The sequence below is a fragment of the Buteo buteo genome, chromosome 3 (genome assembly GCF_964188355.1).
Source record: "Buteo buteo chromosome 3, bButBut1.hap1.1, whole genome shotgun sequence".
Taxonomy (NCBI): Eukaryota; Metazoa; Chordata; class Aves; order Accipitriformes; family Accipitridae; genus Buteo; species Buteo buteo.
Genome location: NC_134173.1, coordinates 10,437,366 through 10,509,454, shown reverse-complemented (window position 1 = coordinate 10,509,454; position 72,089 = coordinate 10,437,366). Strand labels below are relative to the sequence as shown.

The 72,089-nt window shown below is 42.2% G+C and overlaps 1 long non-coding RNA gene across 2 annotated transcripts; it reads right to left on the bottom strand.

Moving 5' to 3' along the window:
• Nucleotides 1–41,778: 41,778 nt before the first annotated feature.
• On the bottom strand, nucleotides 41,779–63,197 carry LOC142028882 (uncharacterized). Of its 2 annotated transcripts, none has more exons than XR_012649736.1 (2): nucleotides 63,075–63,197; nucleotides 41,779–42,891 (listed from the first exon to the last, which is right to left on the bottom strand). It is a non-coding gene; the product is annotated as an uncharacterized LOC142028882 (long non-coding RNA). The 2 variants fall into 2 exon arrangements; XR_012649737.1 differs by having other exon boundaries at nucleotides 63,041–63,157.
• Nucleotides 63,198–72,089: the final 8,892 nt, after the last annotated feature.

Below are 72,089 nucleotides of genomic sequence, written 5' to 3'. Positions count from 1 at the left end.
AAGGAAAAGTAATATTTGAGGGAGTAACAGAGATACCATTGCATTGTCCTCATTGTTAATCTTGATATTTATTTGATTAAACATATCCTTTGTTACAGTAGAAAAGAAGCAGTGGCAGAATTGGCTTTTGCCTCCACCAGATTGTTGCAGAACCCAGGAACTTTGCCAATCCAATTACAGTGGAGTTGGCTGTGGAGTATGTGAGGCCTCGATCCCAAATCTAGGTAAATTGAGGCATAACCATATTCTCAAGAAAGAGGACAAGGCAGTCTTTCCAAGCATATACTTACTATAGAATGTTCAATGGGAATTGCAATACGTTATCTTTGCTCAAAACTTTAATGCTATTACCGGTCTGGGTTAGGAGTCTAAACCATTTCCTCTCTCTACCTGATCTTGGCTGAATTCTACAGCAGATACAGAATAGAAAGGGATGTTAAGGAAGTATAAATATAGGGTCAGCTATGTTCATGTTAGAAGATGTAGCATTCAAACAGAAATGCCTAGAGGCATCTTTTTATAAATAGAGGAAGACATAGGGATGGAAATTCCGTGTGTCAGCATCTAAGAACAAGAAGTATATATTCACCCTTTTCCATAACATACCGCTAAGACATCACTGACAGGCAAGAGAAAGGGGCACAGGCAGCTGCAGGGCAAGGAGTTCTCCAACGTGACTAGAGTCAACATTCCCTAATGATTTAAATATTAAAGTGGCAAAACCGAAGTCAGACTCCCTCTCTCTGGCGTGAGGCAAGCAGTATCGCTGTGTTTCTGCTCATTTGCTTCCAGCTTTCTGAGCAAGCAGCCCACAACAATGATCTGATGCTCTCAGTGTCACTAAAATGGAATCCCAGATATTAATCCCTCATGTGCACAGGGTCACATGTCGTTTTTGGGACACCATGGGTAAGGTAAAGAAGGACAAGCCTGAACAGACTGTGCAGCTGAAATACAACCCTTTTTGATCATATCCATCACATGTTTTTTCCAGGGGGAAAGGCATGATCAGTAGGTATGCTAAGCTTTTTAACCTTGAATGACATCCTGTGATAAGCCCAGGCACACAGGAAAAGAAAGAGGCAATGGCTTCCACCCACCAGAAGTCTTATATTTCCACAGTGCTGAGGCTGTGATAATTATGATGCATCCAGCTGGTGCTATTATTCAACCATTCCTGCAGGAGAGGGTCGGTCTTAAGCAGCAGAAAAATTGCTGCAAACCTTCATGGCGGCAAAAAGTTAATTAACAAAAAGCAGTTAACTATTCATATGAATGGCAGGAGCAACTTCCACAGCCATGTGATTATATTTGCATTCAGTGCAGTGCTTAAGATGCCTCGCTCATGGGCTGGAAGCCCACTGTGCTAAGTGCTGCATGAAACGGCTGAATGGAAAAAGGAGAGAACAAACTCATAGTGGCAGTTGTCAGCCTGCTCTTGGAGGAACAGTTGTTGCAGTTGAGCCAGTGCCAGTATAAAACTTGCAGTGGGAAAAAGTGGGGAAAGAATCACAGCATCAAGAGAGCATCGGGAAAGCTATTAGTAGGGGGAAAGGACAAAAGGTTGAGCACCCATGCTGATGGACTGGAAGACGCATGAATGCCAGGTGAAGGGTTGTATCCCGGAGCAATGGATAATGCTGAAAGAGACTTGGTCCTGACAGCATGGAGACACAAGCACAAAGAAACCAACACCGATAGGATCAGCTTGTCATCAGAACACGAGCATCTGTATCTGAGGATGAGTGAGGGTGGAAAGAGGATGAGGAACTCTCCAAAATTTCCCAGGAGACACAGTCTGAGTAGAGTCATGGTTGAGAGCAATGTGGAAGCAGAGAGAGGGCTTGGATACAGGGTTATTCAAAAGAGCAGAAAGGGGAAGGAAGGGAAGAAAGAGAAAGGGAAGGGAGTGTCAGAGAAGGGGCATCTTTGTGAAAGGTGGCTTCAGTGACAGTGACAGCGGAAGAAATGCGTGTCTCTGTCAGGGCTGGGAGATGATGAAGAAAATAGTTTGGCTCTCTGCATTAGGTTTAGAAATGGTACGGTCATGCAACAGACTGCCAGGGAAAAGAGGGAAAAACCATGTAGAGAAGCATTCAGGTTGGGTGTGTTGCCATGAGCGGTTATAGCAAGAGAAGCTCCTAAGGGCAGCAAAGAGGAGCGTGAAGATGAACAGGGAGCCAGGTTGGATCAAGTGTGATCAGAGGTGCGAGAGATGAAGGCCAAGTTAGGGTCTGGGGTTTTGTTACCGAGTGAGGTGTGAGGTGGGAAGAACGGCAAATAGCAGTGTGAGTGGGTCAGAAACCAAAGGAAAGGGCTTAAGCAGAGCAGGTAGAGGAGCACTGTGAGTATGTGGGGAGAGGTCTTGGGGAGTAACAAAAAAACTAGAAAGCTGAGTGAGTTTCAGCTGGCGGGAAAGGGCAGCACTATGAAGGTTATTCTGGTACTTCCTTGCATAGCCAGAGGGTGGTATTTTCTTTGTGAGAAGAATGGAAATTGCGTAGAGGGAAAGGGGTAGTTGAGATTTCTTAGCAGGGGTATGTGGGAAATAAACCTGAGGTAATAAACTGTATTTTATAATTTTATCATTTTATCTTAAATGTATGTTTTGTTACATCCATCTTTGTGGCAAAATTGTACATAGGGCCCTCTTCTGCAGTCTCCTCTCCAGCACTGCACTTGCCAGCTTTTGGAGAGAAGGAGCCTGGCTTAGCCAGACCACTCCTCAGTGCTTTCTTGGGCTTTTGGGCTTTGGTAAGATAGCTGTCTGCAGTTATTTTTAGGTGATGTATAGGTCTGCGTTTCTTCAGCTGGAATTTCCTTGTTGTTTTCAACCATGGTTTTCAACCCTACCAGATTGTCAATCTCAGATCTTCCCCAAATGCCTGAAATTGTTCTTAAAACATGCTCTAAAGACTTTTCCTAGATCCCACTGTTCATCCAGCTTCTTCTCTTTCTGCCTGTAGACCAGCTGTGCTGGCTAGGATGTCATTATAGGAATCATCACACCAAATTTCTGTTAACACTTATAAAAATGCATGTTTTGTCAATGACTAAAAGTGTTCATTTTCCTTGCCTTTGTGTTCAGACAACTTCCTACATTCCTACTTTCCTTTTTCTTCTAAATCTTTTGCCTCAGACAGAGTTAATTTTCTGTCTTGCTTTTTATGTTAGAAATACACACCACGTCATTTGAATTAAACAAAAAAGTCCCCTATTCCTCTTCCCCTACACTGTTTGAATAGAGGCCTGTGTAAGAAGCCCTGCCAGCTTTGAAATGGGAAGGCTGGTAATTTTTTTGCTTACATGGAGATCATTTCAATCCAAACAGACTCTCATTACGAAAGATATAAAGGACATTCCATTGCTTCTTGAGTCCAAAACACTCCTAAACTGACACATTTACCACTTGGTCTCAGTTTGCACAGCACAAAGCACATAAGAGTGCTTTGTCTGCAGTGTTATAATGCTGTTCTTTCAGAAAGCTGATAATTCTCTAGCCTGAGCTTTGGCATGATCTCACTAACAAAGCTCAGCACATGGGCAATAGGGAACATATCTGAGGGATACCTTATGTCAGAGGCCTTAGTTTGTGATAGCACTAAATGACCCTTGTCCTCTCTATATGCCTTTAGCCAATGCGAGACAACGTGAGCTACAATCACAAGCATCCCTTACATGCCAAGACTTCAAGCCTAGATTACTATCATCAACAACTGCTTGAAGAGCCATTACAAGCTAATTGGGCTGCAAACACTACTTTCGGATCTGTAGGAGCTTATTTACGGCCCTGAGAAATTCGACCTCAGCTTTAAAGAAAGGCCAAACCCAAGGAGGGAATCTGCTCGAGACACCATTGGTCTAATCGCTGACTGGTCTCTTCATGTTATTAATTGTAGTCTCTAGGAAGAGGATGATTTGGACTGGGCAACAACTGTCAATCTTCCTGAAGAGAAGAAATTACAAGGATACTTGATAGTTTTCTACCTGCCAGTCATACATGGGAGAAGGTGATCCTGCAGCTATCTGCACAGGCTGCTCCAGCTCTTTGCAACCCTTATTAGCACATAGACTATGACATATGTGCTATAGTTGCCAGGTACTTTAGCTTTTGGACTGCATACCGCTTTTGAGTCTTACCAAGTGGGAATGTATTTGTGAATAGAATGAAAGGATTTGGCCAGAGAGCAGCTGACAGGCCATCTCCCCTTTGAGATGTGTAAAATGCCTACCTGTCGTGTAGTTGGGGCAACAAATATTCGTGGAGGATCTGCAACAACGCTCATTCCAAGTGGTGTGAAAATGTGGCTGCAAGATGTTTTAACTGACCTTACCTAAGAAGAAGTCTGAACCTAGCTTGAGAGAGGCTGTTTTACTCCTTCACTTCAAGCATTAATGTGTTCTGAGTTGTTTTAGCCAGTGTGACATGGATTTCAACCAGTTCCTAACCTACTGCATTAAGTGAGATGACAATCAGTCTTTCAAACTTAAAATGAAATATTTTTCATCTCAACCACTCCCTGTGATTCGAGAGTAGATGGTTATGGTTCAAAATGTGGATTGAAATGGAAAAGAGACCAAAGTTTAGCAGACAGGACACCCTGAAACATTGTGTCTCAGAGATCAAGTTAGGTTGGCAGAATGGAGGCCAGAAAACAAAACTGTGTTGAGAAGAGAAAAGAAAAGAAAACAACCCTGTGGTTCTCTGAAAGGGGCAGTCCCTCCTGATGAAGAGACTCTGGAGGCAGCTGTCTCCCCTGTATGCGCCACGAGTAGGATGCACTCCTACTTTCTGTCTGAACAACAGAGAGATAATGTGAAAAAGCCACCGTGACATTTGACATTTCTTTTAGTTTCCCTTTTTATAGCCAGACAGTGTGATTCACTGGGGTTCTTCTTGAAAGTGGAGAGGTGTGAAAAGAAAATTCAAGTATAGGGCTCAGATATTGAAAGGTGACATTCCTACCCTTATGACTGTCTCCAGGAGGGCTAGGAGTGGGTCTCATTCATAGCAATGAGTACCTCATTTTCTGCTCCATCATAGATACAAGACAATTCCCTTATGACTGCAGTTCTTCTGCCTCCTCGACCCTTATCGCACCGGAGTCTAATCTAGGCCAGACTAGGAAAAGATTGGTATCTTGTTTGTTATTCCAGTTCATTTGTTTTACAGTGCTCTGGAGCAGCTCAACACATGTCCTCTCTCTTCAAAGCTATATAAGTGGCAGATGCAACACCATGGAAGATGGTGAACAGAGTGGCAGGCTTTAATAAAAGAAGCTTACAAAGGCATTCTACCAACCAAGGCTTTGATGCACATGAAGTATTTAAATTAGCTATGGCCTAAAAGATCTACCTAAGACTGGGCTGGGAGTCACAGACCCCAAATACTCATGATAGGCATGTAGCTAGAGGGGATTTCAGAAATTAGACCAAGGACATTAAAACACCTAGTTGCGAGTGATTCCCATATGCATCATGCATATCCATCACATAATACCTCATTCAAGTCCTTTAAACACAAAACAGAATGGCATGTACTATTGACTGCCCGGTGTGCTGGGATGACCAGAACCTGGAATGGCATGACCTGTGCATGAACATTTCTGTGGTGAAGCTGCTTCTGCGTTTTGCTTGAGCATGTTGAGAGACCTGCCCAGTCAGTGCCATGCACAGCTACTCTATCTTAGTTCCCAGCCACATCCCTTGCAGGAGAGCTTGCTTATCTTCTGGGTGTGGGGGCATTGAAATTCCAGTGGGGCAGTATGCTAGCAAAGGCCCTGTTTGTATACATACATATGTGCAAAAACCTTTACACAAACACGTATGTACACAGACACATCTACAAACATACACACAGACATACATATGCATATGTACATACAATATACATAGTGAGACATATATATAGATAAAACTATGTCTTTGTAGCTTTGCCAGTGATTTTTCCCCTTGTAGACAAGCTGTGGATGTGTGCATGGAGCTCCTGAAAAATTTCGTTAGCAAGGAACAGAGCAGGTAGCTGACGAGCTCATGGAATTGTAGAATAATTTAGGTTGGATGTGACCATCAAAACTGGGCAGACCTCTGAGCAAGACGAGGTTGCTCAGGCCCTTGGCCATCTGGGTTTTCCAAATCTTGAAGGATGGAGATTCCACAACTTGGCTGGACTACCTGTTCCACCATGTTTCTCCAGCTCCAAGTCTTTTTTCTCTGTGTGTGTGTGTTTGTGTGTGTGCGTGCAGAGAATGGGGGTGGCAGGAGGAGGAGGGAGTGCATGCAGAGGTGTGTATGTGCTTGTTCACGAACAGAGCTGTGTTCACGAAAGAACAATCCCAAATTCTGTTTCCTCTTTGGCAGGTGAAAAGAGCCCACTGCCGCTGGTGACCAGGGCAATTGCTGGACAGCTTTTAAAATAATCTCCACATTAAGCAGAAATGCATGTTGTGATCAATGAGATATTTTTAGAGAGAATATGCTTTTAGTTTGGAATTAGTCTTGCAGTTATGCAAGGATTCACTGCTTTTAAATAACTGGAAAAATGAGTGTCTTGAATCTCTTTCACATTGAGATCTATTGTCAGTTTATTAAATTCAGATTTATTGCTGACTTTCCTAGCCAAAAAATAGCTGTTAGCACACTATAACAGAGCATAAATTTGAGTTCACTGAAGCAAAGACATTATTAAAGAAAAAAATTACTTAATGACCTGTCTGATCTAATAAATCCTGCCATTCGCATAAAACAAGATGACAAGAATTTATGTCCACTGGATGTGTAAAATGAAGGCAGTCATGGTGGTTAGGATTTGAAATGGCTTCTTTAGCCGTCTGGTCTTTACCATAGACTCTTCTAGGTAAAAAGAAGGTAAGGATAGAAACAGCTATGCAAGATGCTATTGAGATGATAGAGACATTTTCATATGTAGCATTAAAATCAAAGTACCCAGATGGTTTGAGACTTCTGAGGTTATCTGTGGGCCACCATGCTTCACGACTGGCAGAATCCTCTTGACAAAAGACCTGCTTTTAAACTGCAGGCTTACAGTGTGAAAGGAAAATAATCATAGTCCCCGTTCAGGAAATCCCATTTAACAGTCTGTCGTGAACTTGCTGACCACAAGCTCCAAGTGCTAGCAAATCTGTAAAGTGACTTTTCTTCTTATTTACCATGGATAATGTCTGACTGAAGATGCCTGTTTCTAGCCTGCCCACCACTTGCCTTGCAGCTGCTCCCACTAGCTACTACGGTGGCCCTCACTTGTGGAAATAGAAACCACCTTAATGACAGCCTCTTCAAAGCCTGACTGAAATTTGCCTTTTGCTCTGCCCTGACAACCTTCAGTGAGCTAGCAAAGAGCACAGGGTTTTCAGCTCCCTCATATCCTTGGCGAGTTGCCACTTGCATGAACACACAAGTTCACATGTGCTTTTCTGTAATGAAGTCAAAATAAGAGAATGCCTTTGCATCTGCCACATACTTTCGCATTTACTGAGCACCTACCGTTCATTGTCTGAAAGTCAAATAACTAACTTTGTAGTTTCACTGTTAGGCTTGATTATAGAAACATGTGATTCATATTCCTTAACATGTGTGTGTGTATATGCACATATATATATACACATTATATTGTATATAAGCAAAAAGTAATTCTGAAGACCAGTTTCTGTTTAGTTACAAAGCTTACATATGCCTAGAAAATTTCATACATCCGTGGGCCATGCCTAAACTTTATTTAGAGTTGGGCATGTTTTTGTTCAGGCTCAGCCATCAGTCTTGTAACGGACGCCGTAGAAAGCCGAATGCATCTCTTCTGTTCTCCTGGAACAGCATTGCCCCAGGGCCATCCTTGGAGGCATCAGTAGAGACTCCAGTTTCTTTGTTTGATTCAAAGTATATTAGCATAGGTTCATTGATTGAAATGTACTTTGGTTCCATTCGTTCCCACTCGTGTAGTGCTCCCTCATGGCAAGGTCTTGTAACTGTGACTCAAGCATCACAGGTTTTGCTGTCACATCTGGGCTGAATTCTCCCAGGAACATAAACACTCCAGGATGGGTTTCCTAGCACAACTTCAAAGTGGGCACTCCCATGACAGCATTTCAAAGCGCTTTCCTTATTTTTTCCAAAGTCTGAAGCTTCTGTGAGCAGCACAGTAACTCTTTCCTTTATCCCCTTAAAGGCAAAGATTGTGCAGCCCTCAATTGCTTCATCAAACTAGACCCATAGAGTTTTAGCACCCTTCTCATTTATTGCACTCTTTGCAGCCTTCAAGAAGACAAATTCGTGCGCATCAGCATAATCTCTCTTCAGGACTCGTGAGGGGTGGGGGGGGTGATGTGCCTGGGATAAGTGGTAATGGCAAATCAGAGTCGAGATCTGCTCAGAGGGAAAAAGAGAAAGAGAGGAAGGGGAACAGCTTTGTGAAGAGCAGATAATAGTGAGCTAATCAGGACTGGGAAGAAAGGGGAAGCAAGTGGATGACTTCAGTTCAGGGAAGCAGTGCAAAAACATCTCCGCTTTCTTCAAGAGTACAGGCTTTCTTGGTTGGATGATTCCTTGTAATAGCTTCGTTACTTCTAAGGCAGGCCATTCCCCGTTTACCCTCTTTGCTTCCCTCCCTACAATCCTGTAGGACATTTGGGAGCAGAGGAATTTTTCTACCCATGAGAAAAAAGCCCAGATGGCCTGGCAGTGTTGAACTCCCTTGCCTCAGGGGCTGCATTGCTATGTCTTTTCTGGTGATAATATGTCAAAATGCAAATATAGTTGGATTTCAGGCCCCCATGTGGAGCTTTTGCCTAGGAAATGTAGCTGATGTTCACATCATACTTTCTTGTATTTATTTTTGTTGGTAAGTTTGAACATATTTTCCGCAGCCTGTGGTTCTCTTCCTGCTGGTTGTACACATGTAGTGAGTAATTCATTCCTGAGAATATAATTTCACTTCCTTAGTCCTGATGTCTACAAATGCAGATGTGTTGCTCCATTATTTAAGTCCTTCTAAAGTTAGCATTAATAATAATAGGATTCACTACTGATGGCAGGTGCATTTGCATGTTTCAGCTTGAGGTTCTATCAGTGGCCATCTGTGTGCCTTGAAAGCATGCCCCACAGACAGAGATGTGATTTTAGGGTTATACTAGCTCTGTCTTTTGGCAATTCTGGGGAAAATTTGGGGAAAGAGACAAGTTAGTCCTCTGTGGCTTTCTCATTTAAGGTTAAGATAAGGCCAGCTATAAAATGGATGGAAAACTCGTTTAGGTCAGTGTTGTCTTTGTCTAGTTTGTTTCAGCATGTCTTCCCATGTTTAAATGAGATGGGGCATGCCTAAAGCTGAGTCCATGACACATATCAGGACAGGGTAAGCAAACCCATTTTAGTAACTAACAGCTATGAATTTTCAGTTGGTGGAAGTGAATATGAGCATCTCACTTTGAAAAAGTGTAGCCCACCATCTAGTACATTTAGATCTCTCCCGCCCTTTTCTGGAACATCTGTAAATCCTTCACAGCCCCTTGCCAGCGGACACGGGTTCCATCAAGCAGGGTACCAGCCAGAGATGGCTCCTAGGTTCACCACGCCAGCAGCAGATGGGGAATTTAGGAAAAGAAGAGATCTTCCCTGCAGGGAGTCTGTCAGGTGGCTCTAGAAAGGAAAAGAATGCTGCCCCTGAGGACCAGAAAGTCTGAGAGTATCTCCCCCCCTGGAAGCTTGTCTGGCTGGGCTTAGGGCCAAATTAGAGAAAGTGCATCTCGGGGCCCCCCGTCTGGCTTTGGTGATCTTGAAGAAAGTGCTCCCAGACAGCTCTGGCCCTCTCGACCCAGTCACTGGTTGGTGTTCTCCTGTTATAAAAAAAGAATGCCTTCACAAATCAGAAACAGACCCCCACAAAAAGCCACATTAAATTTCTTTGTTTATTCCCAAAGTTAACTGTGCATCAGGGTTTCTGGGTCAGACTTACATTTAGTAATGTATAGATGTATACCAAAAATATATTGGTAAAGCTTGATTTTTTGTGAATGTAAGGTTGCTGTCTCTGAGGGAGAAAGCATATGGGATATAAGGAACATACTGTGCATGAAACATGAGTAAATAAAGCTGTCACCAAGAGTTTTAAGACTTACCACTAGGCTGATCCATACTCATGGGGTGATCTTGAACTTTTAATGAAAGTGAATGCTCTAGTCCAGAATGATGTAGTCCTCTAGTTAACAAAAACCACAGGAAGTGAAAGGAGAAATGTAACGTGTTTCAACAAGAGCGCACACAAGCTTTGTGGGTAGCAGTCTGCTCTGGCCAAGAGAAAGTGGCTGGTGAATGCAGAATACATTGAACATATATAGAATTGTAAAAGTACTGGCAAAAGAAGCTGATACTGTCTCAGTTTCTCAGCTGCATGCCCTGCACTAATCCTCACTCTTTCTGTGCCTCTGAGTGAATTGAGGTGTTGTCTGAAGAAAAGTGCTAGGCAAAAGACTATCATGGGAAAGATGCATGACATATTCAAAGCATCATCAGGTTTTAGAAGCCTGTACCAATATTCCAGCCACTTGGGCTATCTGAAGACTCTTGCTTGCTTTAAAAAAGAACCTCTATTAAGACACCTGAGTTTTCAGATGGCCCATGCAAAATATTCAAGAGAGATTAAGGCTTTGCCTTTTGCATCTGGCTTATACACTATGCTTATGACGTACTTGAAGACACCCTGTACATCATATAATTCATTTGGTATGGCTCCATTTAGACTGTCTCACACCCAGAGACACGCAGCTGATCAGGTGCTGAATATGCATTATACCAAGAAGAATTGCAGACATGTCAAGCATCTAGACAGCCTCCAAAGAATAAGCAATGAAAATTGCATGCAAGGTCAGATGGGGGAGCAGTTGGATCATGGGCAGCAATTAGAACATCAAGAGAGGAAACAAAACATTCTTGTTGCAGGTCCCCACGTCTCCTGTGTAGTTGCAGTTGATCTGTGAAATTCAGGTCACTTGCCAGGTTTGTGTTGCTACATTAAACAGCATTACAGTAGAAACAACATTGTACTGCACAAGGCTTAAAATGAAGTAGTTGCAATACAAAATGAATGTGAGAGCCAAGAATGAAAAGGGACATGTAACCTTTTGAAATAAATATATGCTCTTCATTTCTAAATTAAAAGCAAAACCAACTGGGAGGAGAGTTTAAATTTCCCCCTTTCTGGGAGAAATTCTGACAGTTGGTTTGGTGGGGCCCAAACCTGGGCCAGAAATGATCACTATTAAGCTCAGAAGCATATGCCGAGCCAGAGTGTATCCAATGGCAATCAAGCAGTAGTAAAGGAATTTAAAAAAAAAAAAACCACCACCTTCCAAAAAGAAAAGAGGAGCCAGCTGTGTCCACTGAGCATGCCATTAAGGGAGAAAGGCTGTGAAACTGGGAGATTCAAATGATGGTGTACCGGTGTGTGCAGGGCTGGGTTTCCGAGGGGACCTGACGGCGGGATGCTGCCCTCGCAGCAGGGAGGGAGAACAGGAGTGAGCGCTCTGTCCGCTCGGCACAGTTGAGCGGGATCACAAATAATAGATTATAGACATCTGCCTGTTTGATGTGGGTGTGAAATTCTAAATTAGCTAACAAAATGGTGCTTTGTATTAATAACATGCATGCAATTTAGTCCATAATTTCCCTGAGAGAATGGCAAAGTTAAATAATTAAGCATGCCTCAAAACAGGATTATTATAGGGATTAAGAGGAAAAAATATAGCTGCTAAAATTAAAAAAGGAATGTAGAAACAATGCCTCCAAACCATGGCCGTTGTACATAGCATTTTACATGTTAGTTAAACTAGAAACAGCTGAAAATGAGTAATCTGGTTGCATCTATTAATCTTGCTCTTTAGTGAGAAGACTGATCTCTAAAACATTGCACAAAGATCAACTGATGCTGTTATTAATCACTTCTAGAGTATCTGTCTCTAGGATGTTTAGAGCATTTTCTTCTAAGGAGAAGGATGGGCTTTCACCTGTTTTTCTTAGAGACGCACCAGGTCAGAGTCATTTTTTTTGCATCGATTTGAATGGACCTGCTGATCACTTTTCGTATCCTCAGAATAACTGAGCATATTCACTGTGTGTTAATTTAACCCCTCTGATCTATGTCATTTACCTGACTATTCACTTCATGTTTTCCCAATGTATCTTTGTGTTCCATTATCACATATATCGTTTGTTTTTTAACTGACATTTTTTTTCACATTTCAGTGAATCTGAAAACAGCAGTTTTTTAAAATTTCCCGAATACATGGGCAGAAACCAAACAAGGTATATGTAAATCCAAGATGAATTAAAGATAGCTTTAATCACAATTACGGAACAGGTAGTTTTGAAAAGAATGATGCTCAGGTTATCCAGTCAATGTGCATACTTCCCTGTTCTGGCCACTTTGTCTTTAATTCTTAGCTCTGTTTACTTTACAGCGACAGATAAATATTCCCTGTTGTCTGGTACTTCCTACAGAGTGGATCATCCGCTCAGTACATGTAATTCACATCCAGTGTTGCAAAGAACAGCAGCAGAACAATTTTCATTTGTGGTACATTCCTCTAAAAGGAAAAAAAATTAAAGGGGAACAAAAGGGCAGACAGTAGATTTAGTGAAGACATGTACCAATTAACCTGTAGAAGTCTCTCTCTCTCTCACATTCAGAAATCACACCGGCGATGCTCACAGTTGCTTTAGCAGCTGCACGCACAAATTTATTGGCAGTGCCTGGAATGCCAGCCCTGCTGAATTCAGTGAAAGTTTTGCCATTGATTTCAATGGAGCCAAGATCCCATGCTATGTTTCCAAGGGCTTTTCTTTCATTCCTGATCTAAGTCCCTAGCCTTTACATTTGCAAAAACAGTTTTATCCAGGGAGCAAAGTGGCATTAATGTCAGCTCTAACTTTTAGACAACAAATGTTTCCAAAAGGAGAATGGCTTTGACTCAAAACAATGCTAATTCTGAACATATTCATTCAAATATAAATATTGGTAGTATTTGGCATGAAGACCAACACTTATTTTTCCAAACTGACCCACGTGGCCCAAAACCCAGGAAAAAGACAGGATTTGCTTGAGACGTTACTGTCTCATTAGTAGTGCCTGTGCCCAATTCTATTTTGAGCATGTTCACCGTCTACTGAGCCCTGCGCTGCATAGTGGGAGCTCCCACATGTGACAACTGCATGCTGTGTGCAAGGGCTCTAGCGGGGGCCAGTTTCACTCTTAGTCAATGTCTCAGACATCAAAAGAAAGCATAGTCTTTTACTTACCTTGTGACAAAGCTACTCTAACCCAGCATCACTGAATAGGACAGTACAGTCTCATATGTAGGTGCATATACCTACAGTATATACCTGGAAAAGTTTGCCCCTAAAGAGAGTATTTGGTTTCCAAATCAGAAAAGTGTAAGGGAAGAACTCAGTTGTGACCTTCTAAAACTGGACTTTAGTCTATGTTGGTGATCTTGGCTTCCCCTTTAATTAGTGCAGAGAAATAGGAGAGGATTCATCTCATCTGCAGCTAAATGTCTAACAGCTGAGAAGAATCAACCCCTGGAAGTACTTGTCTTTCACTATGGACTCCAGTAAATGAGTATTTGACTTCAAGACCTGAGTGGGCCAAATAATTTCTGTTGCCGCACACGTTTAAAGTACTTTAAGAACACATCCTCTTTAATTATTATCAGATAGGGAAACAAAGTTTTCCAAAAGATAGCATCTTTAGATAAAAAACTTTTCCCTTCAGTTGTGTACCATTGCAGGCCAACATCACAGGCCAAGAGGTGCCATCTCCTAGATCACCTAACTTGGTTACAATAATTAAGTCAATGTCATATATTATGACTAAATTTCTCCATCATAATACGATCGAGTTGAGTTAAAAGCCCTGAACGATTTTTTTTAACCATCCCAATTCCTAAAGACTTCGTCTTTGGTATCAGATACATTCACCTTTATTAATAAAATCTGTTGAAACAGCAGGAACAGGTCACTGCTTCACATGTAAAACAAATTAGCTCTATGGAGTTTTAACAACATGCAAGAATATATGAAAGTTACTTTTCCTTTCCAATAATCTGTTATGATATATTTAGGCATTTCTATTAGAATCTAATTTTTAAATTACTAAAATAATTATTCCTGATTTCCTACCAGTGGTATTTTCTGGTCAGTGTCCACACTTCTGCCTCCAGCCCACAGGACCATAGTGTGGTTTCTCCCTCAGACAAATTGTGTACAATTTCTGGAAAAATCAACCTTCTGATCAATCCTGTTTGCAATATGGACATACCTGAAGTTCCCAATATTCCACAGAAAAACTGAAATTGAGCAGTGACTGTCACAGGTAAGTTCAAAGGGGAGAACTACTACGTACCCCAGAAGAGAGACATGCAGAAAGTGATGTCCCTTGACACTGATCGGTTAAAAACAAATCCCCAAAAGCTCTAATGCAATTCAATCTCCTACTTCTGGATGGCTGGTAGCAACACCTTCTTAGTTATTCACACACTGAGTATGATGCCATAAAACAGATCAAAAAGTGTATTTGTAACAAGATCTTAAACCTGACCTGTCAAATCAAGCATTCATTTTATTTTTTGGCAGGAATCACCTGTTTCATTAGTGTATGAGCACATGTTCAGCCTTTCTGTGACCAAGTTCTTTGTTAAAGGTAGAGCCAGTAATAAGCCTGGTTACTGCTACAATCATTTCTTGCTGCACGGTTCCAACTGTTTGCCCCAGAGAGACATGGGGTTGGGACTCAGCATGCAGATTTGGACTTTAAAATTTAATGTAGCTTTACAGCTATTCAGCTGACCAAATGTAGCAGTTGCGGTTTAGGTGCTTTTGAAGAGCCCTTAAGTTTCCAGTGACTGCAGTGGTATCTTGGGCACCTGGCTCACATGTAGAAGCCTAAGTTTAGGTGTCTTAATACAGATCCAAAATTCTCATTGGATACTAGATTGGGATTTGAACAAAGAAAAATTGCCTGTATGCTATTTGCTTCTTCATTTCGAAGGCCAGTGCATGCAGTACCTCAAAGGACTAGTTCTCAGCAACCTCGAAGTAATTTTGAGCAATTGCTGTTGCTGACTTTACGTCTAGCTCCCGTCTTTCCATGAAGGTATGGACAGAAGATGGAAACTCTTTTGTCCTCCACAAATGCTTGTGATACAGAAGACTCAGCACCCAGGTTCCTCATGCCTGAAGGAACCTAGCCAATGTTTCAGCTCTATTTTAGTTATTTATTTATTTTCCAGATTCAAAGTTGACTCTGTAGTTGTGGGTGGACAGGATTTTCCCATGTGAGACTGGAATGGAGTTTTCCCTCTGTGGCTGGGCTGAGCCACACAGTAGATATGACCACGGTGTTCCCCTAAGACTCGCTATTTCAAGATCAAGGAGGACCTTTATGCTTGTTCTCCTGCACCAGCATGTGTCTTTGGACAGAGCCCGGAGTAGCCATTACCTGATAAAAGGAATTGGAGATGTAGGCAGGGTTCTTTTCCGAAAGACCCAGGCAGGAATTGCTATTGCTACTGCTACAGATGCTGCTCTTGGTTCCTCAACAAACTAAGCTTGTAAGCACACATTTTAGAGTACACGTGTGTTGATATTTGGTCTATGCTTTTTGCTGTCAATAGAGACCCTAAACCACCATTTATTTTTGTGGAAGCTTTGCTGTCAGATTAAGTCTTTCAAAGGGACCCTGCTTTTCAGTCTTGTGCAAGAATTAAATCCCAGCACTTTCTCTCCTTCCCAGTTCTGCTCTGCAAGTTGGATGTCGCAGTAACTCTGGGTAACTGCATTTGTGGAGCAGCACTCTTTCAAAGGCCTTACTTTTCTGGGTCATATTCTGTGTAACCTTCTTATCCCTCACAAGGTTTGGCAGAAATGCATGTTTTGAGTCCCAGCCTAGAATTCCAGGGACATCGATAGCCCAGAAGAGCAATTCCCAAAGTTACCATGCTAAAGCGACTGCTGTTGGCACTCAGAGTTTCTTGTGAGGTTGCTGGCTTTTTAATTAAAGTCACTGGTTGGTATGGAACAACTTTTGACCACTCTTCTGGAGTATGGCTCAATATCAGTGGGTTAGAGCAATACACCCTGTACAAGTACGGTAGTGGTTGAAGTGGGCTGAGAAAAAGAAAATAAATAAAAAAATAGCATAGTGTCACAGAAGAATTTCCAAACCCTGAAGCACCTTAGATGGTGGTGTGAAAATCAATAATGGAACTAGAAATGCTGGATTCTTGTTAAACTGAACCAGAAAATGTATTTCAAAACTTGCTGAAGGGAGCAGTCCAACAATAATGGGGAAACGTGGGCGGATGGAAAAGGCTTCCCATGTCTCTTTTGTATGTTTCTCTATCAAAATGACAAAGGACCAATTGTCTCCAAGGAACAGTAGTTGCAAGCTTGGAATGCATTAAAAACCCGTCAGTAATACTGGGATTGGTATATATGTAAAATGTGGTGTTTGTGCTTTAATTCCAGTCTGTTCCCTTATGCTCAAAGTAGCATTCAACTTCAAATACTTTGGTTTGCTTCATCACTGTGTCAGACATGGGATAAGTAACATGTTCTTACAGGCTGGGTTCTACAAAGTGAATATAACTCCTGCACTTGCAAGGGTCCTTATTCATCTAACTGTAGTCCCTAATAGATCTGAATGAATCAAGTTGTAAACTACAGTATCTAAGAAGATGAGAATTTCTGTTCATTTATGAAATTTGTACCACCATTTGAAATTACATGACAGCACACCATTTTGCAGCTTTTATTTACCTTTTCCAGATCCTAGTATAGCCGGTTCCTCTAAAAGGTGCATGATTCTACCTTGTGTGTTTTACAAAACATATCCTTACTTTACAAGGTAATTTTCATTGCAACACCTGCCTATGGCATGCAGTGAAAAATGCATAAGAAGTCATGGAATCCCAGGAACATCCTCTCCAAAGAATGATCAGTGAAAAATCTAGCACTTGACCAGAGTAAGTGGTTTTAACCGAATTGCAAGTACTGTGTGCCTGCCGTGGTGTTCCTCTGCCTCACGTGCTGGAAGGGACTGGCTGCGTTTGCTGGTCAGTACACTTCTCGGACCATGGGAGTCAGGTATGAGAGAGGCTGGATGGTGTGGGATGGGTGCTGGAGAGACAAGAGGAACTAAGAGCTGGCTGCTGGAGGCACTGGGAGTGCAAGCCAGCTGTTGGAGAGACCACAGGCTCTGAGGGTCAGGCACTGGAGAGACCATAGGTCTGGACCTTGCTACCAGAGAGACCTGTTTGCTTATGTGTGTGTGTGCCTGCACATGAGGTACCAGGGAGGCAGGAGGATCCAGAGGCCAGGAATTGGATAGCCTGAGTGTCCAAGGCCACTCGCTGGGGGACCTGTAGTGAGTGTATATGTGCGTGTATGGGTATCGGTCAGAGAGGAGGTGTGAGTACCAGCAGTTGGAGTGGGGCTGTGACTATCAGGTGCCTGTATGTGCAGGTGCCGGGAGCTGGGGAGACCAGCAGCTGGATAGACTGAGTATCTAAGGAGGGATCTATATGGTATATATCTGTATATATGCATATGTTTCCCACTAATGGACTTTCCTCTTGATCACCCAGAGAAGGAAACAAGATCAGGCTGCTCATTCTGTTTTTATTTGTGTGGGCGTTTCCTGTGTACATTGGTCTGTGTGGGCAGTGGTGTATATATATGCACACGGACACCGTTTCTCACAGCATTCTCCTAAAGAAACTGGCTGCTCATGTCTTGGATGGGTGTACTCTTTGCTGGGTAAAAAACCTGGCTGGATGGCAGGACCCAAAGAGTGGTGGTGAATGGAGTTAAATCTACTTGGTGGCCAGTCACAAGTGGTGTTCCCCAGGGCTCAGTTTTGGGGCCAATTCTGTTTAATATCTTTATCAGTGATCTGGTTGAGGGGATCGAGTGCACCCTCAGTAAGTTTGCAGGTGACACCAAGTTGGGTGGGAGTGTTGATCTCTTTAAGGGTAGAAGGCTCTACAGAGGGATCTGGACAGGCTGGGTCGATGGGCCGAGGCCAATTGTATGAGGTTCAACAAGGCCAAGTGTCAGGTCCTTGGGTCACTTGGGTCACAACAACCCCATGCAGCGCGACAGGCTTGGGGAAGAGGGGCTGGAAAGCTGCCCGGCAGAAAAGGACCTGGGGGTGCTGGTCGACAGCCGGCTGGATATGAGCCGGCAGTGTGTCCAGGTGGGCAAGAAGGCCAACGGCATCCTGGCTTGTAAAAGAAATAGTGTGGCCAGCAGGAGCAGGGAGGTGATCATCCCCCTGTACTCAGCACGGGTGAGGCCGCACCTCGAGTCCTGTGTTCAGTTTTGGGCCCCTCACTCCAAGAAAGACATTGAGGTGCTGGAGTGTGTCCAGAGAAGGGCAACGAAGCTGGTGAAGGGCCTGGAGCACAAGTCTTATGAGGAGCAGCTGAGGGAACTGGGGTGGTTTAGTCTGGAGAAAAGGAGGCTGAGGGGAGACCTTATCGCTCTCTACAACTACCTGGAAGGAGGTTGTAGCAAGGTGGGGGTCGGTCTCTTTTCCCAAGTAACAAGTGATAGGACAAGAGGAAAAGGCCTCAAGTTGTGGCAGGGGAGGTTTAGACTGGATATTAGGAAAAATTTCTTCACTGAAAGAGTTATCAAGCATTGGAACAGGCTGCCCAGGGAAGTGGTTGAGTCACCATCCCTGGAGGTATTTAGAAGATGTGTAGATGTGGTGGTTAGGGACATGGTTTAGTGGTGGACTTGGCAGTGTTAGGTTAAAGGTTGGACTTGATGATCTTAAAGGTCTTTTCCAACCTAAATGATTCTAGGATTGTGTGTATGTGTCTGTGTGTGCCTCTTGGGAATACATTCTCAGCCTCACTTCTGGCAGGACCTGGAGACATGGAGCTGCAGCAGTCTCACTTCTGTTGGGCTACTAGATGCTGGGCAACCCCGAACACAGAGTTTGTCCTGTTCATCTTAGTGAGTTTGCACAGTCTTTTTTTTTGTGCGTGGCATCTCTGCTTGCATAGTGTAGAAGTTTTGCAGAAAGGAGTCAAACATGGAGTTTCAGCACCGAATCATTTCCAGGAGAGAGAAATGTTTTTGGAGCCTCACAGCCTTGGGCTTTGATTAGCCTATCTTCTTACAGCAAAGAAAGTGGATCAGAAGCCCATGCTGAAGTGAAACAAAAGCTTAAATTATATGCTACCTGTCCTGGATTGAAAACACTGTGAAGTTAGGGTTAAAGACTCTCTGTGGGCAACCACAGAAAGCTCAGTGCCATGTTTAGGTGACCAACAGGATCTACTCTGCAGTGAAGACACTTTGGAAATTTTTTTTTGTTGTAAGAGCTCCTCAAAATCCATAAAGCTCTGTCATTTCAAGTATATTGATCCAGTGCTGACATGTGTTGTTTATAGAAATTGGAGCAGGCACTGATGCTAGCGAAGACAGATCCATATTAGTGCCTCACTCTTGTCCTGTGTGTAACATATCAGCTGGCATGTGTTATGGTCATGTTGTAAAAACTCACCCTCTTTCTTAGGTCTGGCACTCCTTTGCTGAACAAGACATTAATATCTTCCCAGGGACCCTATTCCTTGGGATTATACAAGGCTTCAGTGGGCGCAAAAAAATGCGAGTGTTGTTACCTTCGGTCTTCTTTTTCACAGCTCTTTTCTCATGACACTTTGAAGTTTTCTCAGAGCTGTTTCACTAGTGCCAGTCAAAAGAAAGACATGGAGATCGTCATAGCTGATTAGACTCTTACCTAGGTAGTCCAGCAAACTTGAACCAGGGCTTGATTTTGAATGCTGTGGCAAAGCATACAGTATCTCCGGTATGGATGACTCTGTCAACCAGAAAACATCTTTTTTCTTGAAAGTCACTAATGACTGGCTTACACTGTGAGGTATAACAGGTGGCTATACCAGATTTGGATAGATGTAGATGCATTACATCTATTTAATGTTTAATCTAAGTTTGGTTAACACATGCACTAATTTATGAATGGAAATCAGACAAGGATTTTGGAAAACAGCCTGTTTTTACCCACATAATAGCTAACAAAATGGCCAATAATAGAGTTTTCAGAGATCTTTTTCAGAGAAGTAAAATGCTTTCAGTGGAACTAAACTTACTGAAGTATTTCTTATTAGTAGTTACACATCTTTTTGCATTTCACACGCAGGAACAAAAGCAGACCAAGAGAAACCTGTCTCACTCGGGTCACTCCAGCCATCTCTTCACAACAAAGTGCCTATGCCCAGTTTCCAAATACCCAACAGTTTCTTTCTCTCCCTCTTTGCATGGAAACAATTCCTCCTTCTCCCCCCAAAAACAATAAAAAAACCCCCACCCCCAAACAGAAAGCTAGTACCAAATGATCAATAAAATACACACAAAAATGTGTGACTTATTACATTTTATGCTTCATCCTGAAACCATTATAAAAGTTCTTACAACATTTTGGCAGTCATTTCTAAAAAGCTGCTCTGTATTGGAGAGGGAGCATATGCACCATGTGATATGACATCTGCCACAGTAAGTAAGCTTTTAATTGAATATTTGAGGAAATAAACATGTAAAACCCATGTAACTTGATGTCAAATAAGTTATTGTTGCCTCAAGGCTTTCTTGATTTTTTCCATTTTTATTTTTGGCAGGAAAGTTTGAAATATTGTACGTATTGGAGACAGGAGCACTTCACATACAATCGTCCATCAGGACAGAAAACATAACGTCGTATTATTGCTGCTACAGCAGCCCCCCCAAAATCTTGGCAGTTATCAAAGTGGCATTTGGGATCTGAGATTAACAATGTCTCTGCTCACATCTAAATATATATATTGAGCGCAGAGAGGAAGAAACGGAATTGACACACATTCAATTGACTGCTGTACCAGTACTAACTAGAAACATCTTTCTTACATTACCTCTCTGTTTCTTTTTACTCCTGTAACCTTTCACAAGAAGCAGTGTGGTGTTTTCCCTCTCCCTCTCTCTTACCAACACACACATACAGGCAGAGGAAGCTTGTGCAGCTCGCAAAAGAACAGTGTGGATCCATCCCTCCCTGACCTCACCATCTTTCATTGCCCCATCTCTCTGCTTTCCCCTGTGCTGCACACTGGCTTCAGGTAGAGTGTGTGAACAGAGCTGAAGATCAGCTCCTCAGCAGGGAACATATCACTCTTGAAAGACCCTCCCAGCTCACTTTTCAACTTTTCCACTCATCTACAGTAGTTAGTTGCTTTTTATGTCCTCAGTGAGACACCTGCCTATGCAACATACTTCAGTCCTGTGGTAGGAGAATAGATTTAATTTTTTCCCACCCATTCAGTATCTGGTGGTGCTGGAGATCTCACATTCTCGTTTGAGTATTCCATGCTGGTGGCACCTGTGGGTCTCCTCGGGCAGTGTGCTCCACACTGGGAGTTCACTCTACAGGAGCAAGCTTTCTCTTTGACCCTTCTCCAATTCACTGACAATGATGTCAAAAGTGATGGTCTGTGCAGCTTCTTACAGGGTGATTCCCTGCATCATCACTGCATTTATATCCACATAGCAAATCTGCACAAACCCATTTGAATTTATTTAGTGGGTAAGATTTTATGAGACCCAGGTATCAGATAGTTTACTGAAAAATCCCCAGGCCCTTGATATGTTAAGCCTAATTCTCACTTCATATGTGCTGATCTTATTCTCTTGCAATTCACTTGGGCCAGGTCCCCCTCCCACTTAAGACTACTATAAACTTTGATTTCCACAAGCTCAGCCGCAAAAGGAGTGAAAGCCTGGACCAAGGGAGTTCCTCTTCCCATTAATTATGCCTTTCTGCCATAGAATTTGCTCACCCATATTTGGCATGGATTTATCTTCTACAAGCCCACAACACTTACTGGCCATGAACCCAACATCTCATAGCTATTTAAAGAGTCTTCTCTAATAGTTGCTCCATTTTTTCATTGAGCTATGAAGCAAGAGAACACTACCGGGCACACACAGAAGATCAGACCATGATGGCTCAGTAATACCAAAAGAAACACAGACTCACTGCAGACAAGACGTGTTGAGCAATTAGATCAAGGGAAGGTGCAGCCACTGGTTAGAGTTCTCTAGAGCAAGGTCTTAGTCCTGCAGCAGGATCTCAGCGTGCTCACAATGCACAGGATTCCCCCCAAGCTCTGGGGCTGCAGAAGAGAATGTAGGGGAGCTTCAAGGAGCTATCAAGATGACTGACTTCAGTTTGAAAATGAGGAGGCTATGCATTATGGTTCCCACTGTAGTATTTAATCGGTTATGAAATTCCATCTGTTTTGCTTCACTTCATATTTTCAACTCAGCTGATAAAGCTTATAGCAGGGACACAAGCATGTTCTGGAAAAGCAGTTAGGAGGTCTAGAGGATTTTGTAACTGCGTAGGTGGAGTATGGGATGATTAGGATGGAGAATGTTGGGTTTTTTCTAGGAAAAGTCCATTAATAGGGTGTTAAAAGGCCCCATACTGAGACAAACACCTGAGGTTAGGGATTTAGATATGAATACTGATACTGGGACAAATGAACGGCAGCCTGTGCACTCACCAGGCCCACTGTTTCAGGTCCTTTTCTAATTTAGGCAGCATCACTATGACTAAAATCGGTTGTAGACTGGATTTTTTTGTTTCTTCACAGCAAGATGGGCTCAGAAACTGACTTTTCCTAAATGAGAGCATGTGATTGAGAAGCAGAGCTGTGCTGTGAGGCATGGCCTTTGGCCGGCAGCTACACCAGACTGCACCCTCGGGACAGGAGACCTGTTCACAGGATGCTGTTCTCTCCTTCACACAAGTTATAGACTTCTCTTATCAAGGCTCTCTGTAACAACGGCAAGCCAATGCCTGTGAAAGAAGACAGGTACATCCACAAGCAAGGGCCATATATACTTTCTGTTTTGTTGGCAATTGGGGAAGAGGTGGACTTAGCTTCACTAGGTGCTTGAGAAAACACACATAAACCAGGCTTGGCTGCCCGATTAAGGTGAATGTAGTATTTTAGCCCAGAAGTGCACTTGGTCATCAGGAAGGAAGGAAGGAAGGAAGGAAGGCAGGAAGGAAACCCATTTATTTCCCTTGTGCTTCTGTTGAGCTGGGAACTCAGAGCCGATGTGTAGGTGGAAGCCACAGGAGGAAGAACACAATGAACTCAGCCTTCCTGTGGTTCATCTGGGGTCTCATGTGAAAAGGGATTTGACAACACTGACAGAAATGTTGTGCTTAGAGGTGTGTGCCTTTAGCTGTCTGATAGGTCACTGCAATACAGGTATCTCATTAGCAGAGGCACAAGAAGGTGAGCCAAAAGAAATCTTGTCACAAGCCCTAAGGTCATTCCTGAGCTCAGGTATTAGAGAGGAGAGCAACTTTCCTGATGGCAGAAGCCTGAAAATGAATGATAAAAATCTGTACTGGAAATCATGGTGAGACTTTAAATGGTAGCCTACTCAAGGCACAAGGAATTCTAAGTGCAGGACAGAAAAAGCAATTTTTTTCTTGGATTTTATGATTAACAAAGCACAGAATTTGAATTATTTTGATTTTATGGCAGGTTTGTCTTGCCTTGCTTCTGGGACACTTGTGTTGAAGATGGCTGTGTTGAATCTTTAAGGACCATCTTATCTGCTGTATCAGTCAGGGACTTGGCAAACATTTCAAATATGAAAAAAAAAGTCTCAAAGGTGTTGATGCATTGGTTAGTCAAGTGTATATTTTACCAGGTTTATTTGGACCCTCACATCTGTTTATTGGTGGCTACTTCAAAGCAATCTATTTCTGCAGGACACAGTTGGCACTGTCTAAGTGTATTGTCTGCTGCAAAGGAGAGAGAAGACGTTAAGAGCATTAGTTTGTCATTCGGGAAACACTGAAATTAATTTCTTCAGAAGCAAATACAGATGATGTAGTAGAAGCTTCTAATATCCTAACCACAAAATAAATAAAATGGACATCTACAGTACTGAAACGATTAAATAACGTCTCTCTTAAACACATGCACACACACACTTTCTTACACAATGCAAGTGTTAATATGCACTTGAATATCCTTATTTGCCCACTTTAGCATGCTGTGGAAGGTTACAGAAGCCTCTGTGTAGCATAAGCATACGAACAATAGCCTTACCCCTCTTTATTTTCAGGGGCAGCATGAAAAAAAAAATCTTCTTGTCTGACCCAGTTACAGTTATTTGTCTTTCCAAAAATATTTTCCATATGGAGATCTCCAAGTCTGAGTGCCATCTGTGAGGACTTCTTGGGTTTCTTTTACAGAGAAGTCTCTGGAGGAAGCCCAAGTGCAAGACTGGGCTAGGCTGACAAGATTTTTTCAGTGAGAAACAAGGACACTTGTGTGCGGTGGGTCCTACTTCCCAGTCATTCAGTTTTGGGTAATTCCTTAGTCAGGACTGTATGGCTCATTGGAAATGCTGTGCTGCAGATGGACCTTGTACTTCTGTAAGAATATGTGTAGCCATGCGGTTGCTCCGGAGTCTCCAGGATGGATGTTTGAAAATGGCAGTCAGACTTTGAAGTGGGTGTCCCATCCAGTCACTCTGGTATAACTCAGTTCTGTTGATTGTCCCACTGTATTTTCTTGTAGACGTTTCTACCTTCTGAGTGGCAAAGCTACACAGGTGGAAACACCTGAATTTAATTTGAGGGGGATAGCTTACTGAAAACTTTTGAGAAACAAGAACTGAATATTGGATTCATGTTTTGGAAAGAGACAGGGAAGCGTCTGCATCCCCGAAGAAATGTGATGTGGTGTGTTGTATTAGCTGATGACGCGTCAGCTCATTCATACGGGATCACTAATATCATCAGGACACAGTGAATGCTCAGTGTTAGGACAAAAAGTCCATGGCTACATTTTGTGGCATTTGAAAAGCCAAAAACAAGAGGAGGAGGGAACTGTAGTGACCTTTTAGCAGAACTACCAACTGAGATCTGGACATCCTTAGCATGATCTCCTGGGATTATGTCAACCTGATTTGCTTCAAAGGCCTGTCAGCTTTCTCAGACAGCAGTACCTCAGCTGAATGCTGCAGAGATCTGGCAGTACAAGCATGGCCACTGTCCTTCCTGCAGAAGTTAAGGGAAGCCACCACCACCTGGCTATGTGTCCTATCCATATGGAAAGCTTAATTGTGAGCAAATCAAGAAAACGTCAAAGGTGGAAGGGGAAGCAGCTAGGTTTAGCTTTCCAGCTGCGTTTGCTGGGGGTAGGAGATTGCAAACTAGAAGGCAGACAGCAAGTCTTGTTTACTGGGCAATGTGTTGTTCGGATGCGGGCTAGAAAGCATCCTGCTGTAAGGCGAGCAGCAAATATGTTGTTTAAAAAGGCACTGAGGCTTTCTCTTTGCAAAAGGCACAGGTATCGGTGTCTGCCTTTTCACTAGCTTTGGAGAACACAGTTTTTGTCCTAGTACTGAAGGGACTGCCCAGTTTGTGAGAAAGTCAGACTCAGAAATGGAGGATGTCACTATTATGGGCTCTGCAAAAGGATTTTATACCCTGGATTCTGTGGGTCCCAAGAAGCTGTCCTGACTTGGACTCCTACAGCAGGACGTAAAGGTCCCTGGAGGGGAGGAGAAAATTTCTGGCTAGCCAACCAGCTATCTGGCAACCTCTGGTCATTCTGCTGGGCATGATTTAGGACTCACCTAAACAGGCAAATACGTAGGCAACATTGAGCTAACATAAATCCTGGTGCAGACACTTTGTTGTTGTTGCAGCATGGCTATGCTTTTTCTGCTCTGTCACTCTGACCGTGGTGAAAGGCTTGGAGATACAGGAATCCTGACGCTTGCTTTTCTTATGCAAACTGGCCCAGCCTCTAAGGGTGCCCTCAGCACCCTTTGCACTACCTAAGTGGGTGAATTGGTCTCTTCCAATGGCTCAGGTGCTGTCCCTGAAACATGACAGCTCTGCACCTCTCCCGCTGCCAGGTGGTCCCTTACAAGGCACATTCACAGCTGCAATAAATAATAATGAATTTGGATGGACAGAAAGGTCACACTGATGTCAAGCAGAATGAAAGGGACTCCAGAAATTTGCTGGTTTTTTCTAAATAATATTGTGTCTGCTGTTTTGCACAAATTGAAGCACACTGGGGCCACAGAAGAGTAATGATTACACTTAATGAGGGGCAATTGAAAGGTATGAAGTAGTTCTTCCAAACAAGATCTAATCGAAGCTGGAACCATACAGACACTGCGCTCAACAAGCTTTCCTATGAATAATGCACTTAATTACCATCTGCTTTTTTCATAACATGGATAAAAATGTGATCACATATAAAATTCTCACTGTGTTTCCTAGGATACAAGGTGATCCTCATTTCAAACTAGCTTAAAAATGGCAAATGAGCAAACTTAATTTTAATAAAAACAAGGAAACTCACACATGTGAAATATAATCTGGGCACTTCTGATTTCATGAAAAAGTGTCTGTCTTTGCTTTTCATAAAAAACCTAGTGAAGAACTTCATAGTATATCACAGCAAGGCACTTCACACCTGTGATTTGGTCCACATGGAGGATGGCAGCACTTCTCCTAATGGACAGTGTGAGAACAGTGTGAGAAAGTTTCCACATTAAACAACAAAACAGTAAACTCTACCAAAAGCTGATTTTTCAACAATGTGAGTCAAAAGACAAGCATAAATGACTCTCATGATGCAGCTTTTTTTAATTACCACCATAGCTAGCTAGCTTTTTATGTAGTGACACCAGTAAGTACACTGCTTAGTGAAAACAGAGAAAGCTAAAATTATACTTGTTTTAGTTGCATCAGCCTCACAGTGAAGGGCCTGTGTCACAGAATAAAGCTTTTTAAATAGCGTGATATCTGCAAGACACTCTGATCCTTATTCCATGTCAGAAGTCTGCCTTGTGCTGGATTAAGGAGGTCAACTGGGATTTCATAATCTGAGCTCCCAATCCCTCCAAGGTTCGCTATCAAGCATAGCATGTACCATCACCAGAGTATTCCCACTATTTCAGTGATGTTCCTCAGATGAATTGAATGGGATGATGGAGAAATGAAGATATTGCCTGCCCATCTCCTCATGTTCACTAGCACAACCATGGTATTTTATGACATGAGAAATTTATGAGAGGGGTTATGGTTTCTCAGTGTTCCTGGCCTGTATACAGCACTAAAGGTTAAGAAACATCTCAAGACCTGTGTCTTCTCAGTACCATATCTGTTTACATAGTAGACAGTGAATATGTCCAGTGTGATGGATGGGAGTGCCTTCAGACAATATGATCACTCCATTTCACTTCTCTCCATCACTTGAGCCTGACAAACAACACTAAAAGCGGTTGGCTGGCTACTGTTACGCCCTTTTGACTTCAAACGCATCCTAATATGACATTAACCTCAGTTTACCAAATAAGACATAGTCGGCTTAATCTGCTCTCTCCTGCTCTTAATTAACAGGAAGGTCAACCAAGCCATTCCCACACCGAAGACAGAGGGCTGCAGCTCTGGCCTTATGGACTTCCCCTGATCCCTTGAGGCCAAGTGGGAGCAGTGGGGAAGAAAGAAGAAAGCAGAGTTTCCTTTCTGTAACTGAAGGGAAGCTCAGCCCTCGTGCTTGGCAGAGCTTAGCAATGCTCCAAAAGTCAGAGCTCCTGCTCAGAGACCGACTGTTTCTGAGGCATCCCATGTGATAGCTCTTCCCATTCTTTCCGTTCTCTCTATTCCCCAAGGTGGAGAGGGAAGGAGGAAACGACAACTCCGTAGGTCTGACGGGATTAGATATTCTGCTGAAGGAGCCTGTGTGTACTAAAAGCAAAAGGCTCAGCAACGGCTGCGACTGTGTGTATCTGTCAGGGAGGTGTTGCAGATAACGCTGAGCCGGGTAGCCTTCCAGCTCTCCTCCTCCCACATTCCTGTGCCCTGAGAAGCCTGCCCTTCATCGGTCATTCTGGCAGAGGGCTGAAGGTAGGGCTAGTCACGATGGTGAGTGTTGGCCCTGGCTTTTTGGGACATCAGGGTCCTCTTTGCTCCCCTCTGACCCTACCTACGTAAAACTCCGAGAGGCAGGCACAAGATTCATGTGCACACTTCTGTCCTCTTTACAACCTCTTCTTTGCCAAGGACTGTGTATTTGTTTTAGTTAAAGAAGCTTGTGACTGAAAACAGCTGCAGACTGAGTGGAAAAATAACACCTAAAAATAGCCCCAGCCTGAGAGCACAATGTGCATTGATTTTACTATGAAGAGTACAAGAGCAGGGAGATGGTGACTAGGCTGGTATGTTCTAATACATCTCACCCTGCCATATTTAGAGTGCATGTAGTAAGCCAGGCAGCCAAGTCAGTCCATGTAGGTATTTGACTGCTTTGGAAAGGTTCCCGGCAGAGCCACTCCAACTACAACAAATTAGTGTGGTATTTTTGTAAGCTGACAGTGAGGAAATCACCCCACAATATTACCATGTTCTGCAGAGAACAGAGAATATGTAACTGCTGAATAAGGACGACAAATCTCTCACTGACTGTTTCCATTCAAAACATTTTCCTAGAATAAATTATCAAGTAGATAATATAATTTTCTCCTGTCTGCTGCATGCTGGGATGGGACCTGAAGGAGAATCGAGTTCTAGATGCAGATCACAGATCCAGATGCATGAATTTCTCTTACAGTTTTGCCAACTTCAGCGAGCCAAGCCCATGCAACAGCTCAATAGAAATACCTCTTCAAATTCACTACCACAGACAGCAGGGGTGCTAATAGAAAGCACAGCTGCATCAGAGACATCATTTTTATGTTATGATGACTATGACTACCCACTTAAGCAGTTGGTGGCAGGGTCATATGCTACTCTCTTCAGAGATGGCAGCTATAAAATAAGGACCCTTGTCAATGAAGACCCATCCCAGCATGAACCTGCCCACTGCCTGGACACCTCCCAGCCTTAAAGCCACGGAAGCTGAGTGTAGGTATTGAAGAACCATGTTTTTTTCAAGGCTAACCCCAGTTATGAAAGAAGCCCCAGTTTTAAAGATAGAAGTGACGTTGGTTCCTGCACCTGGGGTTGACAAGGGCTATAGTTCTGCCTTCAGCCTCTTTTCTCCTTAGGCTTTGAAATGTTACTAGCCCATGAACTGGGCAGTGCAAATCCACTCTGAGAGGCAGAAGAGTGCCCTGTCAGGAGTTTTCAAATTGTTTCTATGCCAGCTACAGGTCTAATATCATCCTAACTCCTGTTAAAGGGGACTGCTGCCTGAAGAGTGAGTCAAGAGGACACCAGGCCCAGAGGATGGGCCTGGGTGAAGAAGTTCAGTTCTGAAAAGCTCAATGCTGTTAAACACCTTTAAAATCATTGTGTTTGTTACATATTTGTCTGCAGATTTCAGACAAATAGAGGTTCAGACACTTGCAAGATAAGCTCCAGCACCTTGTAGGTGTTTGTGCTATGACCAGATTTTTTTTCCTTTTAAACAACTGTCTTTAACTAAACTGCCCCTCACAGTACATACGCAGAAAACTTTTCTCTTTAGAAGATACAGCTCACTTGGTCGTCATGAAAACAGAAAGCTGAGAGGAGCCCAGCACTTCATCTGTGATTGACAGACTGTCCCCAACCAAAGGGATATTCAGAACAGTGCTTTCGGAGACGCACCCCAAATTCCTCTCTGCAGCTGGCAGGAGAGCGATCTGGCCGAGTTTAAAAACATCCAAGCTCGTTTCTGACTTGCTCACCAGTAGACCGGAGCAGTTTTCCTGGTGTGCTGCCTTTAGGGGAACCACTGAGGAGGCATTGCTACCCTTCTCCTGGGAAGTTGGTAGAGGAGGGTGAGGTGAATTAATGCCACTGGTGGTCTTGTTCAAGGACAGCAGAGGCAGATGTTGATCTCTTCTGAAGGCAGATATGCCCTGGTTTCAGCCTGGTGTTGCCTGAACAAGCACCCATAGTTCAACCTTGATTTCCCTGCACTTTTTTGAGGTAGGGTGGACGTCTGAGACTCACACTTGGGAGATGCTGGATCTTGAATTTTGTGTCGCTCAGACTTTTTGCAGATATTCAAAATAGCCTCGTACACCAATGTACAAAACAGGCCTCCCTTCCCTGCTGCACTGTTAGCGTCCTCACAACCTGACAAAATAATTGTGAATGAGAGTGTTAACCAAAACACAATCCATTTACCTGGAAAGACACAGGTGTGTGTTTTTCTGTGAATATTCAAGGACTGTCCACTTTACTGGCACTAGTATTTTCATTTTTCTAAGTAAAGAATGCTTGTGCGTGACATGGCCCAGGGATCTGAAACAAAATGACCTGACCTTGCTGACTAATCATAGAGTGAAGGAAATTAATTTCTGTTTAGGATATCTGTAATTAATCCATATATTAAGAAATGAATTAGTGTTGGAAAAGTATAAATAATTAATAACTTGAGAAATAAGTGCAATCTGGGCATAAATTTCCCAGGAGGAGAAGGAAGATAAAGTGTTTGATGTAAATTATTTGCTCAGCTTTACCATTTTGGTAAAACATTTTTTTACTAAGAGCAAAACCAAGGGAAACAGAAATGACTGAATGGTTAATGAGTCAGACATAAATGATACTGTGCTTATTGGAATAGCTGATTGTGGAAGGTACACCAAAAATGGCAAAATGTGTGCACACAGCAGATAAAATTAAACCATGTGACAACACTTGTACTGGAAGAGAGATAGCTTTAAGCAATATTGCTAAAGGTAAATTAAAGCTTGTACAATACTACAGATAATACAAGACCCAAGGCTAAAACAAGACAAATGTAAGAGTATTATATGTAGCTGGAAAGTTTTTCTGTATATGATTTGCATGTATGCACATCCCCAGAATTTCTTACAAGGCTTATAGATTACTTAAATTTAGAAACTATTGCTACAAACTATTCTCTATGAAAATGTCATGAAGCCATTGGGTTCCTGTGGTCCTTGATAATGAAAGTAAGCAGTGGTTTGGGTTTTTATGAAAGGACCAAGTCCTTGTAAAAAGGTTAATGAATCTAAGAAAAACTTTGACCATGATCTGAGTCTGTGGTGAAACCCAAAGGCATGTGAGTTTCACAGAATGCTAGACTTCATTTGTTAAGAACTTCAGATGAACATCCCCAGGGAGGTAGCTTCAAAGCTAAGTACTAGGGAAAAAAGGAACAAGGTATGGAGTAGAGACTCATGAAGCAAAGGAGAAATGGTTGTCAAAGCAAGGAGGTGGAAAGAAACAGAGATAAAGGGAGAACTGCCAGCAGCATTCGAGGCAAGTTAGAAAAAGCTTCATCAATGACATCTGAATTCAGTGCCTAAGCAAATGAACAGAAACTTCAACCTACCAAAATCCTGATTTTAAGCCAATAATGAAATTTTTAATATGAGAATAAATATATTTCCATGCATTTATCTGCAACACAATAATAAGTGTTTCTCCCACATTGCACTAGACACCACACTAACCTGAATATTGAGTAACAAAGTTAATCAAATGTATATACAGCATAAAAATCCCATGTTCTGAACTGTACTTAGTCCTCTAAAGATTCAGCCTCTGGCAGTATTAATTGGGCACCTAAATTTGTAATCTTCCATTGTATTAGCCTGCATACAATGTCTTGAAAATGTCTTTTAGGGACTTATGCAAAAAAGACAAAAAGAGATGAAGAAATCTTCATAAAACAAATCCTACAATCCCAGTACATGAATGCTTTTTTTTTCTTTGTCACACAACAGTTTGCCCCTTGGGAAACTTATCTTGTGTAGGACTATGGGGAGTAGATCAAAGTCCTATACATATCTGTACACATTGTTCCAAATACATGGTTTCCTATCTCATTTGTCCCACTCTGTAGAAAAAGCCCTGGACTGGGCAACTGCCAAGAGGTGCGCCTCTGCCATGAATACAAAAGGACAGTCTCTAAAAATGCAAAAGGGCTTGGGTAATGGCACTGGAATACTGAAGGAAAGCTCTTCTTTGATAGCAGCTACAAAAGCCAATTTTCTCCAATTCATTTCCACCAACTAGTGACTCCAGAAGAAGAGTTGCCCTGTGGGCAGAGTTACTCGCCAAAGCACCCTGCGGACTGGCTGTTCCCCATGACACTTCCAGGCATGCCTGCTCGTGGATGCCGGGTCATGCCCTGAACTCAGGCTGGACTGTGGTGGGGCTGTGAGACCTTACCCCTTGGCTAAGGTCCCTGGCACTGCGCTCCATCCAGTGCGCAGGTGGAAAGATCATCAACTTCAACGTCTGACGGAGGGTCCTGTGAACTGAACAGCGGCTTTGTCAACCTGGTTTGATTAACTAGGAGATAGTGAATTTCTGGCGAAGTACTATGTTAATGCTTATTGCTCTGATTTACCAAGACTCAAATTTCCTGGTTTCAGATTAAAAAAAAAAAACCCTACAAATTTTTTATTTATTTATTTAGATTTAGCTTAATCTCCCAGCAGTCTGTCTCCTCAAGTAACTGAATGAAATGTCTAATACATGCCTCCAAAAATTTCATGAAGATAAAGAAACTAAGCATGGTTTTTTCCCATAGTTTCACTGCACAGTGCTTTTAGGTAAACACTAACATACACCTTGTATTGGATGTAACTAAATAAATTGTATATGTATTTATGTCTTTGAGTTTAGTGTATCCAGTTCTTCTTTATTCTTCCTTGGTTCCATTTTCATTGACCTTTCATTGAGCTCATTTCCACAGAATTCTTTCAGATTGGATATCTACTTTCTAAAAATGTCTGACTCTCTTGCTATTTTAAATCATAGTAAATCTCTAGGTTACCTTTGTGCTTTTTTTTTAAACTTGCACTTTCTGTAATTTCTCCTCTGGTATCTTTGAATAGTCCTTGTTGTAAGTTTCAGGATTCTTATTTTGTGTCAGGGTTTGTGCCAAAATTTTAGGGAGTTTTTAATCAGCTGCTTCAATTTGCAGTAATCAGTCTATTATGACAGTACAACATCTTCCCTAAGAATGACAAATTGAATCTTAGTGGGATCCCTAAAAATAATCCTTTCTTCCTTTCCTGTAGCCCTGGATTGGCTTTATCCAGGCAAATAAAACATGCTGCTGAGTCTTAATGAGTCCACACATACTTTTTCATAATTGCTTATACTTTAGTTGCGACATAGGTCACTGAAATTCCCCATGGTGGCAATGTGGAACCAGAGATATGTTGGAGCAAATTTGGGGGGCAGAAAGCTCTTCGGTTCAAAGGGATTCATTTAATTTGAACTCTGCTAATTTCAAGTCTCCTCAGAATATCTCATCTTTTCTTTTACTTTTTCCCAGTTTGCCTGCTTTCCCTTTGATTCTATTGGGCATATTGAAATCTTCTCACGTGGCCAGCATCCTCTCTGTTACATTGGACAACAAAACATTGGTATTACATTTCTGTTTCTTCAGATCTGCAAAGAAATAGGGAATTAAATGTTATTTTTATAAATATCATGCTCCTCAGGTAACCTGCCTGATAGTTTCTTGCCTTAATTTGCAGAGTTAAATTCAAGGAACTTGTAAGGGGAAAAAGAAGAAACACAGCTGAAAATGAAACAAGGGGCTTCTCTAGCTACAACAACCAGGTGAGGTTTTTAGAGTTGGCTTAATCCAATTCAAAACCATATTGTCCTGAAAAAGAGCCTTCCACATTTCTCTGATCCTGACTGTTTGTTCCTGCCCTTTCCTTTGGGTTAGCCCAGCTGATCACAGAGGTGGGTGGTGAGTTAGATGATTAGCTTTTCACTAAGAGGAGCTGGCATAGCTAGCCTAGACTACATGCCTAACTTTTGGCTGACTAGGTAAGGTTAAATGGATTTCTGTCCCGATTAGTTGTCTAGTGCTTTTCTGAACTGTTGAACAACAGCCATATACAAAAAGTGTCAGCATTTCCAGGATGGGTGAAAGGATTAAAATTTGTAAAGTCATCTAGATTTCAGATTTGTTTGGAATTAAATGTACTGTAACAATAAAGTTATTGTTAGTCTTGCACTGAGCACTCCCATTTTGCTTCATAGCCTAATAGCCACCAGAAAAGACATTTGAAAACTTATTGTATTATTATTTATGATACATACAAAGCAAATAGAGAAGAAATGCCACAATAATAATTTAAACATACTGAGTTTTAGCACAGAAAGCAAGATCAAACTAATTAAATCCGTATTATCACTTTCTGTACGAACCACACACTGTTCTAATGTGCTGTAAATTCAAGTCCCATTAAATAAAGACCTGATTGTGCATGCATATGTATGTATGCATGAGAGGACGGATGTGGAGAGAGAGGAGATGCAAACAGTCCTTCCATCTCCTGGGGCCTGTTGCAAAACCCCTGTTAGCTCCCAGAAGGACTGGGGCAGGGACTTTCATGCCTTTGTGCAGCGTCCAAGTAGAAAAACGCGAGGGTAGTAGCACTGCTGTTGCTGTTGTTTCCTAAAAGAGGTCTGGTGAGATGGGGTAGGTGTGAGGTAATGAGTGATTTGGCACAGAGCGTTCCTCTATGTTCTGCTCTGAATCTCCAAGAGACATACTGGCTCAGCTGATCAGATTCCTTTAATAACACAGCTTCCAGGTCTACACGTGCTGCTCCTTCTCTGCTCCATAGCCAATGATGGTCATGGCTTGAGGCCACAGTCTAACACTGTGTCTCCAGGAAGAGTGTTGTTTTTAATGTCAATCCAGTGTTGTTTTAAAAGAGAGACAAAGAATTAATGCATTTCCTGGGGTCCTCAGCTTTCCTGGATACTTTTCAAGCTGTTTCAGAAGTCAGTATTTGCTAAAAGCTGTCAGTAAGTTTGTGACAACATTGCAGCATCTCAGATGCAGCAGCTATGGAGCTAGTTGACAGAAATGTGTTGAAAAATGCCAGCTTGCTGAACTTGGAAACACTGCCTTCAAAGGACAGGCACTAATATTTGCCATGATGATAGCCAGGTATCGGTCTTGGCCATTTCCTCATGAGTTTGCTCAGCTGTTTGGGTTATTGAAAGCTGCTGTGCCCACAGGAATGGACCGGATCTGCCAGACTGATCTTACTTGCAGTCAGTTGGGTGACTGGACGACTGGGTCTGAAAGAACACAATACATAGAGAGGTGGCTAAAAAAGAGCTAAGGGAATACCTTAAAATATTGTTTCCAAGTATATGGTCAGAACGCTTTTGCTGGCTTATTGGTCCCATCTCGCTTATTTTCCTTGCAAGTTCTTTCAAGACAGTCACTGGCAAAGGTTACTGAAACCAGTACATTTTAAACCAAGCAAAAAGTGAATTTCTAGTACAGACAGCTCTGATTTCTAGAGATATTTGCTTCCAGTTAGGAAATAGGAGGAATAGCATGCAACTTATTAGACTAATAAACTGGATATCAATGAGTTACTTGCATAACCAAAGGTATCCATCCTCATGTCATGCAGCAGATTTTCTAAAATGGGTAATTTTTCAAAAAACATCCAAAGATGTCATCCCTAGATAATTTGGAAACAAAGTTAACACTGAAATGTATTGTATTATGTATTTGCTATAAGCAGCTTTCTCATTTATAGACATATTTCCTTTCCCCAAACGATACAATAACAGTGGCAATGCAGAAAAACACTAATTTACATTAGCTGTATGCTTGATACATTTCTGCAGTCCAGGGTGGACGACTGTTCAAGGCTAAAAATTCAGTTCTTCTTTATTAAAAAATACCAGTCCTTGCTATAGGAGTTGATGATTCAGTGAGAATTATAATTATAATCAAAGCATAATAGGCATTTTGCGCCCCTTATAATCGCTGCCAAGAAACTATTTATTCAGCTAAAGAATTAAATCTTTGTTTGTAAGCTCTTTCTTGTTCACAATAGAAATAAAAGTGTGTGACTTGGCTCATGAGCAGATACCAGTCTGGCTATTTTACTGAGATTGAAAAATAGGCCTTCATACAGAAAGACTTGTCATACTTAAAACAATTATTTATATATATGTACCTCTATAAAATCCAGTGTTTAGCTCCAGTGAAGCTACTGATTTCCCTTTTCCTTTATTGCAGGTGGAAAACTGTGATATGCTGTATGTTGGATATTGCATGCATCTCTGGCACAAGCAACTCAAAAAAACCCCAACAAAACTAAAAGCACTCTGGACAGACATGATCAAAATTACTATGGAAATGTTCCCATATGAACTGAGACAAAAGGTTTAAAATTATTCAGGAAAAAATGAACAAGGGAGGAAATGCTGGAAGCCAAGAAAATAATAAATTATACAGATGAATTGGGTCATTTTGCTTGCTCCTTTCAACTTTGTAAGAACAATAAAGTTCCCTGAAACTACCTGATGATCTTTCTCAAAGAGACAAAGGGGAGTGAGAATGACACACCAGGTGCTTCTAATTCTCACAAGACAACACCCTAAGAAAAAAAAGACATTTCACACAGCTGTAATCAACTTACATCATCAGGAGAAATACTCTGGCTTGGTATGAAGAGTCCACTGCTGTCTTTTCTTACTATCTTCTCTAAATATGTGAGTAAATTCAGCAAAGCCTTTTAGTTTTAAGAATGCTTGGCAGCTTTGTGTGGGGTCTATTGGCTGAAAAAAGCAAATCTTTCAAAGGAACATCACAAAGCAAGCTCTTTTCAACCCAAATCATCATTAAGATATTCAGTTTGTTGTCAGTTGGTATCACGGAAACCATAGCTCCATGAAAGGGAAAGACATCAGTGAAGATAACAAGAACACACATGATGACCACACCAAGGGCCTTGGTAAGGCAGAGGACACCTTAGCGGCTGTTCCTTTTCACAATGTCTGCTAGTAGCTGTACTTTTCTAATTAGGTGGGATATCCTGGTTTAACTTAGATGGCTCCATGTTTAGAGAGATTCAGCCCTCAAATTTGTTCTTCATATTGAGGTAAGAGGACATGGCATAAAGGATACCTCATATGATCAAATCTTTCTCTGATAATTTTATTTGATCAGGGAAAACAATGCAACAAGCACACATCATGACATAGCCCACAAACGTAACTCAGTTTTGCTCTATTTATACAGTTATGCTTAACAGGGAAAACTTTTATATTAGGGATCCAAAGTTACAGAGCCTTGGACAGCTGCTAAAAGAAAACAGTAATTTGCTAAGAAGCCTATACTTGTTCTAAATCAAGTGCCTTCACTTGTGTCTTGTATCATACGTGCTTCGTATGGATGTAACTTATTTTAAGGTAACTTATTTTAAAATATCCATGCCAAGTGTTTGTGTGAGCGAATGAGAATGTGCATTGTATATCCAAGTAAGAACAAAATGTTGTGAGAAAGGCTGATTTGAAGTTATTTCTTATCCCAGTAAAATGAGGGATGCTATAAGCCTGCTTTTTATTTCAAGATGTCCTGCTGTTTAGGTTAGATCCTATGTCAAGTCAGTAAGAATTCTCCCTTTAACTTCAAGAAGATCAAGATTGGGGCAGCCACTGTAGTCTTAATAAATGTAAATCTTATTAGAAATACCTTCTTTTATAACAAGTGCCAAGCTGTGCAAAGCTGCAGGCTACATTACCTTACAACATTGACTGAAATGGCAGAAGAGGTTACCATCCACACTAATGAATTTTTTTAATTACTCCTTGCAAAGAGGGTGGTACAAAAACTCTAGTGAGAAGCAAATTAATCCTTGAATTGAAATACACTAGTAAGGCTTAAATAATATTTTAAAAAAATATTTTCTGGTCAGCACTCTTCCTAAATCAGTCTAGAATATGGCAGATGTTTTTGCTCTTATCAGTCATTGAGTTTTGGGAAAGGAGCTGCTTACTCTTTTGGAGGACATCTACTTACCCATTACAGACAATGGCATGGACATCAGAAATGAAAGCTTCCCCACACTATCAACTCTGCTTACCACCCCACTAGCTAGGGATATGGTGACAAAAGAGAAGCGTAAGGGGATTTTGGATGCTAAGGACCATTCCAGCAGTCTTTAACTTCACCTTCCCTTGAGCTGTTACTGAGAAGTTAAGCTGCCAAGAGCCATTACATGCTTTAATTTTCCTGCTGGCCTCAAGAGATGTGTATCTATAGAAGTGGCTGCTAGGATCAGACGCCCAGTAAAGGGGCTCAAGCCCAGTAAACTGTGTGAGCTATGAGCTGGAGACTATGGGCTCATTCAGTCTTAGGTCTGCCTTGTGAGATGCTGTGGGGTCAAAGCGATCACCAATATAAATGGCTTTCCAGACTGATGGTGCCCATTCCCGAACAAGCGGCTAGCTGCTGGGAAGGTCATTGTGTGCAAACTTTTACTGGCAGAAAAAATGGTGAGAACTGAGCCAGAGGAACATGGCTTTCTACCAGCCTTCCAATAGACATATCCTGGCAAATTTAAGTATGCCCAGTTCCTTTACAAAGAATGGGTGGCCGGCTGGGAGACAGATTTTTGCTAGGGAGATATAATAAAGAGGGGTTTTACAGTCAAATGTGGAAGTTAATATGATGTTTTCTTTTTTAACAAAAAGGCAAGTGAGCCAATGCAGGTTAATCAAGAATGAGCCTCATTTTTTCCCAAATGTGAAATTAATTCATATTGGAATTTTTAAGGTTTTAATTTCTTTTCTTTATCTGAATTTCTGCATTTTCTGGTAATAGAAACAAATATGGATGCAAAGTTCCTTAATTATTTGCAATCTGGTTAGAATAAACAAGTATCTATTTTCATTTACCTTCTCCTATGAAAACATTTTGAGTTAACCAAGAAGTCTTTGAAGTCTCTAATCTGTTTTCTAAAGAAAAAAATGTTAATTCAGCTGACTTGCTGCAAGCTAGCACTCATGCATGCAAGAGCAGGAAATGCTCCAGTATGTTACAAAAATATACTAAATATATGACTAAACCCAACCACTACTTAGGTAATTGGTTCAGCCATGACAGGTTCTCAATATTTTTCCACGCTCCTATTACGTACAACAGAGTACTTTTCTTGTCCAGGCCTGAACAATAATCAGATACAGCTCATCAGTGAAATCACAGGCAACCCCTAGACCCATAATAAGACAGTAACAAAAGCAGAATAAATCCACAGGGAAATATTTTCTCCTCTTTTAGTTCCATTAAAAAATACATATTTAAAGCAGATTGCATGTCTCCAGAAAGGACGGACCTGATTCAAACATCAGATCAAAAAACTTTGTTTTGGGAAGGTTTGGATATTTTATTTGCATTCAGTTGTCCCTTTTTCTGCCATGGCCCCAGATGGTCTCCTTGACCTAAGGATGGCCACACAGGAAGTGGACCAGGGAATATCAGAACAGGATCCACTCCTCAAGTCTGGACTGAGCCCACAGCACTACTTTTGTGGAGGGTGACTGCAGCCTAATGCCAGAAGTCTTGTGCGTACACCCATATGAGTACTCAGTGTCATGCTGTTGAGAAGGAAAAAGACACAGCAATCAAGTGAGGCAATTAGCTGTTCTTCAGACAAAGAATCATTTCAGAAACAAATGAGCACTACATGAAAGGACAGTAAAACTCTAGCTGTAGCACCTACACAGCATGTACTAGAAAGAGCGCAGGCAGTAACATCCATTTTTCAGGAAAGTCCTGGTTTTCAGGTGGCTTCCAAGTTTGTTATCAGACATATTTGAAAAATGAGACTGCAAAATCCACAATAATTCTTTAGGTAAAAGAATGATGCTCTCAGATTTTGACACTGCTATTCTGACTGGGCTTTGTCTGGCTCTGCCTGCTAACAAACAGTGCCAGAGAATGAACATTACCAAATGGAAGAGAACTTTGGTTTGTAAATGTAGAAGTCTGAAACAGGAGTTAAAGTATGATGAACCACCAAAACCTGGAGAAGGAGATACTTGCTGAGATGAATAAATGAGATATTTCAGCAAAAGCCAATACTAGGAGTCATTAGCCCAATCAAATTATGCAATAGTTTTCTCTACATGGGATCAGCAAAAGACAAAACTTAATTCCAGCTTGGCAGAGGCAGCCAATCTAATCTTGACCAATTTTACACATGATGACGTCATGAGTCATAAATACTGAGGAAAAGAGGAACAAGAAATAATAAAATGGCCACGAGGATTAGCCAGATCATGAAAAATAGCAGAAATAATTTTAAGTGGAAGATACAAGGCCTGCCCAATCATCCTTTAGGATGATCAGAGGGCTGGAGCACCTCTCCTATGAAGACAGGCTGAGAGAGTTGGGGTTGTTCAGCCGGGAGAAGAGAAGGCTTCAGGGAGACCTTATAGCAGCCTTCCAGTACCTAAAGGGGGCCTACAGAAAAGCGGGAGAGGGACTTCTTACAAGGGCATGTAGTGATAGGACAAGGGGTAATGGCTTTAAACTGAAAGAGGGTAGATTTAGATTAGATGGAAGGAAGAAATCCTTCCTTGTGAGGGTGGCGAGGCACTGGGACAGGCTGCCCAGAGAGGCTGTGGATGCCCCATCCCTGGCAGTGTTCCAGGACAGGTTGGATGGGGCTTTGAGCAACCTGGTCTAGTGGAAGGTGTCCCTGCCCATGGCAGGGGGGTTGGAACTAGATGATCTGTAAGGTCCCTTCCACCCAAACCATTCTATGATTAGCTACTAGCACTTTTCTTCATATCTTGCCCTATACAGTGAACACTAAGAAAGTGGAAGCAAGCAGACAAGATTATGGACTTTCATTTAGCAGGGACATTTTAGTGAATAAGAGCATGTACTCTGTTCTGAACAAAAGATCCCCATGCTTGAGATGAATACATGCTTAGGAGATGGGAAACTTAAATTGCCCTTCATGGAATTCCCATATCATCTTGCTGAGATGCTGTAGGAAGGGAGGAGACCATGGAGTTAAGTCCTCTTACCTTAATGACCCTCCAAGGCCAACAGGGAAAGCCAGGTTGTTCACAAGACAGACAGAGGATCCCAGGCATGAATATAGACTCCGTTACCTTTTAAGCCTACCTTCATTCTGCTCTGAGGAATAAGGGTCTGCTTTCACTCCTTTTCCTTCTGTTCATCCCTGAATTCTCACGGCCCTGGAAGGACCAAGTGCCCCTTCCACCTAGGCAGAGCTCAGCAGAGTGGAAAGGTTATGAAGAACCAGGCGGCTGCCGGAGCCAGGCAGACACTTACATAATTCCCATCTTTCCCAGACAAATATCTGAGCTCCACAGAATATTCAGTAAATACAATGTTTTGACCAATGTCCCCATATCATCATTATGGTGTTTATTTCTGCTCATTCTGAATTTGAATGCGAAATGTTCATAAGTAGAGGCATATACAGAAGTGTTCTGAGGTAACTGTGCTTTACTAAATGAAAATTGCATTGACAATTCTTATGACTGTTTAATATATAGAGCGCTGCAAAGAATCTGGAGGCACCAGGAATTTTTGTAATTGTTTTGTATGTTACAACATGTTTTTATAAATGGGTTATGTTTTATCCTGCTGGTCCTTTATCTCACTCCTGTCCTTTCCAGAATTTCTAATTTGTAAATGAAAATACGCAAACTCTATATGATCAACTTTTCTTACTTTCGTAACTTCTGCAGAGAAGTAAGTTAGCCTCTAAACATGACAAGTTTATTTGTTCATTTATTTATTTTTAAATTCTAATTAGAGAAAGGAAAAGGGTGTCAAGAGTCTTTAGTGATTCACATTTTAACAGCCAGGTTATAATTTATTAATTCCCAACTTATAAAAATTTCACAACCTCTTTCCACAGGAGTCCAAGAGCGACTCAAATTTATTTATTGTTTCTACGTAGGGTGTCATTAAATATTTGTTATCTCCTAAAGTTTGTTGGGAAACGGGATTATTTTCCACATCAAATCACACCAATGCTAATGGGAAAAGCATTAGATGTTGACCCAGCAAATTAAACTGTAAAATATGAGCTCATTGTTATTATTACATACAAACACATTTTCCGTGCTCCTTATTAAAACCATCTTAATCAAATTCATTGTATTTTAGTCATGTTTTAAAATAATTATGCCAGAATATAAAACACATGAGTATATAAAGGGAACAAGTTCCACTTGAATATGTTCTATTTAACTTTTTTTAAAGAATTTACCAATTGGTCTCCTTTGACATTTAAATTGATCACCTACCAAGAAAAAAAACCCACACTGAGAGTTGTTTGTGCTTTTCTTAAAGCTTCCTAAGATACTGCTTCTATTATATTTTCCAACAAAACCAAAAAAAGTAATTCTGCCTATATGAAGCTCTTCTAAAGAATATTTCTGCAAATTCTCATTTCTAACTCTTTGTATTTTATTATCATTGTTTCGGTAAGAAGGACAAAAGTATCTCATCATGGGGTTCAGTGTTCTCTCCCTCCGGTGGTTACTCTCACCTGGAGAATTACTGGGGAAATTCTCCTTCTCCTCTGGTTCCTTTATGGATCTGCACTCCACAGTTTCCCACAGTGGACACTGCCCTAATTCACAGAAGTCTTACTGGGACAAGGTCATTTTTATTATTCTGAAGCGAGTAGTAGGATTCCTGATGTTGTCTGCAAAGTCCACTCGCTAGGTGGACTTCCTGTGTTCTTCCTTTATCATCATCAGTGGAGATAGAGTCAATATAGAAACTGGACTTCAGTGGATGATTCTTCTGGCCAAGCAGAGGTATTTACCGTGGGATGAGAGGGATCATGTCCTGGGTTCTGCTGATTAGCTCTGAGCTGGGTTTGAAGAGAGTCTGAGGTCCGCCTCAGATTGTGTTTGCAGATGTCACAGGTCACCCGTGAAATCAGAACACACGTTCCATGTTGCTATTGTTTTGTGTATTTGGCAAGTAGTGAGGCATTGAAGGCTTTATCTCCTCTGCCATTCTGATAAAAAAGAAAATTAAAAATTAATGACAACTAAAATGTTTTGCACTAAATAAAACTCTTAGTAATTTTGTCTTAGGAACCACAGAGCAAATGACTACAGCAGATCCAGCTGATTACTCATCCTACTCCCATTGGAAACACGGAGCTTTCCCCACATACCAATTCCTGATCCAAAGATATAAATGATTGACCCTTTATGTTAACTCACATTTGAAGAACACAAAGCCAAGAGATTGGTTTCTGTGCCTTGTGGTGCACCTCTGCATGTGAGGAAATGGACCACAGGCTAAGGAACTTCACCACACTTCCCAGTATTCAGCACACGCTGCAGCTGGCAAATTCACTAGCCACAGTGCCTCTGGCATCTTTTCACTAGAGTAAAAACACAGAGTTGGCAGTGAGCTCTGCCGTCACTATTCTGGCCACGGCGCTGGTCAGCACTGCTCTGCTCTCCCTGGTGTTGAGACGTCTCTTCATTTGCTCCTTCATTCACAATTCTACAGATGCACAAACATGTCACTTCCGAATCAGGGTGTGAACCATTTGCACTCTAACACTGTTGAACATTTATTTGCTGCATTAAAGTGGCACTCCCATTCCTTTCTCACCAAATGCTTCACAGACTTGCTAAATTTTGCTAAATTAATATATCATCTTAAAAATGTAACGTAGCTGTGAGTTCCCACTACTACTTGAAACTGATAGTTTTGCAAGCCAGACCCTTAACTGTGACAAGGTGGAGAATATGTTATGAATTTTGCGATAGATTCCAAACTGAGCTCTCAGTTCAAGGCTTGGTTCAGCAGCTGATGAGGAGACCTGTGGGGGAGCCTCATGGCGCAATGGGAGGTCCTGCCTTCCCGATGCTTGAACTCCCTGCCCGGTTCCCAAGGAAAGGCAGCGGTCACCATGTTTTTGGAGCTTTTTAAGTCAGCAAGAACTAGTAAGTTCTTCTGTAATTTTCTGTTGAGTAATTGACTTTGTTACGCTCAGAAGCTCTACACAAAGGCTGTATGCACCCACATGTGTGTATTTTCCTCTAATAAGTGCCTAACTCTTGAAGAATTAGGTGGAAATTGAATGTTAACATTTGCGGTGGAAATACCGATACAAGAAAAGGCGAGAGTCAGCACTGGACCTAGGCTAAGGAGTTGAAACATGAGGTCTCAAAAGCGGGTGTTAGGGAGCAGGTAGAGGAAACAAGCAGGGTCATTTGCCTGGACTCTGCCCACACTCCATAAAAATTCAAGTGAAAGATCCAATGTCTGGATCCTTGCACAGCAGGCTGGTGGGCATCCAAGAGGTAAAGCTAGGCCAGCTTCTGTTACGTGGGCATATTTTCACACTGTACTCATAACTGGTAGCTTTATAATCCTCTGACCTTGGTGGTAAAAGCTCCAGGAAAACCCTCTGGAATTTAGCCACATACGTTTGCTGTAGTCACAGGAGTCACTTCTGGCCTGAACACTTCCAGCCGAGGCACCGCATGATTCTCCAAGCAGAGGAACAAAGTATATCCTACTCTTACCTGAAGACCTGAGGTGTATTTAAAAATTGCACACTGATTTTGAGAAAATGCATCCAGACAGGCTGTGTAATCTCTGTCTTTGGAGTTTTTCAGAACTTGGCTGGGTGAAGCCCTGAACAACCTGCTCTAACTCTGAAGCTAGTGCTGGTCTGAGCAGGAGGTTGGACTAGAAACCTCCAAAAGTTCTTTCTAATGTAAATTTTTCTATGATTTTATGACCCTACAGAGCTCATGCATAGAAGAACCACCTATTGGCATTTAACTAAGACATTGAAAAGTACACGAATACCTGCCTTGCGACTAGCACTTGCTGTCGTGGCAGCAGCAATCTGACAAGGTATCAGAGTGCAACACCCAGATAGCCTGGCTCTTAAGAAACCTTTCCCAGAAAGGAACCTTTTACCAAGTGGTTTGAGCCGGTGTGGGGTCAGTGACCAGAAAGTCTTGCCAGGGCATGCTTCGCCTGGTGACACAGACTCCATGTGGGTCACATGTGCCGCTGGCTCGTGCCGCTGCCCTGGCCACCGTCCCTCCTTCTGTCTGTCACTCGACAGCCCTTGCGCAGCCAGCACAGGGTGTACAGGAGGGACACGCAGAGGTTTTAAAAAAAAAAAAAAGCCTCTCGTAAAAATAACTCGGGAGAGTCCTCACACCAAAGCTGGAAATAGCAGAGAAAACACCTCCCATGCTGGTTCAGAGGGTCCTGCGTGGCGCGGAGGAGCCTCTCCTCGCTAAAGCTCCCAGTTGTCAGTTTGCATTTCGACTACATTGCTGCAGGCTCCCTGAAGCTGTAACTGTTCTCTCAGAGGCACTGTACGTTTACTAGCGATATAACAAGGTGATTCAATCAGCCATTTAATGCTCGCAGTGAGTGGCGTAGGAAACAAGCATCGCCATGTGCTTAATACCGGAGATCAGCTGTTGAGGTGGAAGGAGATGGTTTAGATGTTGTGTCACAGTCAGACGAAAACAAAAGCCTGTCGGAGAAGTCCTGGGAGGGAGGAAGGGGCAGGACTAAAGCATGGGAAAGATTAATGCGAAAGGAGATGCAGAGTCTTGAACAATTTGTGTTAGTGCATTTATTGAGAAACAGCAGTATCTGCTCAAATTCAGAACCTGCTCTAAACTGGAAACAGGTGTCATCTTTGAATGGGCTGTATACAGGTTTTCTAGTTCAACATCATGGAGCCTGGGAGAAACGCTATTATTTTTTTATATCTTACATGAGAGGAGACAGAGTCGGGGGTGGGGAGTGTTGAGGAATCAGAGCAGGAGGAGTAGAAAAATTCATGTGTGGTTTACAAGGAAGAAGAATGTGGTTAAGAGGGCTTTTTTTCTTCTTTTTAACTCCATAACAGATTAGGGAGAATATTACTGGCTAAGAATTTTACCAGAGGACCTAAAGAATGCATTCCTAAGCCCAAATTTTTTTTTTTTTCTGTAGTTTCAGAAAATGTATCAAAGTGCTAGGGTATCCGATTATTCAGCCCCTGCTTTGGCATCATACAATACAAACGAGTGCCACACAGCATGGATTGAAGATTCAGAGAGAAAAAGCTGTTGGGATTTGATAGTGTTTTGGATCTCAGAGAAATCTAAAAATACCAAATACAGCCGGCACATGTGCAGTGCTTTAGCAAGCTGAACATCTGGGAGTATTCTCAAATGCTCTCCTTTTGTGTTGCTTGTTACGCTACCAGAGAGCAGCAAAGTGGAAATGAAAACTTAGCAGATTTTTGTAGTGCTTCTAAGTTCAGATACAAAGACATTAAAAACAATAATGGGAAAAATTAATATATGACAGTTTACAGCCCCCAGTTATTCTAGTCTTAGAGGACTCTTATGTGTGGTATGCTGCATCTCTCTCTAGTTTTCTGGATGAACTATTATGCTCATTGTGGAAGTATATGCACATTTAAAATGTGTACGTCGATATTTCCCTTACGGTGTGGTTTAACTGAGACTTGTGGAACGCTTTGCAAACTCAAAGTGAACTTCACATAGTGAGGTGCAAACAGTAATCATGTCACGCACCATTCAAAGACATCACTTGCATTGACACAGTACTTGCTTTTGATACAATGATGTCAATGCAAAAAGCTTCCCTGTAACTCAAAATAAATATCCAGGTCCAAAATAAAGCAGTTTTGCTATTCTATAGAAGGATTTTTGCTATAGACTTCAGTGAGGTGAGGATTTCACTCAGTCATTTGATATTTGCTCATTGATTTATATTACTCAAACTTATCTAATAAGACTATTTAAGGGAGTAACTACAATTGTATGTCTCTGGGTGTCATGCGTGCTTAACAGATAGGGGTCAAAGAGTATAGCATCTGCCCAAGGCTGTTTTCAAGTCTTAGACAAATAGCATAGTTTTGGAATCTTCTGGATCAAACAGTAACTTTCCCAGATATATACATATTAGAAGCTTTTATCAGTTAGAAAGGAATAGGATTTTGCCAGGACTGAACAGCAATAGGGACAAAGGGTGTGAAATGGCAGCAGTGAAGGCCAGAATCTGATTTAAGGGCCTGAAAGTCATCCAAAATGAAGGGGAAAAACCACCTTCTTTTTGTTATTCTTTTAATGCACTTTTCAAACTGTTCAGCCACATGACTGAGATTTAAAAAAAAATCAATATAGGGTCTATGGTAAACAACGCAATTTAAAAAAGAAAAACAAGGATTCTCTCAGCTGAGTGGATCTTTTCTTTGGACTCTGTCTTTCTGCACATCCCCAGATGGGCAGTTGGTGCTATCTCCTGGAAAATAAACACTTATGGAAATAATACTCAGAGGGCAGATCAGCACAATACCCCCAAGTTCACACTGTGTTGGTCTGTAAGTAAACACAGAGCTATGGAGAAGGCCAACCAAAGAACTTCTGAATAGTCTCTGCTATATACTTCTTTCAAAAATGAAACATCTTCAAATTTCAGAGGGACGAAGACAAGGTAGGAACATGAAAGAGGATCCTGTTTATCAAGGGCTTTGGCTTCCATATGGCCAAAAGGTATTGTAAGAAATGCCATCATCTTGTAAGGTGAAAACAAACTATCTTGGACAAAAACATATCAGTGAATACTGACCACATAAACTGACTTGACAAGACCTTTGCTGACTTACAGAGAAATCCCTAAGTTACAGAGAAATCATATACTAAAGATATAACTTAAAAGATATATTCATTCCACAACAACATCTTCTACAAGCTTACAGACTAGGTAAAACTCCTGTCATCCTCCAGTGATGTGTGCTCTGCTTTTGCAGGCTGGCCTGCTTACACAGTCACTGAGACAGAAAGATAGAGGAGGCAAGGGGATAGGAGTACCCATGTCCATGTAACAAGGCAGATTTTGTATTAGAAGTGAATGCATGCGCATATTTTTATGTAAACTAATAAGAATCAGCAGGAAATTTGCACAGACCCTGTGAGCCATCACTTAGAGAAATACAGAATAGAATCATAGAATTGTTTAGGTTGGAAAAGACCTTTAGGATCATCAAGTTCAACCGTTAACCTAACACTGCCAAGTCTGCCATTAAACCATGTCCCTAAGCAACACATCTACAGATCTTTAAAATACCTCCAGGGATGGTGACTCAACCACTTCCCTGGGCAGCCTGTTCCAATGCTTAATAACTCTTTCAGTGAAGAAATTTTTCCTAATATCCAATTTAAACCTCCCCTGGCACAACTTGAGGCCATTTCCTCTTCTCCTATCACTTGTTACTTGGGAAAAGAGACCAGCAGCCACCTCGCTACAACCTCCTTTCAGGTAGTTGTAGAGAGCGATAAGGTCTCCCTTCAGCCTCCTTTTCTCCAGACTAAACAACCCGAGTTCCCTCAGCCGCTCCCCATAAGACTTGTGCTCCAGGCCCCTCACCAGCTTCGTTGCCCTTCTCTGGACACGCTCCAGCAACTCAATGTCTGTCTTGGAGTGAGGGCCCAAAACTGAACACAGGACTCGAGGTGCGGCCTCACCCGTGCCGAGTACAGCGGGACGATCACCTCCCTGGTCCTGCTGGCCACACTATTTCTTTTACAAGCCAGGATGCTGTTGGCCTTCTTGCCCACCTGGGCACACTGCCGGCTCATATCCAGCCGGCTGTCGACCAACACCCCCAGGTCCTTTTCTGCCGGGCAGCTTTCCAGCCCCTCTTCCCCAAGCCTGTCGTGCTGCGTGGGGTTGTTGTGACCCAAGTGACCCAAGGACCTGACACTTGGCCTTGTTGAACCTCATACAATTGGCCTCGGCCCATCGACCCAGCCTGTCCAGATCCCTCTGTAGAGCCTTCTACCCTTAAAGAGATCAACACTCCCACCCAACTTGGTGTCATCTGCAAACTTACTGAGGGTGCACTCGATCCCCTCATCCAGATCATTGATAAAGATATTAAACAGAATTGGCCCCAAAACTGAGCCCTGGGGAACACCACTTGTGACTGGCCACCAACTGGATTGAACTCCATTCACCACCACTCTTTGGGCCCAGCCATCCAGCCAGTGTTTTACCCAGTGAAGAGTATGCCTGTCCAAGCCATGAGTAGCTAGTTTCTCCAGGAGAATGCTGTGGGAAATGGTGTCAAAGGCTTTAATAAAGTCTAACTACACAACAATCACAGCCTTTCCCTCATCCACTAAGTGGGTCATCTGGTCACAGGAGGAGATCAGGTTAGTCAAGCACAACCTGCCTTTCATAAACCCATGCTGACTGGGCCTGATCACCTCATTGTCCTGTATGTGCTACATGATGGTACTCAAGATGATCTGCTCCATAACCTTACCTGGCACCGAGGTCAGACTGACAGGCCTGTAGTTCCCCGGATCCTCCTTCTGGCCTTCCTTGTAGGTGGGTGTCACATTTGCTAACCTCCAGTCAACTGGACCTCCCCAGTTAGCCAAGACTGCTGATAGATGATGGAAAGTGGCTTGGTGAGAACTTCCACCAGCTCCCTCAGTACCCTTGGGTGGATCCCATCCAGCCCCATGGACTTCTGTGTGTCTACGTGGTGTAGCAGGTCGCTAACCATTTCCCCTTGGATTATGGGGGCTTTATTCTGCTCCCCTTCCCTGTCTTCCAGCTCAGGGGGTTGGGTACCTGGAGAACAATCGGTCTCACTATTAAAGACTGAGACGAAGAAGACATTAAGTACCTCAGCCTTTTCCTCAGCCTTTGTCACTATGTTTCCCCCTGCATCCAATAAAGGATGGAGATTCTCCTTAGCCCTCCTTTTGTTGTTAATGTATTTACAGAAACATATTTTATTCTCTTTTACCACAGTAGCCAGATTAAGTCCTAGCTAGGCTTTGGCCCTTCTAATTTTCTCCCTGCATAACCTCACGACGTCTTTGTAGTCCTCCTGAGTTGCCTGCCCCTTCTTCCAAAGGTCATAAACTCTCTTTCTTTTCTGAGTTCCAGCCAAAGCTCTCTGTTCAGCCAGGCCGCTCTTCTTCCCCGCCAGCTTGTCTTTCAGCACATGGGGACAGCCTGCTCCTGCACCTTTGAGATTTCCTTCTTGAAGAATGTCCAGCCTTCCTGGACTCCTTTGCCCTTCGGGACTGCCTCCCAAGGGACTCTGTCAACCAGGCTCCTAAACAGGCCAAAGTCTGCCCTCCAGAAATCCAAGGTAGCAGTTCTGCTGACACCCCTCCTTACTTCTCCAAGCATTGAAAACTCTATCATTTAATGATTGCTATGCCCAAAATAACCTCCAACCATGACATCACCCGCAAGTCCTTCTCTGTTCACGAACAACAGGTCCAGCGGGGCACCTTCCCTAGTTGGCTCACTCACCAGCTGTGTCAGGAAGTTTTCTTCCACACACTCCAGGAACCTCCTAGAGTGTTCCCTCTCTGCTGTATTGTATTGCCAGCAGACATCTGGTAAGTTGAAGTCCGCCACGAGAACAAGGGCTAGCGATTGTGAGACCTCCCAGCTGCTTATAGAATATTTCATCTGTCACTTCATCCTGGTTAGGTGGTCTGTAACAGACTCCCACCATGGTATCTGCTTTGTTGGCCTTCTGCCTGATTCTTACCCATAAACACTCAACCCTGTCATCACCATCATTAAGCTCTAGACAATCAAAACACTCCCTAACATACAGGGCTACCCCAGCACCTCTCCTTCCTTGCCTATCCCTTCTGAAGAGTTTATAGCCATCTGTTGCAGCACGCCAGTTGTGTGAGTCATCCCACCATGTTTCCAACTATATCGTAATTTTCCTGCTGCACAATGGCTTCCAGCTCCTCCTGTTTGCTGCCCGTGCTGCGTGCATTGGTGTAGATGCACTTCAGTTGGGCTGTTGATCCTGCTACCTTTCTGGGGGAAGAACCCCTAATTCCTATGTGACTGTTCTGAGGTGCTCCCATGGTTTCTAACACATAACCTTTGCATCTTTGCTGCCGCATGGATGTCCATCCCCTGCCTACACTGAGACGGCAGACCGAAGGACCTCACTAGCACACTGTCCCTCAAACATTGGTGTGCTGCGCCCAGGTTTATCTCTAGCGAAACTGGGTTTATCCCTTTCCCCCTTCAAATTGAATATGTTGATTAGAATATAGTAACTCACAAAGACAATACTTCTTGAAGCTCAAGTGTTTTATAATATCAGTTTATGGTTTCGCAAACATTGAGCTAAGCAGGCAGGGGCCCTGAGCAGTTGTGTAGGCTAGTACACCCAGCCCCACAACATGGGAGACCACTGGCTGAACACATTCCTTGGCTAAGGGAGCTTCTCTGCAGACCTGTATCAATCTTTATAACTATTTTAATAATCTAAATTTAGCTGGGATGGACTTTCCAGCAGTATTTGCCTCCGATCTATTTAAGTTAAGAATTTTAATTGGGTAGTCATCAAACAGTAACTGCTTAGAAAAGTCACTAATTGTTTCTGTATGTTCATCCTTAACATGGTGCCTATGGGCACCATTTACAACAGTCATTGTATGCCACAGCCACCACCAGCTATCAAACTCAGACTCTGTGAATCAAAACCACTGAATTCCTCCCACCGTCAAAAATGAGGAGGCTCTGCAAAGCTGTTAGGACCAGCCACAAAGCATACATTGGGTATTGCATCCTCACACACAAAATGGCGGCCAGGGAGTTACAGTTTTGCTTTCTCAGTCCCCTTTCCCTAAAATCAAAATAGAAATAAACAAATAACCTTTTCCTTCCTTACCCTTCTGCCCCCAGTAAAGACACCAAAATGGGATCAGTGCAAAACTAAGCAATAAATGAAACGGAGTATTTGGGGGGGACCAGGTCTTCCGTGTCCAGATCATCTTTAAAACCTCAATAGGGAGAGTTACAGGCAGGCTGCAAAAGCTAAAGAATGGCCAGATCACAGGATTTGTAATTAGAGTGAGTACATGGTGCTTCCTCGCCGAAAAAAAAAAAGAAAGATGAGCAGCTGTCTCAGCAATATTAGAGTCAGCGAGGACTCCCAATGAAATCAGATACTCGTCTGCAGAGAAAGTGAGTACCATACATCCATCAAGCAGGCATGTGTCACAGCTAGTTGAAGAGAAATGGCTTCTAGAAAGTTAAGCTTCCTCTGAAACCTCAGCACATCTATTAATAAGGGAGAATGAAAAGAAGGCTAGAAAATAAACTAGAAATACAAGCAGTAGTCACCTGAGGCTGCACATGATTAACTTCACTAAAGCACATTACATGCCTCTACAAGGAGAAAAATTCAGAGAAATACTTTATTGCATTAGATAATGGTAAAAATAAACTGGTGCAGCTTACATACCCATGTGTAACAATTTCAAGACTCAGACAATTATTTGGGACCTGACTCTGGTTTTACACCAGTTTTACGTTGGTATAACTGCATTTATATTGGGATAAGTTTCAATAGAGTAATTGCACACATCCATCAATTTAAACAGACAGAGATGCTCCCAAGCTTTTGTCTAAGTTCTGAAAAAATACTAGGGCTTGTCTGAAGAACTAAGAGTTCCAAATTTTATCCTGCACCGTGCAAATATTATTTTACTGTTGCAAAGCAATGTATTCAAGATGGTCAGTAAAGGAGCCTGGGAGCCAGAATAATAAGCAACACAGTTTTCAATAGATGCTGACCTGAGAGGTCTCAGAGACAGGGAAATTCACACAATCGGGTCTTTTCTCTCTCTGCTCTGCTGCTAGCACTACGCCTCATATCTATTCTGCACAGCAGACCAGCTTCGCTCTCACTCCAGGACCCCATCTGCCAGATGTAACTGGTCACTGCCATATCGGCAGCTATCCCTCGGAGACAGTAGCGTCGACACGTACCTTCCCCCGGCACATCCCAGCTGAGACCTGCTGTTATCACCGCTCGGCGAGCGCAGACCTTCCTTCTTGCCTCACACGCTCTTTCTCGGCCCGTTTACTAAGGTCTCATCACCATTTCGAGCTATGACTCGGAGGTCTCCTTTGCTGCCACCCAAGTGGGTCCCATAATGTGCCGACAGCCGCATCCACCTCGCGGACTCGCAGAGAGGGTGCGAGGGGCAGAGGTGCTAAGAAGTACTTTGCGACCGATGTGCTGGGTTTCCTTTGAAGCCAAGTGAAGGGGCCAGCAGTGAGCAGCAAAGATGGAAACATCAACCCTCTTTTTTTTTAACCACAGAGAACTTTTATTGTGTCTGTGTTTCCATAATGTTTCTAAACACTATTATGACCTGAAAGTGAAACAGAATTAAGTTGAATCAAATTTAAAGTGCTTTAAAAAGAGGTAATTGGCAAAGCAGACTAACAATATTACGTGCCTGCAAGACGAGGTGCTTTTATTTCTCCTCAGTGGGGAACCAGACTTCCATGCTGTACCGTGCCTCTTTCTTCCTCTTGCAGGCAGGAGAACAAGAGAAGTAATAGCATCAGGCAAATGTTATTCTTCCTTTGCCTTGGAACAGGCACCGCTTCCCAGGCAAGTGAAATTGGTACCGTTCTGTGACAGTCAGATAGCAATTAATCTGCACTCCCTCCACAGCTAGATCCAATGGGGCTTCCATCTGTCCACCCTAAAATGCACGGCGGGCTGGGATCCACGGGGAGATAAGCCGTTCTTGCTATTCCTTCTCATGCAGACGGCATTGCTGCAAAGCCTCGTGCAGCAAAGAGGCTGAATGGGCCATTGTAGCCCAGCCCTGCCCTTCTCCGTCCTGGGAAAGGAGGACTTTGTCAGCAGGACTATGCCGAAGGGCTTGGCACGCTCTCCCTTTCGGTTGCATAATGCAACTGTTTAGAAACTGATGCAGGGGCATAAGCTGGGCCCGAAGGCAGAAAACTGCCCACAGCTATGGCTGGGATAGACAGCACGTGTCCTGCGTGCAAACCCTTCCACCCGAAACACAGATGACAACAGACTAAAACACCAGCACACGAACATACAAAAAAACCTCACTAACAATTTATATCCTCCCTGAGGATGTCCAAGACCTGAAATTAAAGATTTACAACATAATAAAACTACTGTACCTCCGGAAGAGAGAGTCAGCATGGCCATCTTGGGTCTGAGGACAGGTGAATCTCCTTGCAGGTTAGCCATGGGAAAGCTCAGCTTTTCACCAAAACCAGCAGCCTAGGGCTCCTCTGCAGCTGCCGAGGACCGCGCAGCAGCACTGTGGGGTGACCCATCTCAGATGGACCACTTCTGCGAGGGTCGGGTGTCACCCTTCTGGAGGTGACCTTCTCTCACTTGCCATTGACTGGTTCAGGTTCTGGTTCAGATCAGATATCTGGTTTTCCATGGCTCTGGCTAGGGGAGATGGATCCTTTCCCTTCTTCCGCTTGAATCCAAGCTTCTACAGTGAACTTTCTTTTCTCTCACTGCTAGTTTTTGACCAGATCAGCATTTTTGGGCTCAATTTGATAAGCTGACATGGCTTAGCAGCAGAATTTTTGCAGGGCTTCTTATTAGTAGTTCTTATAAATGGGATGAATTAATTATATGGTATAAATTTACACTGCATGTCACAAATTTTAGGCTTTTGTGTTTCCAGCAGAGCAAACATTCTGAATTTCCCAGGCAAACAGCTCTCTTCTAACTCACAGGTCCACCCATGTAATCCACCCAGCCCTGGCAGCAGGCATAGCGTGCCCTCTGTTACAACACCCCAAAGCAGCAGAATTTTTCTGTTAACACAATGCAACAATTTCATTTCTAATGATCTCATAAGGCTATGCTCTAATTGAATTTTTGATTTCTTTTATAGTATTCAATCCTGCAAGCTGCTAAGCTGTACACTTAAAGAAGCTGCAAGATGAGCTTATAAAGTTTTCTACATTTGCCTGTTTTGTTTATAAAAAGAGTGTATAATGACATATGTTCTTTGAACCAGCTCTTAGCAATTAAAGTTGTTTGCTAATAAAAGTTTGTTGGTTTCATAATAGAAACAGAAATGTGTAACTGGGCTATACAAGCAAACTTAAACTCCTACTTCAGGCTGATCGTTTGTGTTCTTCACTTCATCTCTAATACATTGCAGAATATTTTACAAAAAATACTTTACACTATGAAGCTACAAAAGAATGCTATTAATATTTAATTAATAACTAGAAGACTCATTACACAGTCCCAGATTTTGTAAATTCATCTGTATAAAATGTCATAAACATATCACATAGGCAAGGTAGCACGTCTATGATGATAGGCTTGCTTACAGGAATGATTTTTGACAATAAAAGAACTTACTGCAGCGCTGGCTTTCTCAGTATGGTACTCTTGCAAAATAAAACGGACCTCAGGAATGCTGAATTTTAACCTACAAGACAAAGCCAGGCTGAGAAGACAGTGTCAAGTGAGAAGTTTGTAAAGAAAATCCAACTGAAAGAAAAGGCTTTTAGCGAGACTGCAGTGAAGGGATACACCTACATACATCAACCAAGTGAGGATTTGTTCCTTTGTCCAATAAAAAGAGGGCATATTGCAAAAGCACACTGCATAATCAGCTGAAGGAAATGCACTAGTTTGTTTTCTGTTTGACGAATAATTAACATGCAGTTAATTAAGAGGAAAAATGTATGCTAATGTATTCAATAGTGAAGTTTTTAGCTACTCCTATATATGTTTTAGCAATTGAATGTGTGCAAAATAACTTATTTTGCAGGAAATGGGTACTAGTTGAAAACATCAGCTGTGCTTAAATATAATGCCCATTGTGTGTTATCATTTCATGACTAGAGAGAACTTGTAGTTGCAGAAAACGTATTACAAAAACTCCATATCCTTCTGCACCAAATTACATAAAAGTGAGCAGAATCCAATTGAAATTCAATTAAAAATGAGATAAAGCAGAAGCATAGACCTCGCTTATATATGGGACTTCCTCCAGCTTCATCCTTTGCATTGTCAAAACTCAAACAGACGGAGCAGAAGGAGTGCATTCAGTTCTGAAACTGAAGCCAGAACAACAAGCAGAAGATCCAGGCAATCTGCTGTGTTCCTCACAAGGAGAATTTACAAATAGTGGGAATGTTTTTAATTGTCCGTCTCTCACAAAAAGAAAGGAAAATAGCTTAATGGCAACACAAACTTTTAAAGTCAGACACATCTAGGAGTATTGTGTTAATACTCCGCGTACAAACAACAGGTGTAAAAATTCAAGCACCAAAAACTAACATACTGTAAAATCAGGAGGGGAAAAAACAGGAAAATCAAACAGAGAGAAATACTGGGGCAGATTTACTTCTGTAAGTAGCCATAGACCCCTTGAGCGATATGGTACGAAATGTTTTCTTAGAAGTTACTGAAGCTGAGTCCATCAGCCCTTCTTGTTCCCCTTTCTTCCCTACCCCTCCAGGATAGACGCTACCACAGGTTTATTCGTGGCCTGTGAAAATACTATCCACATGATATGTGTTGTTTATAGACATTTGAATTGCAACCTGGACACACGCTTTTAGTTCACGTATTTCAACAGGCAACTGTGAAACTCATTGTCTTTCTAAGTAGGTGGGCTAGGCCCTGAAGCTTTCTATAATCTGAAGATCAGCAGTCTACGGTGCCTACAAAATGTCCTCCCTCCCCTTCTGGCAATCAGTGCAATTTCCCTTCTTACTAGGTATAACCCAACGATCCCAATGCAACACTGTCTACGGGGGCAGGATAGGTTTCTACCATTTGCAAATACGTTGGGTTTTGCAGCTACGCTCAGAACAATCCTCCATATAGTAAGCAGGCTCCAAGGTGCTCCACAGCATCAGAAACGGTGGGTAGGCACTGACTGAATTTTGATACGACTGTGGCACTTGCCAAGGAATGGGGAAACAAACTTTTCCCCAAACCCTATTCTGGACATTTATTTTGTCACAGCTATGTTCACGTACAATCCATGTGATTCACGTATATGCTTTGGCGTGGGGCAGAGCATATGCAGCTAGTACACACGTGACCTTTTGTGCCTAAGCAAATGCATATTGAAAAGGGAGCAACTATAAAACCTATATATTCAAATGTGAATATTATAATATCGTCTTCATAATTATCATTCCCCTTGCTAGTTTCCAAGATGCTCTGGGAGGATCAAAACACAGCTGCTTCCCTACTGAGAATTTTCACACTTATACCAGCCCCAGGTTTGTTTCCGTCCTGGCCAACAGACGGCTTGGAGCTGCTGGTCCCTGGGCATGGCAGAGCTACGACTGTTGACTGTTACTTTCGAAAGAAGGCTAAAAACTGACAGGCTGTTTGAATACAACTAAGGAGGAAAAAGGAAAAGGACTTTGCTCAATCCAAATGATGGTCTTGCAAATCTTGACTGTTTTCCTTTAAGCCAACTCCAACTAGCAATTTTTTTCCTCGTTTCTACAAGAACATCAGCATTTGAAACACCAGTGTGGGCTTAAGGAGAAAATGGATTTTCACCATATGAACTGTATGCATAATTTCCAGATAGGAAATGGCATGTTACTTTATTCACATACATTCACATTCATTTATTCACATGAAAAATAGTTCATATTCTCAGCTATGATTGACATAAGGTACGAAGAGGATTTCTTCTGTAAAAAAAGCAAACAAATTACGAGAAGCAGGAAGCAATAAGGTTGTTTATTAACACTCTTCTATCTTCACCCTTCTGCCCACCCCATCACCCATGAAATGGCATTCCAAATCCTTGACACAAAATGATAATATATAATATCAACCATACGTTCTCTGCCATTCCCATCTGAACCTCCAGCACTGCAAATGTAGTCATCTTCTTTCCACAGCGGGAAATAGCAAACATTCATACTTGTGCATTACCTTTATTTGGCACTCAAACCCCTGTGAAGTAGAAATTTTGCCATTTAACACAATCCCAGCCTCACAAAATACAGCCTTTCGAAAGATAAAGAAAAGCCTACAGTCTCTGAACAGATTCAAGACACTTTACTAGCATTCTTGCAAGGCTTCTGTTTGATTTGCATGATTATTCAGGTGATGGAGGTTAACTACCTTGAGCAATGGGAGGAAATCAGACTATCATCTTACATGCACAAATATGCATAGATTGAGGTTTTTTAATTCATTTCCTGGAAGATTATTGGCAATGCCTATAGTAACGCCTATTTTGCTAATTTTAGCTTTTATTATAATCATCTCCAGGAAACAGCAACATTCCCAGAGATATTCCTTGAGCAGAAAAGAAACTACAGTTACGGAATACATTTCTTGTTGCAAATTATTTACCTGAGGCAAAAATGTTTATCAACGTTTCTAATTTGGTGGCACAGTACAAGCTCCTGTAACATGGTGAGCTCAACAATTAAGTGGTTGCACTGTTTGATGTTTAAAAAAACCCATCATACAAGCAGTGCTGAATGCAAGGGTGGTTTTTAGCCATTTACATCAAGGGACACCATCACGCTCATTTTTAAGTTCTGGCACCGAATTAAACAAGACTGATTTTTTTCCCATGGTTTGGGTCAGAGATCAGGAAAAAGAAGTTTAATGAAAAATTTAGTCAAAGTAGAATTCAGTTGTATGTCACAAAGATCTCAAAGTTTTTAAAGAACCGCAGGTAACTTCAAAGATTATTGGACAGCTGTGCTGGACTCAGAAGGTGTAAATTCCCTATCACAGCACGGCACGGGGAGGAGGAGCGATATCTGACTCTCCAAGGTTCAGTAAATGTGGAGCAATTGTAATTAATCTTAAGTGACTCGTGATGCAGTATCACTGTAGCACAGGATGGATGACAGGGAGGTATTCCCAGGAGAGAGAAGTGAGTAATTTGGTGCCTTCTGGAAAGTGTTCAGAGACATAAGAGAGAAGTCTGACTTAGCAAATGTCATGGTGCATATAGAATGACTAGAGGTGAGCCAACGTCCTGCCGGTGACACCGAGGGCAGGATTCCCTCCTGCCTGTTTACTAGCGATAGACACAAAGCACTTTCCCTGATCCGCCAGTTAGGGAAAAATCCTCCCCGACCGGCATTATCCCCTTCCTCTTTGTTTTATAGATTTTAAAATAAACATCTCAAATGAGCAAAGAAGTGTTCACATATTTCCGGAGATTGCAAGAAAGCTTGCAAGGGTCTGTGCCAGGTGAGTCATTTCTGTACAGATGCTTATGGCACAGAGGACTTGCGTGGTACATCCTCAAAGATGAAGCTTCCCAAAGGGATGCAGAGAACAAAGATGAGATGGAGGGAGTGGGAAGGGGCAGGGAAGCCCCTGGACTCCCGAGCTGTGTGCAACAGGCAGTCTAGAATACAGGTGGCCCAAAAGGAAAGCCATCGAGAAGCACTCCCTGAGGGACGTCGGTGCAGACTGTGCCTGCACAGCTCAGCACCGCCTGGAAGCAGCCTGAGGTTGAAATGGCAGTCAGGGGGTCTTGTCCTGCACTGTGAGAAACTGGGATTAAGTTCTGGTGGGGATTTGGTGATTCATTTCCCCAGAAGATTTTCATTTAATACCAACAGAATATTTTTTTTTTCTTTTTTTTAGAGGTAAATGTGTGATGCTTGGTAGAACTTAATTAATTAAAGTTGGCCAGAAGCCAGACCATCTTGGTCTGTGATTGTTTCTGCTTTTATTAGCTGAGGAACATTGGACTGCTTCAATACTTCCACGGGGAGCACTGACACACATGCCAGGTGCTCAGGGAGGTGCCGTTTGCAAGAGGGCTCTTCCCCGTGAGTCTGAAAGGGATCATGAAAAGATTGAGTAGCATGGGGAATCGCTGAGCCGCTGGGCGTATCCCCTTTCAGAAGAAATGCTATCTATTATTTACAGTCCTCATAGGCATGCTAGCTGTTTAACCGCATGGATGAGAGAGACCTGGTCCTGCCTTTGAACAGCTTTGAAAGTAAATTATGACACGGTACAATATGATAAGATACAATATGATACGGTACAATACGATACGATATGATACAATAGCAAGAGAGAGTGGGTTTACGAAGGAAGGGCAGGGAGAAATCAACAAGATGCTCTGTCATTCGTGATAAATATATATGTGTGTAATTGTGTGTATACAAATATATATATATGTTTGATCTATACATAATTTATACAGAGAGATACGTTATTTAGCTGTTTAACTTCCACTTCCTTTCCCAGAAGCTGTTTGTGCGTTTGTAAGTGTGGTTTTCGTGTTTTCTGGTGGCAGGCCCGTATTACATGTGAAGAAGCGTCTTTTCTAGCTCAGAAAGCAACATTCCTCCTTCTGAAGTCAGCGTCCTTAAATTCAGGGCCTGCTCATGGTGATCTCTCACCCAGAAGTTTTAGGTTACTGATGTCGCCTCTCATGTGCTTGTGGCAGCTGTCACAATCAGCCACAAAAGTACCTGTATTCCAGCAACATCAGAGGCGATTTAAGTCAAATCACCAAAACCAATTAAAACAAATAACTAAGCATACCAAAGAATGCACTCAGCCTAAGATGCTCTAGTAGACCAAAGCATCTGTGCACCCAGCTGTTTGGTGTACAAAGCAGATGTGACAAGATATTTGGATCTGGTGCTGTTTATGTATCGGGAGATTTGGGCTGGATGGATTCACAGGCTATAACAAATGTCCTCATTTATCCTCACTTGTTCCTATGCTATAGCCTATTCCAGGGGATAGACATGTGGCATTCAGAGAACCCTACATATCAGGGACACTGAAATCTAGTATATTTGCTGAGAGGTCTCTATAAAAGCCAGCTCAGAGAATAAAAGCTCTTTGTGAAGCTTCTAATTCTTGAAAATGAATTTTTTAAGTCTTATTGAGAGCATGTTTAGTAATATGGGATATAACAAAATTATTCTTGGAGTTCTTACACAATTCTTATTTAACAAAATTCCCACAAGCTTATATACTAATGTGTTCTGACTCATGGGATTATATAGTGTGGATCTTCTAATATTTGGGATTTCAATTCAAGTGCTGATTTTGGAGTCAAATGCTTTGTGAGAATCTCATTCTGCCCTCAACCTCTTACCCCCAGAGTTTCTATCTCTTCTGGTTGCAGAGAAAAGCCTGAAAACATAACCCATATTAAGTCTCAAACACCAGACGGCAAACAGAAATACACAACATTTATTTATTTTATTTTTTTTTTTAATCTCCTGATTTTTAGCACTTAGAGTTGGCAATATTGCAACTGGAATTTGGTTTGAATGAAGACTGAGGGCTGAATGCCAACTTGCTCGCTCGCTCTCTGAAGAAAAGCAATGCCTGGAAATGCCTGGAAACGAAGGGCCTGATTCACAACTTCCTTCCAGGCAGCTCATGCTGCCTTACCCTGCCTATAAGCCTAGATCCAAATACTCATGCATATTCCAAACTAGGTCCAAATCCAAATAGTACAAATAGTCTCTTTCTTTAGAATGTGCTAACCTCAGGTCCAAAATGCTTTCATTTCTGTCATATGTGAAATCTGGATCCATTTTAAATAAGGCCATCTCTACTTAAAACCCATCTCTAAAACCTCTGAAACAGAGTACATAGAATAAACTGAGGATGTCTTCTAAAAAATAATGGTTTTCCCCTGTTGTGTCTCCTGCAAGTGTTGCCGTGAGTAATATGGTGCAGCAACAACTGAAAAAGCACTGCTTATTCCCTCCCAGTAAAATGGCTTCTGAATTCACATGCCTGGACTGCAGTGCTTCCTCAAAGCCACCAAACACTGGAATTCAATAGAAAAAGAAAACCTGGTTCTACTAATTTCAAAAATTTCAGGAATTTTAGTGAATGTAGATGTTATCTACCAAAAATTTCCAGTCTTTTGGTGTGTCTACCAATAATTTCATCTCCTCTTTTTGGACCAAAAGAGGTTAATTTGTTGATTTCTTTTTAACTAATAAGAGATTATTTGAGGGTGGGGGGAGCCTTACATCTCCCCCACACCACCCCAAATCCTCTGTGTATCCAGATACAGCAGAGCACCAAGGATGAATTCTGTGTGTGCACATTCCTGTACTGCCAGCAACATTCCTTACACTGCTCAAACAGCACAGGCTTACAGCTTAGAAAGGTATGTAGTACCTGTCTGCTTTCAGGTCTATGGCTCAGTTTTGGGGCTCTGGGCCTCAATGTGCTCTGGTCAGCTACAATGAACATTTTGAACAGTACAAACTATTGTAGAAATAATTTCATATTAAGAGTTAACATGAAACACTCTTTTTACAACAAAGGATGTTGTTGACAAGGTGACAAGTTTGATCAGTCACATGAAATGGAACCGGTGCTACAGGTTTTGAGTATTGTCTCCTGACAACTCATGCATTAAGCCACAATATACTCATATATAGATTTAGCGCATTCAAGAATCAATGGGAAAGGCAGTACATCATCTGCTCTGAAGGCTCAAGTTTGATCGCTGCGATCCATAAGCATTGTCCTGGTGCTCCCCTCCGTAATGAATAACATAGCAGTGTCTGGGACCGCTCGCCATGCCTCAGAAAGGCTCTTCAGCGTAGCAACAGGTAAATAATTCCACTTTGTCCTGATGTGGTGCGTTTCCCAGGGCAATCCCCTCCACCACTCCTGCAGCATGCTCTCGCACACAGGCAACGCACGAGGAGGGACAGAAGCTGCCCACCGCGGTTCTCAGAACTGTCTCGCTCATCGACTTTCACTGGCAAGCACAAGGTTTCTGCAGGAGAAGTGTATTATCTCACCTGCTAGGGTCTTGTGTCACTGAAATACTTTCCATCAAAGGGAAACCTCTGCAAAGCAGCAGAGCACAGGGGCTGGCTGTTGGCTTAAACTTTTGTAATACTTAACCCTTTTCCTCCCCTCCACAGTAGTTCTTCAGATGAAAAAGGTTCCCTTTGCTTTTGGTAAGCCTCCTCCTGCCACAGTCTAGTGCAAATGCCTAGAAAAATACTGTAGAAAATCAGATATATTGGCAGCAGGCTGCATAGGCTTTCTTATGAGTCTATCTTTTAGTAACCTGCCTGCCATTTGTGGCCACAGAGTAAGTCTTGTACTACTATAAATAACAAAGTTTGCTGCTGTTTTATGGAGAGAGACAGAAAATTGTAGCAGACAGAGCAGTGAGAGGATGTTACCAAAGCTTTCTGAACCCCAGAGACTCCATCACGCCCACCCTTCCCCTTATGGGGAACCGACAGGAAAAGAACCATTCGTATACGCATAAACATATCTTATCTTTGCATGCACTACAAAAACTTGCCTGGACACTGCAGTAAAAACATTGGAGAAAGTACCTTTGTAGGAGATGGCTGAAAATTATGGCAGTGCAGCTGAAGCACAGTTATTGCTACTCGTAACTTGTGACAGCAAACAAAAATGGCTCTGTTAATGAGCCATGATTTTGATATACTCGTTCCTTATCGGTGTGAGGTAACTGACGGATTTACCTTGAAAATATAGATGAGCTCACCTCTGCTCCTGATACGTACGGCTACTGGCTGCGTGTCACTGGTGAGCCATGTGCATATCACATGCCTGTGGCATGACAAAGGGAAGACGGGTTCTGCCTCCAAAAGGATGTTTATATATGTTCTTTCTTGTACAATTTTAGCTGTCACGTGGCAGTGGCTATCAGAGGCATTACACACAGGATGGAATGTTTGTAGTTACGCTCCTATCAAAGGGCCGGAAGTGATAACAAAAATATTAAATGGTGATCCCTCAGCTCCATAAGTAACGTCAGTAGGTAACCTTGCTACTGTGCCCCGCCAGCGTGAACCATGCCCAGAGCAAGAGACTCACACAGAAACTGCACACTGTGCTGGCCTGGGGTGACCCTTAGGTCCCAAATGCATTTTATTCTCTAATGGTAAATCTAAGGCCTAGCAGGAACTGAGGGGGACTGGCAAAGACAAGTTTTTTACAAGACAGCTTATAATCAAAGGTACACAGTTATGGGTGGTTTTTTTTTTCAGGCATGCTGCCCTTTCCCTAGCTTTTAGTTTCAGTCTGTAGTTTCTAAACCACCAAAAAATCTGCATCAGCTAGTGGTAGAAACATGATTTCACATAGAAAGAATCCCACATAGGGTAATATCATCAGGATTACATGTTTTTAAATAAAAGCATCTAAAGGCAGGTATGTGGATTCATTCATGTTTAGTCACCTAACTAAATGGATTAACCTATAGAGCATTAAGCATGTGCAGTTCTCACTGACTCTCTCAACACCTGTCCATGACTTAGTGGAGATTTCACTGCCCAGCTTTGGAAGCACATATGTGAAAACAGCAGTTTTGATTTTAAAACCCAGATCTCGCTTTACAGACAACCAGAAAGTTATTTTTAAGAAAATGAAAACATTCACTGTAGTGGGGAAACAAGCAGCACTGGAAAAATTAGTAACAGGAAAATGTAAAAGATTTAGTTCTGTTGTGATCAGCACACAGAAATCTTGACTCGTGTGAAGCTTATTCAGTCTCTCTGATGTTGAAATCAGTCTGAAAAGGGAATTAGCGTTAAGAGTAGGAAGTACAGAGAGATTAAAAAAAAAAACCTGTAAGCTTTCCAAAACATTTCAAACTTAAAATCCGCTTCTAGGAGGTTCCATTTCAGCTTTCTTCCTTAACTTAGCTTCCTGCTAAAACTTTCCAGTTAAGCATGCTGACAGCAAAGCATTGAAGGATTGCTCCCTAACTTCACTCCTTTCTAGGAATTCATTCTTTGGTGCAAACAAAGATGTTGCTATGTGTGCAGAGAATAACCTACAAAAGCATGTGGGTATCTCAAAATCCTGGGCATATGATGATGGCAATACCAAATGAATCAGGCGTCCTGAGTCAGCATGCTGAATGCGTGTGTCTACCCTCTGTAAAGAGCAATTCCCTTAGGTCAAGTTGAGGGCACTAGAGCAATGCAGGGAAACCCATACAGAAAACGCTGTATACGGGCCCCAACTTACAGACCTGATTTATGGCTGCAGCACAGTATGTTCCAGCATTTTCAGGGGACTTTTACGCTGAAAAGCCAAACTAATTATCTGAAAATAACATCTGTTGCATTCAAGTTCCAAAGCATGCACCTATTAACAAGAAGGATCAGAAAAGCACTGATTATTTACACATCATCTATTTTAACTACCTGGTAGCAGTACTGGAATCATAATAATTTCCTGATCCCTGTGTCCCTCATCACAAAACAAGAACTCGTCGCTCCTTCAGGAGACACCAGAATAATTAACATACCTTTGAAACATCTTCACCTTTAACAAATGCAGTGGGACTAAGAACACAGCTTTGTGACTGGATCACGAGATAAAAGATGCCAGCCATTAAAAAGCAGGTTTGCCAAATCTACCGCTGAGTTGCTTATTCTTTGCTTATCTGTGTATCTGCTGTTGTGCAAAAGAGCTTTCAAGAACTGGCCCGAAGAAGCATTCTCATTCTTTCTTCCCATAAAAAAGCAGACCTGGCACAGGCACAGTAAATAAAAATAACAAGCATATGATGCCCAAGATGCATGTGAACATTAAGTGACGTTGGCAGCCCCCGCAAATAGAACTCTGGTTAAAAATAGCCTTTGTCTAAATGTGGAAAGTGAGTAAATATAGTAGCAGTTTCAGCTTACTATAGAGGCTTACAGGCTCCAAGTAACAGAGCTTATTATAGAGCATGTGCGTCAGCGAAGGGGAGAAAAGGGAGAAAAGAAAGACGACGCAGTCTGCAATTAGTATCTACAATGAGACATAAATTAACTTTTCCCCTCGTTATTTTTCTTGTTGTTTAAAGAATGGACAAAGGAAGGAGCACTTGTGAATTGTTACAGTGCTAAAGAGAAAAAAAGCTGCGATTGAGGAGACAGCTGAAACTAGCACCGAAAAGCAACACAGGGAGCTTTCTGCACAAAGCTGGTTGCACAGAAAATGAGACGTAAAAAGAGACGACAGGACAGATTTTTATCTCAGTCTCTCTGAGACAAATAAGGAGTACAGTAACCTGGCCGGAGGGAGCTCTCCTGGATTTACATGCACTCATTTGACTGAACATAAGCCAGTGAGCCAACTTTTGAGTTGACTGAAAAGAAAGCGACATCAGTGCTTTCCTCTGCCTCTAGTCACTCCCCACTTTCAAGGAAATCTCATGAGTTTCCGGCGATTGCAGGACTTGCTTCACTGAATCAGTATGTCTGCTTTACCTCATGTTTCACTTCATAAACAATTTGCAATGTCGTTGGAGCTGGGAAAGCCCACAAACAAAATCTGTGGGATCTCTTACACCTGAGGAAGAGTACCTGCTGCAGAACGCAGGTACACACTAAGTAACATCCTTAGGACTTTGTCTCCAAGCGTGACACTGCAGGCAGGGCATCCTTCAATATTTTTCACATTCTCTTTCAGTTGAATTGACAAAAGGGAGAGAAATAGTCCCTGTTTTGTGTCTCTGATCTTCTCAAATCAGAGGTGAGGGTGGGAAAGATCCTTCTTATTTCTTTCAATGCTCAATTCAATGAAAGCAAAACTCCCCCAGACTCCAAGTCCTCCCCTCATTCACACAGAAAAGGACACTTTTCATGGGGCTCAGTGTGCTTCTGCTTCTGTACAGGGTTTCTTACCTTCTACCTTTGCATTGAGAAGAATGGGGTGACAGTGTATAAACAGAAAAATAAATGTTTGGGAGTGTTAGATGAGATGCAGTATGATATGAAAGTTGTGGCCGGCTAAGAGTTGTCAGCAAAGTTGCCTTATTCAAATAGCATGGTAAATAAATGCTTTAAATTCCTAAGTAGAGCCTAAATTAGCTTTTGGCATAGTGCATCACTGTAACAAGTTAATTTTGCAGCTCCAAGGAATAGCCGTATATGGTTCACTTAAGTAATCACGCTAAACGAATGTTTAAGTGCAAACCATTTGCTAAATGCAAAGCAAGAACCATATATAAACTCTTACACAACTACATAACACAGCAATGCTGGCTGGTTTCCAAAATTCTGGTTTATGTACAAATTAGATCTGCTAACTCCAACCAACACCTGAGCCAAAAAGGAGCTACCTGGAAAATACTAGCATGGCTGTTTAGATTAATAATTTAGCATTTGTCCTGGTCTGTCTTCCTCACATGCAAGAGGCCTTTCTCTTTTTTTTCTTTTCTGTTTTTTTCCTCATTTCCAGTACGACAAAGAATAGTTTTGGCAATGTCCTTTACTTTCATTGTTTTGCTAAGAAAGAAGAAATAAGAAAGGAAGGAAAAGAGAAAACCGATATGCCAAAAGTTTCATTAGTTATCTCAAAAGAAATTCAACCTCCTCCTAGTCTAGTGCATCACTGTTCTAGTATTTGTGCTGTTTCTCTGGTATTCTTGTCTTACAGCCATCAGGGGCCGCACAAAATGTATTCAGGAAAGGCAATTACAACATAAGCTGTGTAAGCTTAATACTGATTGCTTCTCCCCCCCTCTCCTCCCTGTGTCCTCCACCACCTATAAATATGGCAAGTTAAACTATTAGGGATAACTGAAAAAGTTCAGACAGACATGCCTATGTCTATTAGTCATCATTCATGCATTGTACCAAAATAACATGCAATAGATGCCGTCTTGTTTCTTGCTAGGGAGTGCTGTTGAGTTCCTGCATTCACAATAAATCTGTTTGGAAGACTGCCCTTAAAGAGTTGCCATGGTGATTATTTTGGTATCACAAAGTAGAAGAAGCTAAAGTACTTACTAGCCGTATCCAAAATCTTGTCTTTGGGAGGAGAAAAAAAAGAAATCAGCAGATGGCATTTGTCAGAAATTCAACATTCTGATTATTACTGGGGTTGTGTTTTTGGAGGAGTTCTGGGGTTTGAGGTTTTCTGGCCAGAAGAGGGAGAATGAATGGGGTGAGGGGAAGGGAATAGAAAAAAAGAAAGTCAGTATATCTGAAATCCCTTTAGCTTGTACCATTACAACAGTTTAGGAATAGTTCTTTAAAAAAGTAGGTGTTAAGTAACGAAAACCTTCAAAAGAGTCTCCTTCCAGACTATTTACTAAATACTTAACATACTGTAACACGAACAAGGGGAAATTGTTATCTCCTTGTGAAAACATCACAGACTTCCAAACAGTTAATTATAGCTTCCTTCTACACCTTTCTTATGATGGAATCATAATGGGAATCATAACTCTCACATAACAGGAATGTGAGAAATGTCCCAAAGAAATCCAGATATCAGTCTTTCTACTCGGCATAGTACAAGTGCAGGAATGTGGCACCTCAAATTGGGCTGTATATTTGGTGTGAATGTAACCCAGAAGGTGAATTTAGGATGATTTAGTGAAATTAGTGTACCATTTCACTTCAGTACAAAAAGAAAAAAAATGAAAAAAAAAACCATCAGTTTAGCTGCTCAAATGCCTATTTGCTGAATTCTCCAGTCAATCTAGTGCCTGTATATGGAATTTGCACAGATTTAAATTTTAACGTAGGGCATCAAATTGGGACATATATGTGTGCTAGCATGCACTAAGACATGATGTTAGGTATCTGCGGAGCATTAAGGAGCAACGGCTGGTCACGTCAGCACAGTACAGTACTGTACAGCTACTCGCTTGTGTCCTAGATGCAGCATAGCTACATTAGGTACGAGATATGTGGCTCAGGCAGAGTGCCATGCTGACAGGGCTATAATGCTTCTCAGATTTGGAGTTAGCTCAGGTATTGCTGCAGGAGGCTGCCTTGCATGATTTAGGGGAGTTGCAATGTGTCATACAGCTTTCTTCATTCACAAGCCTCTTCTTTTCCTCCTTTTAGCTGTCAGTTTTCCTCTGAGGCAATAGCAGCTTCCACTTCTTCACGTACAAAGAATCCAGAGTTTTGGTGAAAAACAGCTTTGTTTACTTTAAATTTTATTTACTTAAAACTGTAAAATTGGCCCCTTTCTGGTGAAAGGTGCCAGATGAGCAGCTCCAGGAACTGAAACTCTTTATTCGCTCTGGAGCTCATTTGCAGCCCATCGGACTCAACGACAAGCCTCTAATTGACCAGTTTTCTGGCTCCTGGGTCAGGCCTTCACAGGACCGGCAGCAGCTGTGCAAACTCCTTCACACTCCCTCCCCAGTGCACCTCTGAGGGAGACCTCAGGTCCCAGCACCGCGGGGCCGGTTCAGCCTCAAATCCCGCTCCAAAACTGCAGCTGCCGAACGGCAACGGGTCTTCACCCAGCTGGTGATTAGCGTTTCTTTTTCCAAAGAGGTAGTGTTCAGGACCTGGGGATAACGGAGGGGTTTTTGCTGCCTCTGACACCTCTGGTGTGAGTTTCCCACCTCTGCCCGTGGCCGGCACAGGAGCGGCGGTACGATGCCAGCAAAGCGAACCGAAGAACAGGCAGCGCCTCGTCTCACCTGGAGATGAGCCGTGTTCAGCTGCTGCTCGGGACAGCTCGTCACTACTGTCCTCTGGGATTATTCTTCTTTCCCAAACAGTTTTCCATCCCTGTACTTAGGGGATTTTTTTGGCATTTTTACTGCCCCAAACTGGAACCTGACTCATGTGGGGAAAAGCAAAAAGCAGAAAAAGGAAGAATATCAGTATCACAAATTCTCACCCCTCCCTCCAAATAAGACACTTTTGGGGGGAGGTGGAAGGTTCTGATTTGTTGAAAAATTTCCAAGAAATCTTCCACAGGAAATGCTCTATTAAGAAAGCAAAAAAACCCACAATAACAAAACACCACCAAATAAAACCCCCAAAAACATAACCAAAACCAACTTTGCTAGCTTTAGTCTCCATTTATGTATAGCTACCAAGAAGCTTTCAGAAATTACTTCTGGTCACTTTTGACCAAGTAAGTTTGGCTTCAGGTTAGTGACTGGTCCTAAGACCTTTCCTCACCATAAGCCTCTGAACTACCCAGGCCCTGTTAGCATCATCTCTCCTGGCAGAACTGAAGAGTGACCCAAGAGTCCTCAGCAAAACTGGTGACAACTCTTCACGGGCAAAGGACAGAAAAAGTGAAGATCTACGATCAGAAAAGGCAGAGATGAAGGGTATTGCTACACAACAGGAAACTTGAAAAGGGCAGCTGAGGCTTGTATTATAAGTGAAACTGCAGATAATTCAAACAAACTGCACAGTTAGTAGGAGGCTCAAGAAAGTAGGCAAAGACACAGTCCAAAATTATTTTACCCAGTCTCTTCTCTGAATGGGCAGAGAAATTGCAAAGAGGTAGGACGTGCTGGTAATTTATTCTTATTGTTCAAAACTTTTGTTCATAACCACATCATCTGTAAAGACAATAGTTAAGCACTGTGTACATGGTTAAAGTTTCCTGCTATAGTAAGAAGCTGTGGATTAAAGTTTAGTTTCACCCTAACTCTCAAAATATTTACTGACATGTAAACAATACCTCTCTGCCTTTTATGTTATTACCACCAAGGTTTCCCTGAGGAAAATGTTTGTTTAATAATTGACTTATAGCAGATGTTAGAATGAATAATAGAATATTAACCAGGGCAATTTTTGGATGGAAAGTCTGAAATGGTGCACTAGAAGTTCCAGCAAGTAGTATATGCAGGGCTCAAAAAAGTAACAGAAGAGAGGGGGAGTCAGCTCCATGGTAGAATAAGCATGCTCCATGGGCACCTTCATTCAAGGCAGGCAGGCAGTGTAAGCAACTTGAAGTCCTGGTTCAAAGTTACCTGAAATCATAGAAAATACTCTGTTGACTTGGCTGGGAGGACATGACGAAGTCTGGTTCTAAAGGTCTCACACACATTACCCTTCATTTGGAATGAGGTACCATTGAACAAGGTCTGACAAGAGAAGGGAGAGGATGGAGGCCTGGGGAGCGAGCTGCTGAGCGAAAGGCTAGGCTAGACAGTGACAGTGTTTGCTGTTTTGACCTCTTTTTCTTTATTGTATCTGTAACTTGGATGAAATGACAAAAGTGAGCCTGGGTCTGCTGATTCTCTCCTAGGTGCTTCTCTTCTCAGAAAGCCGGTTCTTACAATCCTGTTTGTTCACATATTGCTAAATTATCAGTGTGTTCATTTTTATCTCTGTCAGTCTTATTTCCTTATTTCTTGATGTAATGACTTGTCTAATTACTGCGACATCAATTCCTTAAGGAACTTCAAATAATTACATCTGTGTATTTCAATGACATCCTGAAGAGTTTGGGGGAGGTTTGCTTCAGGCTCAATAGCATCAGGTGCCTCCTGATACCTACACTTTCTGCCAAGATCTCCCTTCTTCCCTGCTTGCTGAAACATCTAGAAACAAATATATGTCACTCCTAATTAAAACAATCACCCAAGTACTGGATCTGACTCAGGGACTGTCATTGTAATTTTAAGAGTTGCTTTCTCTGCACAGTTGTACAAAGCATCTCATTTTATTTGTAATCTTCATCTTTCAATGAAACCATGTTGCAGGTTTTCCTTCCTTTTGTTTTCAAAAAGGGTCAAGTTATACACTTGCTCTTGCTGTAGTTACGTATACTCGAAGGAGCAATGGAAATAGCAATGAGCCAGAAAAGTTCGCTTCATTCTGTTACAGGGTTGGTATAGTCTGCAATATGTTTTCTCTTTCTTAATGCGCAAGAAGTCCTGTTTGCCTTTCACCGAGCCAAGGAAGGGGCAGAGGGAGCTGCGTAGAAGCAGTAGTGGAAGGAGGGCACCACGCTGGTCTCTAAGAAAGACCTGCTCTTGAAACACAGTGCCTTTCGCTACTGGTGTCACCAGAGACACCCAGAACACAGGATGCTGTCCCCGTATCCTGTACTATCACTTTGCATTAGTGGAGAAAAAAACACAGTAACACAGTAGACATGCAGGCGCCCACCCCCAAAATGAGCCGTCACGAACCATATGAACAACATGTCGGGATTCACCCTTCCCAGCTTCACATAACCTTACCTGTGCCAGTGACCTAAACTTTAAAGCAAAAGAGGCATTTCTAGGGTGGATTCCTCTCACCCTAATGCAGCTATGTAAAATAATCCAGGTAAATTATACCACAGAAACCCCCTTCTCCCTCTTCCCAGACTATGAAGTCAAGAATAAAAGCTTACGTGTTGTCGGGTCCGCCTTAATTCTGTTAAGGGCATTTGGGAAAAAGCTTATGCTCTTGGTAGAGAGGGAAGAAAGAAGGGAAGAAGGTCAGTAAATGTACCTAACTGCACAGTCAGAAGACTACGCTTACTATAATCTTGGGCCTTTCTTACTAGAACATTGTACATGGATGTGGGCGGAGGCTTTTTTAAACATTAATGCTCCCTGGCATATGTTCTAAATAAATGAGTGGAATGAAAGAGCATGGAAAAATATTTTGTACTGG